This window comes from Akebia trifoliata, chromosome 13 (genome assembly GCF_017979445.1).
Source record: "Akebia trifoliata isolate Shusen 1 chromosome 13, ASM1797944v1, whole genome shotgun sequence".
Taxonomy (NCBI): domain Eukaryota; kingdom Viridiplantae; phylum Streptophyta; class Magnoliopsida; order Ranunculales; family Lardizabalaceae; genus Akebia; species Akebia trifoliata.
Genome location: NC_141387.1, coordinates 1 through 58,856, shown reverse-complemented (window position 1 = coordinate 58,856; position 58,856 = coordinate 1). Strand labels below are relative to the sequence as shown.

The 58,856-nt window shown below is 36.7% G+C and overlaps 7 protein-coding genes and 1 pseudogene across 12 annotated transcripts; 3 read left to right on the top strand and 5 right to left on the bottom strand.

Annotated features, from left to right (window-relative positions):
• Positions 1 to 1,882: 1,882 nt before the first annotated feature.
• Positions 1,883 to 6,011, bottom strand: LOC147387011 (WPP domain-interacting protein 2-like). Its single transcript, XM_086420863.1, has 2 exons — positions 5,275 to 6,011; positions 1,883 to 2,650 (listed from the first exon to the last, which is right to left on the bottom strand). Exons 1-2 carry the CDS (start codon positions 5,996 to 5,998, stop codon positions 1,962 to 1,964), a joined length of 1,413 nt encoding a protein of 470 aa, XP_086276989.1. The 5' UTR covers positions 5,999 to 6,011; the 3' UTR covers positions 1,883 to 1,961.
• Positions 6,012 to 7,228: 1,217 nt separating this feature from the next.
• Positions 7,229 to 11,031, bottom strand: LOC147387010 (uncharacterized). 3 transcript variants are annotated; one of them, XM_086420865.1, is made up of 3 exons: positions 10,689 to 11,031; positions 10,361 to 10,487; positions 7,229 to 9,004 (listed from the first exon to the last, which is right to left on the bottom strand). In XM_086420865.1, exon 3 carries the CDS (start codon positions 8,967 to 8,969, stop codon positions 7,812 to 7,814), a length of 1,158 nt encoding a protein of 385 aa, XP_086276991.1. In that variant the 5' UTR covers positions 8,970 to 9,004; positions 10,361 to 10,487; positions 10,689 to 11,031; the 3' UTR covers positions 7,229 to 7,811. The 3 variants fall into 3 exon arrangements, with proteins under 3 accessions (XP_086276991.1, XP_086276992.1, XP_086276990.1); XM_086420866.1 differs by having other exon boundaries at positions 10,361 to 10,478; XM_086420864.1 differs by lacking the exon at positions 10,361 to 10,487 and having other exon boundaries at positions 7,230 to 9,004.
• A 7,212-nt stretch (positions 11,032 to 18,243) lies between these two features.
• Positions 18,244 to 21,661, top strand: LOC147387009 (P-loop containing nucleoside triphosphate hydrolases superfamily protein). Its single transcript, XM_086420108.1, has 2 exons — positions 18,244 to 18,383; positions 18,469 to 21,661. Exon 2 carries the CDS (start codon positions 18,692 to 18,694, stop codon positions 21,659 to 21,661), a length of 2,970 nt encoding a protein of 989 aa, XP_086276234.1. The 5' UTR covers positions 18,244 to 18,383; positions 18,469 to 18,691.
• A 670-nt stretch (positions 21,662 to 22,331) lies between these two features.
• Positions 22,332 to 27,849, bottom strand: LOC147387008 (PRA1 family protein G2-like; annotated as a pseudogene). The gene is made up of 4 exons (XR_015171124.1): positions 27,041 to 27,849; positions 26,791 to 26,922; positions 25,039 to 25,096; positions 22,332 to 23,398 (listed from the first exon to the last, which is right to left on the bottom strand). The product of XR_015171124.1 is annotated as a PRA1 family protein G2-like (transcript).
• A 1,847-nt stretch (positions 27,850 to 29,696) lies between these two features.
• LOC147387007 (uncharacterized) lies at positions 29,697 to 33,529 on the bottom strand. The gene is made up of 2 exons (XM_086420109.1): positions 32,310 to 33,529; positions 29,697 to 30,119 (listed from the first exon to the last, which is right to left on the bottom strand). Exons 1-2 carry the CDS (start codon positions 33,204 to 33,206, stop codon positions 30,087 to 30,089), a joined length of 930 nt encoding a protein of 309 aa, XP_086276235.1. The 5' UTR covers positions 33,207 to 33,529; the 3' UTR covers positions 29,697 to 30,086.
• Positions 33,530 to 39,689: 6,160 nt separating this feature from the next.
• LOC147387006 (uncharacterized) lies at positions 39,690 to 46,024 on the top strand. Of its 2 annotated transcripts, XM_086421108.1 has the most exons (8): positions 39,690 to 40,492; positions 42,070 to 42,240; positions 42,447 to 42,545; positions 42,703 to 42,804; positions 42,938 to 43,057; positions 43,848 to 43,988; positions 44,393 to 44,731; positions 45,590 to 46,024. In XM_086421108.1, exons 1-8 carry the CDS (start codon positions 39,980 to 39,982, stop codon positions 45,881 to 45,883), a joined length of 1,779 nt encoding a protein of 592 aa, XP_086277234.1. In that variant the 5' UTR covers positions 39,690 to 39,979; the 3' UTR covers positions 45,884 to 46,024. The 2 variants fall into 2 exon arrangements, with proteins under 2 accessions (XP_086277234.1, XP_086277235.1); XM_086421109.1 differs by lacking the exon at positions 42,070 to 42,240.
• A 1,183-nt stretch (positions 46,025 to 47,207) lies between these two features.
• Positions 47,208 to 49,311, top strand: LOC147387005 (uncharacterized). Its single transcript, XM_086421485.1, has 4 exons — positions 47,208 to 47,618; positions 48,337 to 48,554; positions 48,883 to 48,969; positions 49,158 to 49,311. The coding sequence occupies exons 1-4, from the start codon at positions 47,475 to 47,477 to the stop codon at positions 49,309 to 49,311; spliced, it is 603 nt and encodes a 200-aa protein (XP_086277611.1). The 5' UTR covers positions 47,208 to 47,474.
• A 2,641-nt stretch (positions 49,312 to 51,952) lies between these two features.
• On the bottom strand, positions 51,953 to 56,055 carry LOC147387004 (aspartyl protease family protein At5g10770-like). 2 transcript variants are annotated; one of them, XM_086420849.1, is made up of 2 exons: positions 55,755 to 56,055; positions 51,953 to 53,572 (listed from the first exon to the last, which is right to left on the bottom strand). In XM_086420849.1, the coding sequence occupies exons 1-2, from the start codon at positions 55,849 to 55,851 to the stop codon at positions 52,260 to 52,262; spliced, it is 1,410 nt and encodes a 469-aa protein (XP_086276975.1). In that variant the 5' UTR covers positions 55,852 to 56,055; the 3' UTR covers positions 51,953 to 52,259. The 2 variants fall into 2 exon arrangements, with proteins under 2 accessions (XP_086276975.1, XP_086276974.1); XM_086420848.1 differs by having other exon boundaries at positions 51,953 to 53,578; positions 55,755 to 56,039.
• Between the last annotated feature and the right edge of the window lie 2,801 nt (positions 56,056 to 58,856).

Below are 58,856 nucleotides of genomic sequence, written 5' to 3'. Positions count from 1 at the left end.
GTAGCTTACGTGGCATGTATTAGGGTGAGGGATGAGGGTTTCAATTCTCCACCCCACCCTAGGTGCATAAGATGGGAGCAGATCCTCTGTAGCGCCTTGTAGTTCACTTAGACGGTTAAGAGAGTGCCATGTCATCCACAAACTCAAACAACACCATTTAAAAGTGTTTGAAAATTAGAGGTTCAATGACCGTACATTTTCATTGTCATGGATCATGTTAAAAAAGACATTTTTTTCTTCTTCAGATCTGATCCCAAACCATAAGTACAAGAGATCTGAATTGTTATTAAAAAAAAAAAAAAACTGATGTTTTGTGACCTGTAGAAGAAGAGTTACATGGCGCTACAAGAAAAGAGCGCCACAGAGGATCCCTTCCCACACTCTTTCCACAAAACGCCAAAGAAAAGGCATTGGTGTGCTAATTGCTAGAGGTAAACTCTCCACAAAATTAAAAAGAAATCTAAAATGCACAGTGGGTACTCCATTTCCTAATTATCTACTCTAATGTGTATCCAAAATGAATTGGATGGTTCAATTCGAGCACTCTTATCTAAGTCCCCCCACCCCACCCAAGTCAAATTTTCCATTCCCCCATTTAGCTTTCTCATTCTAGTATACAGCTTAACTTTTAAGCAGGTTTGTGGTCAAATTATAAATAAGAAAATAAATGATAATAATGGTGCCTATACGTCACTCAGATGTGAACACCTCTACCCTCATTTGCATTTAAGGTCAACAAATGCCAAGAGTGAGAAAAGGGACGGCAGTTGTCTGTTGTAACTACCACCATCGTTAGTTGGGAATCGTTGGTTGGATACGGTGCTCTTATATATGATGATCTCAGCTAGGGAGCAGCAGCGTCAACAACAGGGCCCACTTTGCTTTTTCTTAAAAGGACTCATGTTACCTTTTAAATTAAAGGTCTTCGATTCCACAGTTTAGGAAACTGTTGTACCTATATATATATCCAATCCTAAACATAATCGGGTTTTTCTTCAATTGTCTTTTTATCTTCAAAATCAGAGACTTCACTGCATATATGACCACTCAAAAACAATGCTTAGATTGGATTGAATGGTTAGTTGGTGGGGGGCCGGCTGGACTTGCATTAGAATTGAGATTTATTTTCTTCCTCAAAAGAGGATTATACGTTAAGGTCTTAGTATCATAGACCAATGTGCTTTCGGGTGACACGTTGAAGTGGTGCCATTTTTGTTCCTAGCTGGAAATGGCAAGGGGCCAACCTTGTTGATACTTAAAACATGTCAACACACGCTTGTACATTAAGATATCCAACACTACCTATGAACTAGCATTGGAATCGTGTCATGCGTTAGTGATTTCTATTTCTTTTTCCCTCTTTGATCTTCTTTGTGTGTTAATAAGAACAGTAATGGTTAGTTGGTTTTTTCTAAGAAATGGTAAATTAGTGTAAGTAGCTATGTTTGTCTCACCACCACCACTACCGGCAACAACAGGAAAAATAAAATCCCTTCGCAATCATGGACAGGAGTTGTTGCATTGTTACATGCAACCACACCACGCAAGTGTGCATCTCATCAAGGGATATTATGCATGATAAATAAGTACACGTATGCTGCAAACTGCACCTTTGCCCGTTAGTTGAGGAGAAATAAATGCATAGTTGCTATGAATTTCTCGGGGGACCACTCTATAAGGTCCAGTATGGTTGACCCTTGACTCAACCTTTTGCACATAGGACTTTTCCAAGGGTGCGGTGCTTGTGACCGCGGAATTAATCAAAATTATTATTATTTTGAATAGAAGAAAGAAAAGAAATAGTAGAAACAGATGAGCATGATAAGAATGCAGGATCGCTTCCACTGATTATGCATGACCCAAGGAGCTCTAAGAAAACATGGGAAGAGTAAGAAAGTCGACTTCTAACTATTGAATTTCCCTCAAACGACGAAAAATACAAGGAATGATGGTTTTCAGAGTTAAGTGGGTACAACCTCAGAAAGGGGAAAAAGTTGCAAGAGAAACAACCATAAAGCTAAAAAAAGTAATATCAACTGAATAAAAAAGTAGAAACTACGCTCACATACCATACTGTGCATCTTCAGAACCTCTTCAGTACCTAACAACTCTGCACAAGAAGACTCTAACTCCTCTCCCCGTTTCTTCAGAATAATGACACTGTTCTCTGCATTTCTCAGCTTATGCAGAATCTGATTCTGTTCCCCAGCAAGAAGTTTTTGCTCCTCAAATAGCCCAATTTGATCCTCTGTGGAAACTTTCAACTTTTGGGTTGTTCTCGTTATCACCACATACTCAACTTCAGCTTCTATCTTCTGTTTCAAGAGATTCTCAAGCTCAATTTCAACCTCTCTGCACTTCTCTGGAAGAGACTGTAGAGAGCTCCATGATTCTGCTTTAAGCAACTCACTTTTATTTAAAATGCCTTCAAGTTCAACAACCCTAGATTCCTTAACCTCAAGCATAGTCAAAGCCTCTTCCAGTTTCCTTTCCAGATAATTTACCTTCTGGTTTAATTTAATTAAAACAGCTTCCGGGGGAAAAGAACTACTTTTTGCAATTGTTTCAAAGCAAAACTGATCAACCGAGTCAGGATCATGTTCATGGTTTTCTGAATCAACAGATCCAATGTCACCAAATTTTTGAATTTCTGCAAAAGAAGCCAAGTTCAATCAATAGAACACTTAGCATTATTCATACCAAGCAAAAAAATTGGTATAGGCAAAAGATTCAATAAATTACATATAAAGACATGAACATGGACACATGTCAGGTCCAACATAAATATAAGACGTATGGTATGATAACTTTGAGAAGGCCAAAACACCTACACACTTGTACAGATGCAATATAATATAATACACTATTCATATTTGACTCGGGCTCCTTTTAACAAAAGGAATGAATGGAATATATTAGAAGTAAAAGAAAACATTTCGATACAAGACTACTCATTAAAATTAAATTTCTAATATCAAACCATGGCTATGCTTAACAACGTAATATTAAACAACCCTTTTTGGGGAAAATTGGGTAAAAATACATGTCACAAAGGGTGTGTTTTGTTATCTCTCCCTCCCTCTGTGTGTATGTGTGTGTGCACGTGTGTGGTTGGCTGGCTGACTAGCTGTGGGTGTGTCCATGACCTTATGAGCATTAGCCCAGTTGAGAGGAATAACAAATAGTTAAACATTAAGAAAATGAGAAAAATTCCAACTAAACCTTAATGTGAAGGTGGAAATCACTAAAAACCCTACTTTTTTTTTTTTTTTGATAAGTATAATGTATTGATAAACAGGAGAAAAAATTTACAAAGAGGCCGAGAAAGCCTCACAAAAGGCAGCAAGGAAAAGAAACGCTACAACATTAATGATTACATAAAGAGTTCCATCTAAAAACAAAATCGTCAAAAGTAGTCCCCGCAAACTCAATGTTCTGTTTTGACCAAAGGTATAAACAATGCAAAATCTCCAAGAAACCTGCATGAGAGCTTCTAATCTTACTATTAAACACCCGGTTATTTCTCTTGTTCCATACCCCCCAAGCAATAACTGAAGGAAGCATAGTCCATAGGAACCATTTTCTGGTGTGGAAAGCATTACTGGTCCACGCTTCTAACAACGAGGAGAACTTACGAGGAAAGACCCAACTAATACGGAATAGACTAAGAAAGTATGACCAAATATTATAAGAAAAGGAGCAATGAATGAATATATGATCAACAAATTCCCCTTTCCCCAAACAAAGGGGACAACAATTGGGCGTTATCCAATCCTGTGCAATTAAATTATCCATCATCATAATTCTACCAAGGGAAGCCAACCAAATGAAAAAGAAAATTTTAGAGAGAACTGACTTAGACCAAATGATCGGTCTTGAAAGGGATCGCTCTGCAAAATGAGTCAATCACTTATGGAAGGACCTAACTGAGAATCTCAAATCCTTAGTCCTTGTCCATTCCCACTTATTATGTTCGCTTTCGTTGAGATGAAATGTATGCAAGAGATCAAGGAAAGATGTCACCTCAGTTAGCTCCCAATCATTAAAGTTTCTCCTGAACCTAAATCCCAAATAGGGCTGAACTCGTTGCGATTCAAACACTGCTGGATAGAACGGTTTTTCTTAATAGAACAGGCATACAAAGACGGAAATTGAGAAGCCAGAGAGATTTAGCCATAATGACCTTAGATTTGAACCCCTTTCCACACAATACACCCATACGAATCTTTAGCTTCACCGCTATACCAACCTAGTCTCCTTTCCCCGTACTAAGCCATAATGACCTTCCTCCACAGTCTACCCCTCTCTTTGCCGAATCTCCAAAGTCATTTTCCTAGGAGCGCTCTATTAGTTAATCTAAGGTCCCTTATGCCCAGTCCCCTGTTCTCCTTGGGCATGCAAATCACCTTCCATCTGACCAAGTGATGCTTCTTCCTGTCGCTCTTGTCATTCCACAAAAAATTTCTCATGAGCCTTTCCAGTTTAATTTCAACCGACCTCGGAAGCGTGAACAGCGAGAGAAAGTAAACTGGAATACTCAATAAGGTACTTTTAATTAAGTTACTTTCTGTCCTTTCGACAGATAATTGGCCTTCCACATCTCAACCTGTTCTCCAATCTCTCAATAACATCATCCCAAATTTTGATATTATTGTAGGGCGCTCCCAAAGGTAAGCCCAAATAGGATGTGGGCAGGGTATCATACCTACAGCCCAAAGTTGTCGCTATCAAATGAATATCGTTCACTTCTCCTACCCCAAAAAGTTTACTCTTCTGCAGATTAATATATAATCCTGACATAGCCTCAAAGCAGCACAATAAAACACAAAGTATCCTCACCTGGTCTCTTGAATGCTCCAAAAAAACTAGTGTATCATCCGCAAATTGTAGGTGAGAGATCAAAGGGCCATCATTCACCCTACTTGAATTAATATAATGAAGGCTAACTTAGAAAGCACTTGGTAATCTGGTGCTTGTACAGCCTGCCTACTTTAAGCGCCTGGCAATATGTTTTTCCAAAGTTTTCTATATTTAAATTAGTGGAACTACCATACTGTCTGATCCTTGAGACAAGTTTCTACAGAAGCATCCAATAGGAATGGTGTAATTTAAAGACAATCACCAAAACTAAATGAAAAATGTGAATTCAGATGAATGCACGGCAGCAGCAAAACCAACATAACATAATGATTATAGTTGAAAGAGGATTCCACATTCATAACAAAGAAAACAATGCAGAGATTATTAATAGAAGTAAAAGAGAGCATAGGCCACCTTTTTCAAGGGCTTCTTGGACAGCCTGGAGCAAAATAATCGACTCAACCAAAGGATCCCGACCTGTTGACGGATGCTGATTGCCACTTTCTTCTTCCTTTGCTTCCCATGACACATCAGCAGCATCATCATCATCTAGTAAAACATCTTCAACTCCTCCCCCAATGTCTTTGCACGAAACTATCTGAATTTCCTCACTAGACTGCTGGTCACTCACCTGTGCTTCATAGCTATTCTCACCTTCATAATTTGAAGACTTTTCCCTCTGTTTTCCATTACTAGTCCCAGAAAAACTACCAACCTCTGTAAAGACAGCGTTGAAGCTTCTCAAGTCAGATTCCACGCTCGAATACGAGTTATCCTTGTCAATTTTGACCCTTTCTCCTCTAAGCTTCTTACTCGTTTCAATCCTACCTTTTCCCAGCTGAGCCTTTTGAAGTGCATTGGCTGAACTCTTTCCACTATGATTCTTCGCCTTGCTTTTGCCACGTGTGGATCCCGATCCCATCACAATGGGATTACCATACCTCATTTTTGGAGCACTAGCTGCTGTAGAAGACTTACTACTTCTATCCTCACTATTCTCAGACTCCGCACCAACAGGAAAAGCAGATCCCACAGCCAATCTAGAATCCGAACTTGAAGAACCTTTGACAACAAAACCACTTGGCACACCTGGACTTCTTACCGATGAATCAGCGGATGCAACAGAACCCTCACTCATCTGCTTGGTCTCGGAAGAAAACAGAAACTGAAGGGTACCTCATTTTTCGTTTTATATGGACTAATAATAATAATAACGAACATCAAAAGTACGTAAAGATCAGAAATTTGTACCCTTGAAAATAATAATTGGATTAGAACTAATAGAAATGAATGAATTTAGAAGGAACTCTTACTTAGTACCTTTTTCATCTGTGAAGCTTAGGAGGAGGATGAGTAAAGAAGGGAGGAGGACACTGACACACTAGTGACTGTGCTCATTCATGATCATGATCATGATCATGGAGTAGAAAATCCTAAATTTCTTCGTGGTTGGTTTTGCAATTAAAAAACTGAAAATTATTTATCAAGAGTTGCTGGAAGATTCTACTGGTGTGCTGACCCGGGCAGATGACAAGGATTGATAGGACCCACACACGTGACCCCATCATCAAGTCTGCTAGATTTATTTATTTTTTGTCTTTTGGGCCCACCGCTACGGAGTTTCCGATCTAATTTTATGATCATTAAGTAGGCTTTGACCTTTCTATTATTTTCTACACTGACTTCCTTGGACACTTGTTTCAACACTTTCCTAACGTGGCAGTGCTCAGAGAACTATAGATTCTTTCCTTGTATCTCGAGGAAAGAAATCTATGGTTCTTCGAACAAAGTCGGTGTAGTCAGGGGCTATAGCTTATTTGGACTGGAGTAATAAGGCCCAAGTAAAGATGAAAAGGGGGGCTCGGGGTTGGGCGAGATGGGCTTATCGTTAGTGGGCCTTTCCGTTTTTTTTTTTTTTTTATTCTTTCAGATTTCAGATATGCTTTATTCTTTCCTTTGTTAGTAATCAATATGCCATGTACAAGTCTCAACAAAAAGCTATATAGGTTTTTAATCACAATTTTGGCAATTGTCGAACATGTGGTGCGGATGGTGGAGCATTGGCTCAAATGACCAAAAATATAAATTATCCTTTAGCCATGGTTGTATTATCCAAGTATCCAAACAGATTCAAAGAAAATCCTCTAGTATAGATGATATAGCTATTTATAAAAGTATACAAAATAAAATGTTCTATCATGTGCAAGTGTATCGACTATAGTTTGACAATGCCGTAGCTATTGAGCTCATCCAGTGACAAGAACCATGGCTAAGCTCTTGTGCAAGGCAAAAAAATAAAATAATATATCCATGTCATCCTGGATGATCAAAGCCATTTCCATTAGCAACTCACAAATCTTTACTCTCATTTCTCGAATCCAATTCCCGTCTCCATTTTTTATCATAAAATAATTTAATTTCTAATTTCTTAAAGCCACTGCTGTGGAAAAACAAAATAGCAAAGACAACACAATCACATGATTCGGAAATGTGACTACGTCGACAGAACAGAACAGAACAAGAACAATTACGAGGTTTGGCGCTGCTCCCTGCACCACCGCAGCTCTGCGTGGCACAACAGAATACAAGACATTTACACAACTACTGCTCCAAACATAGAGTTTCTCCCCGGTGATTCTAGTAACTAAGTCTGGCACAAGATATCATCATTAAAGGGTCGAATGAACAATCCAGTTCCTCCCATCCAATTATATCCAAAATTCATACCTTTTATTGATTCAAATATGTTTACATGTGCTCTCGTTACCTCAATCCACATTCTCTTTGGTCTTTCCCCGTTCTTTTAGAAACTTCAACTTCCCTCCATCAAACCAAACCAAACAAGAAAATACGACTGACAACTGTTTCAATTTCAAAAATAAAAAATAAAAATAAATAAAAATGAAGAAAACTTTTTGTTCAGTTCAACAGCCAAATATCCCCATTCTACTCTACTCTCCAATGTGCGGTGAAATTTCCTCTTCCTCAATCTTCTCTTCTAAATTATCTGCAATTTGTTTAAGAATGTGTTTCTCCTCTACTTCAAGCTGCTGCATAGCTTCTTCAAATGCTAACAACATTTCCGGATCAAAGACAGAGCCATCACTGCATTTTCCTTTGTGCATGGAAACTGGTAAACCAATTGTACCAAATTTAGGAGTTACATAAGCTTGTCCCTCCACTTCGACCTGATCTCTAAGACCTCCAATGGTTGGAAACTCAATGGTGGATGGTATTGTAAGTGATGTTAGCTCCTTTGCCACAGCCTTTCTTCTTAAGCCCTTTTCATTTGTAACATTTCCTTCAATAGAGACATCTTCCACGACATCCATTACCTCTGTGGCACTCGAACTACAACAACTTACAAACAAATTTGTAGCCTCTATTTCTAAGTTATCCAATTTATTAGCTTTCAGCGACCCACCATGTTCAATCACACTCTCATCTTTAACAGAATCCTCCTCCCCACAATAAGTCTTATCCTTCCCCTCAATCTCACTTTTAACCTCCTCAATATTTGGACAAGTCATGGGCAAAGCTTCATAGGTGTATATAGTTCTTAACTTTGTATTTGTAACCGAACCTTCAAGCCTAACCTCCCGTGCTTTGAACCACCAATTTCTTTCCACAATCGCATCATATTCCTCTACTGTGTGAAAGCTTCTAGACCGAGTGATACCCTTGTTGTCCCCATTGGAGTCATGTTCTTTGTCTCCATCAATGCTTTGTTCCATGGAGAACTTGTGGTCTGGGGACCAATGGAAGCTTTTAGATTGTCTAGATGCATCAATGGATCTCTCTACTCTCAGTGGTGACTGTTGTTGTTGTTCTTCTAGATCTGCCATCAATTCCCAGGTGTTAATGGTCTCGAGATGGATAGGTCTGTCAGATGGTTTGACATGTGTACTAGATTCTGAAGTGAAACTCCCAACTTGGAGCTTCTTGTTGGCAGAGCAAACAAGAGCAAGGAATTGATCACCACCATTCCTAGAGATGAGTAGCTCTTCCAATACAGAAGGAAAACCTTTGTTTCTTCTCTGCAAACTCTGATTCATTTCTTCTTGAAAGCTGCTTGATCTAGTCATGACTTTTGAAGAAAAGCATCCCATTTTTGGATTATATAATGCCCTACTTAGCACCTAAGCTGCACAAGTAAAGAAAATGTACAAGATAAATAACTTCACTCATTATGGGATCAATTGTTGCTTCTTTTCTTAAACCAAAGTAACAGCCACTTGATCGGGTCACAGGCACCACATGCCACAGTAGGTGGTATATGGTGATGGGTGCTTGCAACACAGGCAGGAACCCACCTTACATCCAGTCCAGGCAAGGGCCTAACAATGACCAACCCCACCCATCCCGGCCCTGTCCGTTAGTATATTTTATATGCATATATTATATGTATAAACACATGTATAATTTTCTAAATTATAAATAATAAGTTTATTATCATCTCTTAGGATAGAGATTGAACCCCTAATTTAAATAAAAACGATATCAAATAATTTAAAAAAATGGATGAATTTAATTGTTTATAAAATCCAAAAATCAACACGAACTTGACCCAAACCTATTAGAGCCGGGTTCAAGCATAGCAAATTTAGGCCTGATGGGAAGTGTGGGGGACATTTTTCGAACTGCACCAAGGGATGACACGTGGCACATTGGGATCATAAACGAAAAGAAACCACCGAGTTCTGTCTCCCGGATAGGTATGGTCGGGTAATAGTGAAACTTGGATTAGTGGAAGGACAAACTCCGGAAGGCCGGATGAGAGTCAAAGGGAGATTTGACCGAACAAATCCCCGAAAAATCAGGGATTTGGATATAGAGAAAGTAGGAATTTACGGAGAGCAGGAAAGATCCCTAAATAGAAGGGATGGACAAATACAAATCAAGGGAAAATACATTCCTAATAGGAGGAAACTACTATGGATGAATTTAGAAAGAGGATCATGAAGGATCTTAAGGTTCAACTTTACAAATACTGGTGTAATGGACACTAAAAGGTATGAGATTCTCCCTCTCTAAACTCTATACTACTTTCTTTTGCACTAAGGTTCTGACTTGGACGTTGGAGAGGTGTTTTTGCAGGCACACCCAGAAGTGTAGGAGGAAGAAATCAAGTAGTGAGTGAGTATCGCAAGGTAGTGCAAGTTTTTGCATCTGCAGGAAGTCTATTTGTCATTTTTTATAAATTGAAAAAAGAAAATAATCCCATCTCTCGGAGGGGGGAAGTGATAGGAATTGAATTTATGTTTGAGTCGTGATAATCTGACGCTCCCCCCCCCCCCCCCCCCCCCCGCCTCAAGATACACAAGAAAAAGATTTATGGTTCTGTGTATCCCGAGGCAAATGATCTACGGTTCTGTGATGGGTGGGCGTCAGAAAATCATTATTCTTTATGTTTCAATACATCAATTGAGTAATAATGGATTGATGTAAATAAAGAATGTGACACAAAGTTTGAATATCAAGATACTAAAGTGGAGATCACCTTTCACAAAATAGTTTCTATTATTGATCAAAACCAGATAATCAAATAAATGGTTCGAGTGAGAGAGCGAGCTCAGTTGTGGAGGTGATTCAGATACGAAAACATTTCGTCAAGTCAACTGGAGAAACTAATCACATAAACCAGAGACCAGAAAGGAACATATAAGATCATCAACACATATATGTATCTCAAGAGCTAGAATAATTCTTCCAAAGGTAGCAAATTAAACAACAAAAGCTAACCCATTGAAAGGGGTGATTCATATGTACTAAAAATTTAAATTAAAATGGAAAATAAATTGAATAAATAAGAGAACAGATATGCGTACCTTTTGGAATCGAATCAGAAAAATTGAGTCTCTCTCGCACACATTCACCGACTCACAATTAATGGAAAATTTGAGGAAGGGAGGGGTGGGTTGAATGGTTTTCTATTGAGAAGTAGTGGAAAAATTAATGTTGTACTGTTGGGACTTGGGAGTCAAAGGATTGGAGGCGGGAGGGTCGTTAAGAGTTTCGTTTTCAGAGACTCTTCTTCGGAGTTGGTACACCAATCACGGCTTCAAAGCCTCTCGCACTTTCTACATTATTATTTACTTGCCTTGCCTGCACTCATCCCCACTATCGGAAACGGAAATGGACCACTTTTTTCTCTTCAATTTCCAACTTTGACACCACATTTACCTCTAAAATGAATATATGTATTTAGTGGGCTTCTATTAACACACCAATCCACATATATATATATATAAAAGGGATAATTATCAAAAAAATATCAAAAAAAAAATTATTTATCAAAATAAATCTAATTTTTAAAATTTTTCAAAAAAGATACAAAACCGGTCTTTTAAAGACCGGTTTTTCTCTCTCCTCAATTTTCCTCAAGACTTTCTCTCTCCTTTAATATTAAATTTTTTTTTTTAAAAACCGGTCTTTCAAAGATCGATTTTTCTCTCTCTTCATTTATTTCTCTCATCCTTTCTCTCTCCTCTATCATTTAAAAAAAAAAACGAATTTAAAAAAAAAAGGTTTTTCTCTCTCTTCATTCATTTCTCTCACCCTTTCTCTCTCCTATTATTTTTTTTTTAAAAAAACGAATTTTTTTTTAAAAAATTTTTTTCCTCTTCATTCATTTCTCTCACCCCTTTCTCTCTCCTATTATTTTAAAAAAAACGAAATTTTTTTTAAATATATTTTTCTCTCTCTTCACTTATCTCTTTTACCCTTCTCTTCTCTTCTCTCCAAAAGAATTACTTTTTTTTTTTTTTTACTTTTTCATCTTCTTCTTCTTCTTCATCTTCTTCTTCAACTAAGGTAAATCAAAAATTTGTTTTTTTTATTTTATCTCAAGATCTTGAGATCTCAATATAAATGAATGAGAGAAAGAGAAAAATATATTTTAAAAAAATTTCATTTTTTTTTTTAAATAATAGGAGAGAGAAAGGGGTGAGAGAAATGAATGAAGAGAGAAAAAATCTTTTTTTTTTAAATAATAAGAGAGAGAAAGGGGTGAGAGAAATGAATGAAGAGAGAAAAATCTTTTTAAAAAAAATTCTTTTTTTTTATAAAAATAATAGGAGAGAGAAAGGAGTGAAGAATGATGAAGAGAGAGAAAAATATTTTTTTTTAAAATTCGTTTTTTTTTAAATGATAGAGGAGAGAGAAAGGATGAGAGAAATAAATGAGAGAGAGAGAAAATCGTCTTTCAAAGACGGTTTTTTAAATTTTTTTTTTATTTTAATATTAAAGGAGAGAGAAAGTCTTGAGGAAAATCGAGGAAGAGAGAAAAAAACGGTCTTTAAAAGACCGGTTTTGTATCTTTTTTATAAAATTTTAAAAATTGGATTTATTTTGATAATTTTTTTTTTTTGTATTTTTTTGATAATTGTCCCTATATATAAACATGGGGTTAGAAGTTTCATAATGGACTGATTTTTGACAAAGATGATCTCCTTACCATAGAAATCATCCTCACAAAAAATCAGTCCATTCCAAACACTTTTGTCCATATAAGACAAAACACGTTGTAGCTTTATGAGTAGCTTTATGTGTATACGGATCCTAATATGTATATATATATGGGGACGGTTCAGTAGCCCTAAAATTTGCTAAGTTTGGTGTCAAACATTTTTCAAAATATGGGTTAGAAGTTTTGAAATGAGTTGATTTTTTGTAAGGATGATCTCTATGATGAGGAGATCTTCCTCACCAAAAATCAGTCTATTCCAAAACTTTTAACCCCATCAAAAGTGATTTACAAAAAGTGTTTGACAAGATGTTTGGCAAACTTTAGGGCTGGCGAATCGCTCCCAATGGAAAATGTTGGAGTAACATTGAAATTGAGATCGTGTTTTAGACATTGTTGATGTGGATGTTTCTATAGAATCATAAATAATTTTTATCGAGATACGAATGAGAAGTATTTATGGGTCTGAACACACCAATGTCACAAACAATGTTAATTTCATTGTTAACATGCATAACTTATGTCAAAATTCTTATTTTGATACATTGTTTATTTTAATTCTTAAAACATGTTTTTTCAGTGAATGTGTCACTTTTATAATCAATGAATTCGTTGGTAAATTACTAAAGAAATAATGTAAAAAAACAAATGTTTTTTAAAATAAAAATGAACAATATAATAGACCCGGAGTTTCCTCATATTCAGTGGGCAAAATGGAAATTGGTCCTAGCTTCAAAAGTATCAGCGTCTTGTAAGTAAAAGTTGACTTGTCAATAGACTCTCTATATGTCTTAAGTAAAAGTTTGTGGGGGGCAAAAATAAAGAATTCTTATAATAACCCAAGGTCGGCGGGAAAAGCAAAAGTGTTGACGTGGGAAATGCATTGACGTAGGAAGCCACTTACCACTTTCCCGTTAATTGAATCTCTACCACCACATCTCTATCCAACGGCTGAAATAACTCCAAATTTTAAGGATACAATGTTGCACTGTAACTATAATTTCCTTTATATTTTATTAAATAAGGAAGACTTAGAATCATTAACGATGCCACTACAATCGTAGCTGGAGTTTAATTAGGCCGCTGGCCCACGTCACCCCGCTCCTAAAAATTTGAGTGAGGACCGAGGACTTGATGTTGAGCTTGCAAAGGTAACTTATCTAGTCATTTTCAACCCATTAAATCCCAAACGGACTTAGGCCGACATTGCCAAATCTCCCTATTTTGATGTAAAGTAATATAATATTACTCCAAACAATTTCCAAATGATACGAGGAGTGTTTATCGGCCGAATAGGAACTTGGTTATAGGTTCTCAAATTCGGCAAAATCATAACAGATCCAATCTTAGATTGAATCAAGGAGAAATATGCACCAACAACAGCAAAGATAGAGGAGTCACAATGATGATAAAAAAGAAGAAATCAAGGAGCAATATCCTCCAAGATTACATGCTACAAAACTCTATGAATATCCCAAGCTACATCAATTAAGAGGTATGAGAAATGAGATTAAATGCTAAATTTCTATTATTGAAATTCTTGGATATTTACATGTCTGATGAGTGAAATACTATTAATAATACAGATTACATGCGGAAGTTAGATAACCGTACAACTACACCCTAACTACACATTCTAATCATAAGATAATGATCCAATACATCTTTATGTACCATAATATACTTCATCACAATTGATATTCTAATACCCTCCCACAAGCGCATGTTCCTTTGAAGAAAGAACGCGCGTTTGATGATGCAATAGCTTGATTGATGATGGATAATCGAAATATCAATCATGCTTGTTGAAGATCATTACTAACTTATTGATGATATGATTACCAATTGTGTGCCTTTGAATGAGATGAAAATTATCTCTTGATGATTGTCTGATAAAGATGATGGGTTATACGCCACATGTGAAGAAGATGAGGAGCTCTTGGCTAAATTCGGATGGGCCTTGATTTGGCCATTTTCGATTTAGGCAAGACCCGAATCTGAAGGGTTTTAATCCAAAAATGATTTGGTGATCAACTGATCTGCAATGGACCTTTAAATGTACTCAATGTTGGCTCTTTAATGGGCTCGCTCATTGGTGAAGGCCTCGATGGACGTTTAAAAAGAGAATGGGCTTATATGAGCCTTTAACATTGGAATTAGACTCAGCTTGAGCCAATGGTCTTTGGGCCTATGCTATTGTAACCATAACCAATAAGTGAGTGAAAAACTCACTCCTGAATATTTTGAATTTGAAATCTTCTTACACAAATGGATGATTGGGCATGTACAATCACATGGGTATTGGATGTGATCTAATGGGTCCATGATCAACTTGGATAATTGGGAGAATTTTAACATATAAAAATATTTTTTATTATGTAATATTATAAATAGATTTAAAAGGTATTTTTATAAATAAAACTTTTCATTCAATAATACCCACCCACTTCTCAAAATAATATATAATAGACAAAACTCACTAAAAATTTGAAAAAAGTTCACTATTTACCAATATTTTTAATGGTGAACAATGTGGAGGAAATAGATGACATGGTGATCAATCCTCCACTCCTGGTGCATATGATCTGGACTCTTGTGCACCCATTCTCGATCAGTTTCTCCTCTACTATTGTTACAAATAAGTAAATAATTTATCTTCCACTATTTTACGTAAAATAATATTAGATATTATAATAGGTTATATATTGTTGTAATCGATGCAGTCCATCTGTCTCGCGTGTGGAGACTCCACTTGCCAACCACTCACCTAGATACAATGTTATATATGTATATAATGGATGGACCACTTTTTTATTAATGGTCATTTGCCCAAAAATGATTCCACTACTTGGGCTTCTCTTGATTGTTAGCTATGTTCATGTTTTAGCTCAAAACCAAATGACTAAATAATTGTTACTGTTAATTGAATTTTGAACAGTGAAGATTCATGTTCTTGTAGGTTTGGACACTGGAGTTGTGTATTTATTAGTCACAACCCAACTAATTAAACCACCTGTTGCCATCATATTTGATTGGCGGCTATAGTAATTAAGAGATGCCACTTGTCAGCATGGCAGATGATGAAGGGCACATGCATGGAGTACATCTCCAACAGCAAGTTGTTGGATTTTTAAGAGAGTTACACCAATTGTGTACAATTTTTTTTTTTTTTTGGGTGCTTTATATAAGAATTGGTGTGGCATTAGTAAAAAAGTTGGTGTGGCAATAGTAGCTCTCTTTTCTAATTACGTGGGAATAATTAAATAAGCATAAGTTCCCCTCCCCCCCCCCCCCAAGCCAACTTCCTTACTTTATTAATTTAATTTAAGATTAATAATTAAAAAACAATTAAAAAAATGGAGGGACGGTTATCAGTATTCTATTTATCAAGTGTTTTGGATATGTAGCAATTTAGCTGCCAATACGGCCATTTTAAAATGGAGGAACCACAATTTTATATTATTTTTTCCCTTTTTTATATTTTTTTCATGATGGGGTGTCTTATTATTCATTAGCCATCTAATCTAATCTAATCAAAGGCTCAAAACTTGAAACTAAAGATAAAAGCAAGCAAACTGGAAAGATGCATTTGGATCATCGCTTATCATTCTAAAGAGAATCCCAAAAGGCCTCCCATCTCAAGTCTCAACAAAATAATTTTATTTTCATTTTTGTTTTAAAAAAATGGCAAGTTGATGGGGATAACTGACTCAGGTTAAGGCAGGCGCATGAATCAGCTTTCAATTATCGCCACATGGACAAATGAAAGGTAAGAATATAACGGAAAGGTAACGGAGAGCAGATTTTCGACATAATAATAAGACTAATGATAAAAAGGCACACGAAAACGTGTACGGTCTGTACACGGTTGACATGGCAAGTGCACTGAACCATGGCTATTGCTTAGAGGATTTAGAACGAAGAAATAACAGGGTGTTCAATAGTAAAACTAGAAGCTCTCATATAGGTTTTTTGGAAATCTTGGGATACTTATACTTGTGGTCTAAGCAGAACATAGACTTCGCGGAGATTTCTTTTGATGACTTTGTATTTAGATGGAACTTCCTTTGTAACCACTAATGTTGTTTATTCCTTTTCTTTGTTGTTCTTTGTGAGACCTCCTCGACCTCTTTGTATTTGGTTTTTGCTCTTTTCAATATATTATACTTATCAAAAAAAAAAAGTGCACTGAGCCATAGATCTTTTTCCTTGTGTCTCCCAAAGAAAAAGATTTATGGTTCCATTTGCCATATCAACCACATGCACACTGGAACGTTTTGACATGTCATTTTATCACATCTTTTGAATATATTATACTTTTTTTTTTTTTTAAAGAAAAAAATCAAACTCGTATTTGGAATTTAGGCCCACCTAAGGGTCGGGATATAAAAAGAAATGATCTATCAGTAAGCATTGAAGGATGGACTATCTCCCTATTTGGAGAACAGGGCCTGAAAATCTTGAAACCCAAAAGTGAAAAGGGACGTTGTGGAAAGCTTTTAGTAAGGGAGGGATAGGGGCAAGTGGTTGCTGACCTTAGCAGCTTATTCAGCAAACGTGCCAGCTTGGCACAATCATCCTCCTCATCATCTTTGGAGAAATGCTTTACAAGTATTAGAAAATAATGAGGATAAACATCAAGGTGATTGGTGGAAGGCAAAGTAAGAGGTCCTTTGATTAACCGACTCCTTACTTCTCCATGCAAGTTGGGTGCAAAAGTAAGTGATTTTGTGGTGTCTAAGAGACATGTTGAGTTTAGTTTGGTCTCAGATCGGCAGTCATTGCCTTGTCTCTATCCTTATTTATTTTGAGTTGAACTTCCAAATTTATCATGGAATCAGAGCGGGCTTTTTTCTCCATTACGTCACTCAATTCATATTTCCATGTGTTTTGACCCACACATGCTAATTGTGTGAGTTCAGTCCAACATCAAACACTCAGAATCTTGTCTCTCCTTATAAGTTCCTTGGCATCTCCACTCCTTGCCAATTGATTTTGAGTTCATCTATGATTTTAATCTGTTGGCTTTGATCATTTTTTGAAAGTAGATTGTGCTGCTGACAGCTGACTCAGCTCCAAGGGGGGGGCATCCAAGCCGAGAAGTAAAGTCTTGAGAGTCTTCAGTTGGACTGGTCTTTTGTCCAGTAAGTCTGAAGAGTGTCAGATTTGAGTACAAATACAGAGAAAAACCTGACCTACAATATTTAACCTGTTTTAACTCTCATGGGATTTGAAGCCACTAAGCAACAAGATCTGAGCTTTGGTTCCCCTCCCAATGCTCATTTCTCACAGTATTTTTTTCTGACCAATCTTCGGCTTCTGTGTGAACCCACGTTATAAAGAAAGAAATTCAAATGCCACAACACATAAAACAAAAAGAAATAGCCCAACCCAATAAAGAGAAACCCCCTCCCCTCCTCCACAATTAAAAAAAACAAACTATTGCGCCATCGACACTCTCTGCATCTCTCCTTTTCGAGCGTTGCTTCTATTATATTTTACATTCAAATCCTTACAGATCAAACCCATGCATTTGATTCCTTGTCTAGAAATTTACAGCTTGTCTTATGGTGGAGAGAGAGTCTCTTGCAAGTCCTAGGTTGCAAAAAAGGAGGACCTTTCTCTTCTGTTTTTTTATTTTTTTCCTTTTGGTGCCTAAATATGGACCAAGATTTAGGCACATTTGATGATTTTTCAGTATTGCAGTTGCGCCATTTGAGTTGTCTTAAATGATGGGTTTCTGTTGATCTCTTCAACCATTGCTTCTTCTTCTCCAAAAAGTTCATCATATAAAATATACTGCCATTATTTCCTATATCTCAAAATCTACTTCTTTTGATCTTTATCTTCCATAACTGTCAAGCAAACTTTTGCTCCTCACATTTTTTGCTAATAAATAAGTTGTGTGTAGGCAGAGAAAATTATTAGATTGGCCTCTCCTCTTCAGACATATGTTTGATCTGATCTCCTCCTGTGGCAGAAAAAAAAAACAGAAAGAAAGAAAAAGGTCTGGTTTTGAATTGCAACTTGAGAGGCCCACCAAAGGAACCAATCACAGGTAATATATACTGTTTGGTTCTCTTGAATTTATTTTTCAGTTTGGTCTTCTTCTATCAATTTAACAACTATAAAACTCTCAACAGGTTAGGCAGAGAAAAGTATATTTTTTTCTGATTTATTTTGAAGAGCTCTGCATTGAGGAATGGATACTCTATGAACTTCCATTCTTTGATAGCAAAGGATTAAAACCAGAGGGAGAAAATGTGATTTGGAGTCTCCAGGAATTCAAACAGTTTGCTCAATCATTTTATGTGGAAAAAAAACATATATATTTATTGAAATTCTACAATTTTCCCAAGCTTCTTCATGGATGAAACATCAGCACCTCAGGAAGATTTCTTGGCTAGTGGTCCAACTAAACCTCTGACCATTAAGATATCAAGTTCCAGCTCCCTCGAACCGAGTAATAAATCAGTCCCTATTTCTACTTCAGATTTACTTTCTCCAAATATAAAGAGCTCAATTGAATCATCTCCTTACAATTCTCCATCTCTCATATCTCCACCTTCATCCGCGTTTGTTTCAGCATTACAATCGCCTTATATATCTCCAAGGGCCTCCAACCCACCACTCCTTCCTCCCGTGAACCCGACTCCGTTGGCACATCCATCCCCACCAGTCTCCTACTGTGGCTCCCTATCAGATGACATCCCAAGTACTTCCTACACTCCTCCACCAGAAAGATTTGATTTTTCAGATGACCCAACCGATCAGAAGCTCAAATATGTCACCTGCATTCCTGTTTCAGACCCTCCGACTGCTCCTCCTCGAATCTCATTTTCCTTCCCTGTCCCTCGAATTTCCTTCGCCAAAGGGTCCGTTTCTCCATCATCTAATACAAAGCTCAGGAGCTGTGATGTCTATATAGGCTTCCATGGACAGAGCCCCAATCTGGTACGCTTCTGTAAGTGGCTCAAATCAGAGCTGGAACTCCAAGGAATAGCTTGCTTTATTGCCGACAGAGCCAAGTACTCGGACACTCAGAGTCATGAGATTGCTGATCGAATAATTTGCTCAGCAACCTTCGGTGTTGTGGTTGTCACCAGTTCAAGCTTTCTCAACCATCTCAGCATTGAGGAGATTGTGTTCTTCACTCAGAAGAAGAACTTGATTCCTCTGCTATTTGATATAGACCCTACAGAGATTGCAGGCCTTCTCAATTGCAATTCAGATGATAAGGAATGGAAAGAAGCAGTCGATAGCTTGATGAACTCTAACGAATTCAAGCTGGAAGCCAATGATGGCAACTGGAGAAGTTGTGTAGGAAGAGCTGCGGGGATCTTAAGAGCAAAGCTTGGGAGGAAAAGTGTTGCCAAGATGGAGGGACAAGGCTACGAGGAGTTACCATTCCCAAGAAACAGATGCTTTGTGGGTAGAGAGAAGGAGCTCTCGGAGATTGAGAATGCCTTCTTTGGATGTGGAGATTGCCTTGAGCACGACTGTTCTAAGCCGATTGTGAAAGGGGGATCAGATGGAATATCAGAAGGCTTTGCAGATGAAGAAAGTGACAAGGTTAGAAACAGAGGAGGGAGATATATTAGTTTAGAGGTGAGAAAGTGCAAGGAGCCTACCATAGAGGCTTGGATTGAACCGGTGATTGGAAGAAGTCCATCGAAGAGGCTGAAACACAAGAAAGCAAAGAGTGGTAACAGCAAGAGCTTCAATAGTGTGGTAAGCATAAATGGGGTTTCAGGTGTTGGAAAGACAGAGCTGGCATTAGAGTTTGCTTACAAGTATTCTCAACGATACAAGATGGTTTTGTGGGTAGGCGGAGAAGCTGGGTATTTCAGACAGAATATATTGAACCTTTCAATTACTCTCGGGTTGGATGTGAGTGCAGAGGCGGAGAAGGAAAGAGGGAGGATTAGAAGTTTTGATGAGCAAGAATTTGAAGCATTCCAGAGAGTCAAGCGAGAGCTTTTTCGGGACATGCCCTACCTGCTAATTATTGACAATCTTGAGACTGAGAAGGAATGGTGGGAAGGGAAGGATTTACACGACTTGATCCCAAGGAACACTGGAGCATCCCATGTGATTGTCACCACCCGGCTCTCAAAAGTGATGAACTTTGACCCAATGCAGATCTCACCACTGCCTTTGTATGATGCAATGGTTTTGATCAAAGGGAAGCGTAAGGATTATCCAACTGAAGAGCTAGAGTTTCTGAGGAGATTTGATGAGAGATTGGGGAGGTCGAGCTTTGGATTGTGGATTATTGGGTCACTGCTATCTGAGCTTGGCATTTCTCCATCTGCTCTCTTTGAAGCGGTGAACCAAGTCTCCCTCAATGACAATTCTCCACGTTCTTATTTGAGTGCTGTGGATGAACAATTCTATAAGAATAATCCTTTCCTGATGAAAATCCTTAGTTTTTGCTCCAATGTCTTGGAACAAACTAGTGGGAGAAGGGACCTCCTCACCTCAAGAATGTTTCTTGCTGGGGCTTGGTTTGCTCCAGCACCCATTTCAGCAACTCTGCTAGCCAATGCTGCGAAGAAGATACCTGCAACAAGAAACAGGTTCAGGCGGTGGACAAAGTGCATGAGTCTATCATTTTGTTGCTGCGGTTCATCCCAAACAAGGAAGAGTGAAGTGGACTCCGCTCTTCTTTTGGTAAAACTAGGCCTTGCGAAACGAACCACTAGACAGCCAGGATGTTGGATTCACTTCCACCCTATCACACAATTATTTGCAAAAAGGAAGGGTGGCTTAATGGCTGCCAAGGCCACTGTTCAAGGCGTGAGGAGGATGGGGAATCCTATAATGAATTCCGATCACCTTTGGGCTTCTGCATTCCTCGTCTTTGGGTTCAAATCTGAGCCCCCACTTATTCAATTGAAGGCAATTGATATGGTTCTCTTCATCAAGAAGACGGCCCTTCCTCTAGCAATTCGGGTTTTCACAATGTTCTCACGGTGCATATCAGCATTGGAGCTTCTGAAGGTGTGCACAAATGTGCTCGAGGAGGTTGAGAAGTCCTTTGTGTCTCAGATACAGGACTGGCATCATGGTTCACTTTGCTGGAAGAAAAAATTACAATCCAACTCTAACCAAAGGGTGGATGAGTATGTGTGGCAAGAGGTGACATTGCTGAAGGCAACATTGCTTGAAACCAGAGCTAAGCTGCTGTTGAGGGGTGGGCATTTTGATAGTGGTGAAGAGCTCTGCAGGACTTGTATTAGTATCAGAACAGTGATGCTCGGCCATAACCATGCGCAGACATTGGCAGCTCAGGAAACATTGGCCAAGCTGGTGAGGTTGAGGAGTAAGATGTGAATTTTCCTTAACGGATTAAAAATATATATATCATCCTAGTTTTGTTTAGGATTACACTGCATTCACCTTTGTTAGACATGAAATCTTTCGTGCTCTCTTTGTAAAATTTGGGTTGCATGATTCATGAAGATATCCTTATTTTATGTTTATTCTGAATTTATATGAAATATTTCCCAAAGTGACTCTTGCCAACCAATGTCCCATGAAAAATATGTGCATGGCCTAATAAATTTGTATTTATGTGCTAGTAAATGCCAAGTACAGTGACAGCTACAATAGCATGGGTTAGCCCTTGTTGAATGCTTGAATGGTTGAATGTTACAAATACGAGATCTGGTCCCCATGTGATATATTATAGTTGTTCCCCTTCATCCCAGCAATCCGAATTGAGTTTTGGGCTAAAGGTAATATGACAAGCAGTTGGGAAAGAGACCAACATTTAGGAAGGTTAGGTTGTACAGTGCGGCATGGAATTTCACACATATTATGTGGACATCAAACATTCAAACTGATTTTGTTCTGAGGTCCACAATTGGGTGGTTTTGGGTGACAAGAATTGTGTCATTTGCATGACGCGGCCTTCATAAGTGTTGCACTAAGAAAACTATTCAAAGATTTTTTACATTCAATAATCTCATAAAAATTGCAAAACCATTTCAAATTCAGAAAATTCCAACACCAACACAATTGTTCCATTAATTATTCTACTCAAACTCATAATTCATAACAAACCCAATTAAAAACAGGAGGCAATGATTTTAATCCAAAAATAATCAGGAAAGGAATGAAAACCACTTGACATTCCTTCCTTTAATGTTTACTCTGTTCAATAAATGCACAACAATCAATCATCAATTCTCACAGAATAAATAAATAAAAACAGCTCACACTATGCCCCAATTTTCTTTCTTAAGGCACTAACAGGTAACAATCTTCAGTTAAAATTTGAAAGCTTAATTCACATTTAAGGGAGGAAAAAAAAAACAAACGAAAAAGATAGTTAAAAGTCAATAACCCAAATTCCACTCTCCAACTGGATTCAAAAATCAGATTTTTTTTTTTCTACCCCAATTAAGTCCTTATCTCATCACATTCCTTCGATCCGAATTGGGAACCGATCCCATCAAACCAATTGAAATTGCTTCACTCTCATCCAAAAACAGTCCATCTGGATTCCTGAGAACCCCATGAACAGCTGAGATCAAGAGCCCGATCCCCAAGCCAAGAAATAGAGTTTCAACAGTTCCCGTGAAAAAAAAACCCACAACAGATAGAGAAATCAAACCCACCAAAATTATCCGATCGCTAACGAAATGATTCCACAAGAAAGTGGATCTTCGCGGAAGAAATAAAGGATCAACCAAAGAGCGAAGATCACGCCAATCACAAGGAAAGAGAGAGGGGTTCCAACGAGGGACAAGAGACCGCATCCAATCACAAGGACACCGTAGTTTATGCGGAAATAGTGGGCGTTCTTGCGGAGTCGGACTTCGGCACCTGATAATGATTCTGGCCTGTCGAATACGCCGACGGCCATGAATTCCGTCCAGGGACGACAGAGAGAGAGGAATGCGGAGAGGTTGTGGACTTATCGAGAAATGACTTCATTGCCGGAGATCGGAATTGTTGTGTAGGTCGTTGCCGTCGACGCTGCGGCGGATCTAATGGTTGGAGGTGGTGGAGACTGCATTTTCGCTTCTGCGACCAAACCACCTTCCTAGGATTAGGCAAGCAGCCCTGAATCCGCGTAAAATAAGGGCCTTTTAAAAAGAAAAAGAAAAAGCGAAAATCTTCTTGAGCTACTCTTAAGCGAAAAAATTAAAAAAGTAGAAGGTTTATAATTGATAAATTGTAATTTATATCGCCACACCTAACATCTCCAACGTCTGTCTTCTAATTAGAACATTAGAAGCTTTTTTTTTTTTTTTTCACTCGTTGAAACCATCATATTTCCAAATTTCGAGTTGCATAACTGTGAGTGTTTTTTTTTTTTTAAATCAAGATACCTTGTGATCATCTGCTGTGATAGATTCGAGTTTGGTACTACTCCAATTATTGTTCATCAAAAGATTTTGAATTTAACTTATCTAATTGTCTACAACAAATTAATTCCTATATTTTATCTTAATCTCAAAAACTACAAAAATTCTTAGGGATTCCAACTAAGAGTAAATTCAAACTAAAAAAAATACAAAGCCCTATCCAATATTTTGGATTGTAGGAATGGCTTGGAAAATGTACGGGGGCGTGGGAGTCCTAACATTCCACACTATTTGGAATCGTACTTAGCCTCAAGAGCTAGAAGAAATCCACATTTTGTCAAATCTTCTAAACCCTATTATCCCACCATCTGGTTCAAAACCATCCAAAATAATTTGTATGGGCTTTGGGATGATGACCTAATTGATATTTTTATCACAATTGAGGCAAAGGCCATTATTTCTTTGCTTATTCATCTCGACCTCAATATATAAAATAGTGATTTGTCCAACGAGCCACAAAATATATCTATTCTTGTAATAATGCAATGTGTTCCATGTGACAGTATTTAGCATGACTAACAGGGATTAGTATTTGTGTGTTTTTTTAACTCACCATCCTCAACTTATTGATATTCTTTTTTAACCTTTTTCTTAATTTAGAGAAACCAATAACGTGCACATCCGCTGCTAGTGGGTGTGTATATTTTACATTAAGATATAATTCATTGTTTTATAATTCTAGCAATATAAAAAACTATAACTTATGAGTCGTGATAATCTGACGCCCCCCCCTAACATACACCCCCATCACATAACCGTAGATCATTTGCCTCGGGATACACAAGACAGATTTATGATTATGCATATCCCATGGCAAATGATCTACGGTTCTGTGATGAGGTGTAGGGGGCATATGTCAAAGGGGGCACTAGAAAATCATTATTCTAAATTTATATATATATATATATATATATATATATATATATATATATATATATATATATATATATATATATATATATATATATGTCCCTCTTACTTGCAAGGAAGACATCAAACGTGGGAACATGATTGAGTCTAAAAGAAAATATCCTGAGAAAATTACTGCCAAGATATTCCACTTAGTAGCATAACTTGGTTGTGCAAACCTTAATTTAGATATTCCATTTAGTAGCATAACTTGGTTGTGCAAACCTTAATTTAGATATGCATGCCGATTCTTTTAACTCCTAATCCCGTTTAAGGCAGTAGTTTCAGGTGTCCACAAAAAAGTAGTGTGGACCTTTGAGGTTGAGCATAAGAAATATGATCCTTAAGATTCCAGATGAGAGTAATCAAAAATTCAAATTTAGAAGAAAGAAAAATGTTGGTTCATGTAAGTGACTGCTAACTTACAAATTGTTTTCTCTAGACTTGAGTTAGCTGGTAGCTTCTTCATCTCCGATAAGCATCTCTGCATGACATCCTTCCATTAGTTGGTGTCAAAAGAAGAAAACTGCAGATGAAGGAATCAAAGCATTTACACAGTTTTTGTAGTGGATTTACTATGATAATGGTGGTAATAGTTCAACAGTAACATGTAATAACAGGATTTGACACAAAAGTTGTAGTGTTGAGGACATACTTTAATCCAATCAGTGTTCGTCAACATTCTGTATAAGTATCGTAAGTTATTCCAGTGAAAGCTGATCCAAATACCTAATATGGTCCACTTAGAAACAAGATCGGTCCTTGAAAGGAAATGTCTAAAAAATCATATAGTTTTAGTATATGAGAACTTGTTCAACATTGGTCACAAGAGTACAACTACTCTGTTATAAGCTCCTCTAGCTTCACCAACCCATCTAGTAAGAGATGAAGTTGCAACACATTCGTGAATATTCTTGAGGCTTCTATACCTCTCTTCTCCACCATCGAGATAGGGGAGGGAGGCATGTCTATCTTGAATGTTACCGACCCGTTAACCTCCAATCACTCTATCTAGCTATGGGCTTCTTTTAGCAGTCATTAAGAGTCCTATTCTGAACAGGCGCACACAAGAAGCCCCTATCATCTCCTTAATTTGACCCAAGTCAGAGAGAACGAACTCGACAGAAGGGAATGGTTCAAGGCTAAGGACAAGAAGTTTTCTGTTAAGTCATTTTATCATTGTTTGCTTCCGTTGTGTGAGGTTGAGTTTTTTCCTTATGTTATTTGGTCCACTCTGGTTCCCTCTAAGGTTTCGTTCTTTTTATGGCTTGCCTCGATGGGTAGAATTTTTACCTTGGATAACTTGATTTCTCGGGGGTGGATTACACCAAAATTTTGTTATCTTTGTTCTAAGGATGGGGAGTCTGTCAATCACATCCTTATTCATTGTTCTTTTGCTCGGGCTATTTGGGTGTTCTTTTTATCTCGATTTCAAATGGATTGGGTTCTTCCTTTTTCTTGGTTGGCTCTTTTAAAAGGGTGGAGTTTCAATATCTTCTCTTCGAGGAAGGGGTATCTTTGGACTATCCTTCCAGCCGCTATTGCTTGGGGTATCTGGAGAGAGCGCAACAACAGGGTGTTCCACAGCAAGGAGAGTTCATCTAACAAAGTGATTTTTGAAATTTTGGGGATACTTTTTCTTTGGTCCAAGATGAGTAAGGACTTTGAGGGGGTGTGCTTTCGAGATTTGGCTTTTAATTGGGACAACATCGGAGATCCTTAGATTCTTGTAGATCGAGCTTGTTCTTCTACAATTCATTATCTGTGCTTTTTATTTGTATTTGTCGGTTTTATTTTTCGTTTTTGTTGCTTTTCTTGTTAGCTTGTATGGGGGCTTCCTCAGCCACCAATCTTCTTCTTCTTCTCCTTTAATGAAAGTTATATTTATCAAAAAAAAAAAGAAGCCCCTATCATTCATTGACACTTGATTCCACTTTTCCAGCTGAAATATGTGTGCACTGCTACGAACCATATAAATCTTGATCTAAACAATTTGTCTCCCTGAGGATCCTATAGAACTCCTCAGCAAACATCATCTTTTTCTTCCTCAAAATACATCAGAAATATGTGTACCCTTTGTCCCTTTCAGGGAACACCTGCCTTTCATTCTCCTTCATGTCCAAATTACCCATCTCCAGGCACCCAATTACATAATTTACGTCATCAAAATAAAATTACCTATCTCCATTTACTTCAGAGCCAAACCTATGAATAGAGTTGTAAAATTGGAATTAGATCCACTGCAGACTCTAAAAAATCCCAGGTATCGAATGATTTGCTATTTCCTCCTCATGTTGGGACGTCAGACTACTATGGAAAACAAATAATTGATTTTCAGTTTCAAACTTTATTTTCAACCACGATGCCAAAATTATAAAATCTCTTAAATGTAGCTTGAGAAAAAAAAAAACCGATTACAGAAGGGTACCTGAAAATCTGGTATCAAGTGCTTGGTGATTGATTCCAAAATCTACATTATAGAATGCCTCAAGAGTACCAATATCTTCCCAATAACCTTCACACAAGTATCCCATGCCTCAAGACTCAAGCGTACCAATATCTTCCCAATAACCTTCACACACTTATCCCATTAACATTGCAGTCTTTTCAGTAAACACTATTGGTAATGTATAAGGTGCAGCACCTCAGGTAAACTGCAAGATTATCAAACTTGGCACAAAGTTTAAGTGTTTGTTCATAGAATAAAAAATTATCACATTAAAGGAAAAAAGAAAATCAATACGAGAAACAAGGTGAATAATATACCTCCAATATCCATAGAAAGTTGTTCCAGTTAGTTGTTACTCTACTTCATTCATTTTCCAAGTAGAAAGGAAAAAAAACTTCAACTGTTTATGCAAATATTGCAAAATCTCTCATAAATATGAGCTAAAAGAGAATTGTATGCAGTTATATAATTGAAGCAATATTCATAGGAAAAGCATGAAAGGAAACACAAAAATTATCGAGACACCATTTGGGGATCGAATTACTGATTCTTAATACATGAGTGCTTTCAAATACAAAGTAGAGCTAAGACTCTTTTTGAAGAAGAAATGAAAATATGAGTGAGAGAGAGAGAGACTACCAGAATGAATATGTCAATTTCAACGTTAAAATTTACTGACATGTAATGATGCACAGAAGGAAGAAAAACATAATTCTTCCCCTGAGCTACATGAAAGATTAGATCCAAGCATTTTAGAAACTTTATGAGTTGAAATGATGGTTCTAAATCTAGAAGTATCTCTCCAACGCAACACACAATTAAAACATGCATTACATATATTACTACATAATTAAAAAGAGAAATAGAAAAGGATAAAAGCAAGTTGGTAAAGAAGTCCACTAAAAGATTGAGTAGAATTGCACTCCAATGACACTTGGGTGGACTTTTAATTTATTTTTCAACAGGAAAAGACTTGTGTGGGCTATCCTTCCCTTTGCAGTGTGTTGGGGGCTTTGGAAAGAGAACCGGATAGTGTTTCAGGGAGAGGAAAAGACTCCTTGTGCTGTGACTTTGGAGATTTTAGGCTTGTTATTTTATTGGAGCAAGCTAAACAAAGATTTTCACGAAGTCTTTTTGAGGATTTCGTTTTCAAGTGGGATGCGTTGTGTAATATGAAATCTGGGTCACGTGGTGATTTCATTTTCACAGTGTTTTAGTGGTTGTTGTTCTTTGTTCTTTGTTCTTTTCTTCCTTTTCTTTTATTTGCAAGAAGACCATCTCATCCTCCTTTTTCCTCATTTCTTAATAAAATTATACATTCAAAAAAAAAAAAATTAAAGGTAATTTAAATGATCCACCAAACAAAATGGAAGCGAGAGAGAAAAAGGAATCTATAGAAAATGGATCAGAACATAATCCCAGAAGAAAATATGCACAATCCGAGCCTGAGAACATAAAACTTGATTTAGGAACTCACCTAAAAGATCAATGGATATGGTCTAATCCAAAATCCACTTTCTTTTATTAAAGTTTAATAATCATTAAAGAATCTCTTTGTCTGATCCAAATCCATAGCTAACAACATTACTCTCAATGAGAAAAAGAATTTTTGTGCCTGATACAAATCCATAGCTAGCAGCATCACTTTCAATTAGAATCAAACTAAATCCTAATTTAGGGATCTAAAACCCTCCGAAAATATATAAATACTGCAACATGAGTGGATTCATATTTATGGCATCTAAGCTTCATCTACAGTTCAATAATTCACAATTTCATGAAAATAGGAGACAAAAACTAAAAAGTGAAGCAAGAAAATAAAATTACAAGTATTTGATAATAATCAATATATAAAGCATGGCACAACACAAATGGTGCAAAATCATATTAATCATAAACAAGAAATGATAATAAACACATAATTTAATAGCAGTTGAACGGAAACCTAGGGTTTGTTAAAATATTTTTCCAAAAAAAAACCCATATATCTAATAATCATCAACACGAGATTCATTTGAGAAAACAAATAACCCCCACAAAAGAATCCATACATTTAACAATCATCAACATCCAAAATAAGAAAAATAAGAGATATGGATAGAGGAAAAGAGAGAACACCTGCTTGGTAAAGAATAGGTATCTTTTCTTCTTTTTTTGAAGGGAAGAGGAACTGACTTCAGTGCTCAAATGTAAAAAATATTTAGTAAAAGAATAAGAAAAGAGCTGAAAATAGAAACCGTCCAAAGATGAATTGTTTTGTTTGTAAATTGTAACCGATGCGTCACGAGCTGGCAAAATTATGTATGGCCGATGTGGCAAACACTAAATGATTCCGAAAATGACAAAAAATGGGCAAACGAAAAATGGATGATTCAATTTGATTTTTATATAGGTAGAGGATTAGTAAATCCTTTTTTTACTTACTTGTCCATCAAAGGAAGGTAGAATTTTTCCATGGTTAACACTTTGGATGTAATTATAACAAAGAGAAATACTCTTTTATGAAACAACAACAAAAAGAGCAATGGGATGGAAGCAAACAATGTTCCAAGAAATCTGTCATTGAGTGCAATGATGCCTCAAATCTTATTACCGTGATTGCAGTGTAAACAAAAATCGAAACAAGGCACAAAGATATCAAAATGGAAATTCAACAAATGGGAGAACATACTTCATCACTAACAACAGGAATAAGGGATTGTATCTTCATATTTTCTTCCATTCAATACATCAGATAGCAATCCATACTTCAATTTACATCAAAAAAACAAAAAAGTCAACATTATCAGACCAAAATGACTGTTAGTTGCTTCAGATCAAACTTGTGTACAATCAGATTGTCAAACCAAAATAGAAACAAAGCTACAACCCTCACCAGGAGATGTACAAAATCTTATATTCTCTTCTTTCGGTTAGGATAGTGTCTTCTCTTCACTTCAACTTCCTGAAATGAAAGAAAGAACCAACCAAAAGGCAAAAGATGATCCACCTGCTTCATCTTTCTGATATTCCTTCGCCATTTCTTTTAGCTCTTTTTGTCCCTCTTCGGCTTCGGATCCTTGCAGCAAAAAAACACTTCATCATTAATGATCTAACTCTATTGGAATGTAAAAATACATTACTCCATAGCCATTAGAATCTACCATAGTTTTAGAGCTGTGATATTGTCAAACCTAATACCATGATTACACATCATCTTGTCATAAAATCACACCATAAGTGAAATTATTACATTTAAGGTTGGGTAATTTTGAAGAACCCCTCCAGGTTTTGGTGAAAATTAGATATATCACTATATTTCCAAATTGATTACATACCCTTGACTTTGGCCGTGCGTGAGATGCTAATGAAAAATGACTGAAATAACTTCATCTTCAACCTTTGCCAAAAACCAAGTCTTCAACTTCTAAGATAAAAATGTTACCCTCATCTTTAGCCTAAAGATCTCTCTGCAACCATCGAACCTCAAGAACAAGATAGATAGGTTGAAGTCAATAAGTTTCTGGGAAGAAAAATCAGGTGTTTTTGCCAAGAGATTGAAAAGGACTTCTCCATCAACATGGCCGTTGGGATTTGAGGAAAATGCAGATTTCTTAGAATCAGTTTCAATCTTCTAGGGATTCACACACATTTCCTAGGGATATGTATTTCTCGAGAATACTTAACATCCCACTACGGCTATATTGATGGAAAGCCTCGACCCGTGGGTTGAAGCTAGCATTTCCCAGTTGAAAATGATGGATTGAAGACAAACTTGGAGAGGTTCAATAGGTTTTACAGGGGAAAAAAAACATAATTACTTTAGAAGTTGAAGACAACGGGTTTGGGGGGAAAAATCCAAGGGAAGGCGTGAAGTTGAAGATGAGGGCCTTTTGAAAGTTTTATGTTAGTCTCGTGCAAGAACAGGTCTAGGGGTATGTCATCAGTTTGAAAACACAGGAGGTATCTCTATTTTTCACCGAAACCTGGATCAGCTTCTTAAATTTACCCTTTAAGTTCCTAGAGGTCCAGGGTACTACTACCGTGGTTTTAGGTTTTTTTTTTTTTTTTTACCGACCTAAAAAACTTGAAATAAAAGGAAAAACTTTTTCTAAATGGTGTATAGTCATAGTATATTGGACTTGTAATATAACAACCTCTACTAAAATCTGAAAGTGTGGGACATCTTGAAATCAGCACACTTTAATGAGACTAATCCTTATCCTAATTTGTTAAATTGCAAATCAATACTACAAATTAAGTTACATAATTTCCACTAGTTAAGAAACCAACTATCAATAAACGAGTTACCCCTTTCCCTCCCCAATTCTTCTTTATGCCTCTTCCTCTTATTCTTACATTTCTTTGTGGTTCATGGATCTGCAAAAATGGTGTCGTCGCGGCCAAGAGTCATATCGGTAATGTTTATGAACAAGGCGAGATGATTTTCCGAGATTGAAAACCATCATATCCCTTGACCGTGGTCTTCTATGAGAGACAAACAAAAAAGAACTGAAGTACACACATCTTCAATCTCTAACCAAATTAACCCCCCCCCCCCCAACACACACACACCCACCCCATTTGTGTGTGATTACTCAATCACTAACACTGACAATAGGTGTTAAGGAGATCCATAAATTCTTCCATTTGTACGTAGGAGAGTTGTAAAACCTTTATGTTAGGACATGAGCTGATATTATATTGCATCAATTCGCTCCTTGTTAAGACATGAAAAATTATTTCTTTTTATGCCCTTACGTTGAGCTTATCAATTTTTTTTTCTATAGATGATTAGCTACAAGAGGAGGATTTTTTCTAATGAATGTTTCACAACTAATTACTAGTCTTTTTTTTTTCTTTTGTGAAAAGTGAAACAAAGAAACATATTCTATTTTCAATATTCTCCTATTCCTATTAACTACAACGATGAAGAATCAAACTATTACTATATAATCAAAGTTTTTAACCTAAAGATCGAAATAAAAGATGGTGGATTTGGGGGAAAATAAAACTAAGGTTTTTCAGCAAGATTGACAATGGGAGTATTTCAATCATTTGATGTCCGTGTATGTCCCTGTAAAGACAACAGTGAAAGGGTATGTCTTCAGTTTGAAAACTTGTGTATCAACTCAAATATTCACCAAAACATGGAGGAGTGTGTCTAAAATATAAATTACCTTCTTTTTTATTATTGAAGTTTTTGGGGACTAAACTAAATTGATTATTAACAAGAAAGAAAAAAAGGTTTAGAGCAAATGAAATATACCTTATCTTCCTTACCATTACCATAAGGTTCATAACCCTCAGGTCGCCACCACCGAGGCCGAGGGAAGATAATGCCTTTTCGTTCAAATATTTCCAAAATATCAACATCCCCTAGGTTTTGATCTTCTGGTTCTTTGAGGTTTGATGACGAAGCTAAAGATGGTCCTCGCGGTGGAAACACTAAGACCTCTTTTGGGGCCTGAGGAGGAGGAGGAGGAGATTGTAGGACATTGATTTTGGCTGGAGATTTCCGGATGGAGGGATGCTGTGGTGCCTCATCCGAACGCGAAGCAACTTTTCCTCGTTCATCTTGGACAGAGCTTACAGTGATTCTAGCAGAATTAACTGGTGGTGATTCGCGGGCAAAGAGGATGTTGTGTTGGAGATCATCTTCTTGAGAAGACGAAATATTACATTGCTTACAGAGGAATTCAAAGGGGTCCATCTGTGGGTCATTGATTTTGGCTGGAGATTTCTGGCTAGGTGGAACATGGAGGGGATGGTGCGAGCTCGAAGCAACTTTTCCTCGTTCATCTTGGATGGAGCTTACAGTGATTCTAGCAGAATTAACTGATGATGATTCGCGGGCAAAGAGGATGTTGTGTTGGAGATCATCCTCTTGAGAAGAGGAAATATTACATTGCTTAGAGATGAACTCAAAGGGATCAATCTGTTGGACATTGGTTTTGGCTGGAGATTTCTGGGTGGGGGGATGGTGTGAGCTCGAAGAAACTTTTCCTCGTTCATCTTGGATGGAGCTTACAGTGATTCTGGCAGAATTATGTGATGATGATCTGCGGGCAAAGCCGATGTTGTGTAAGAGATCATCTTCTTGAGAGGACGAAATCTTACATTTCTGGCAGATGAACTCAAAGGGGTCCTTCACCTCTTCTTCCATGATGACTCGTGCCTCTAAAATCCTAACCCATCTTTTACCTGTTAAATAGTTTCACTAGGGATTGTTTTCAAGGAATAAAAACTGAATAGTCTCTCGATTTTCGAGTCTCACCAATCACCACCATCACCTCTCTTAATGAAACTTAAAAAGAGTTCAATTATTTTTCAAGAGTCGTGCTGGGGTGACACAGGATTTACTGTGAATCTCACAATTCTGACATGGAGATGTATGCATAATCGTACATGATTTATATTCATGTCACAAGGAAACACATCTATGATTATATGCACATCCTATGTCTGACTTGTGAGAATCATAGTAAGTACTTTATGTCATTCCAGTACTTTTTTTTTTCAAAAAACCCTTCATGATTTGATTTATATTCCAAAAGCTCCATGTCTACAAACTGATGACGTTGTCTTGGCCTCGGTCTCACAATTCTGACGTGGACATGCATACATAACCGTAGATGATTTTTACTCATATCACGAGGAAACACATCTATAGTTATGTGCACATACCACATCAGACTTGTGAGAATCGCAATACGTACTTTGTGTCATTCTAGCATTTTTCTTTTTTCAAACAACCTTTCGTGATTTGGTTTATATTTGAGACACTCCATGTCTACAAACCAATGGCATTGCCTTAACCTCGGTCTCCTCTTGAAAATCATATAGTTTCTTTTTTTTTTTTTATAAGCAAAAGGATTTATTAAAGAAAGTACAAGGTGTTTGGGATGAACTTCCAAGAAAAAAAATATATAAGAAAACAACAAAGGACTAATCCATTGTTAGGCTTCAAACACGACCACATCTTGCTAGAAAATCTTCAAAAAATACTCTTCTATAAATCTTGAACACATTTTCCCCAGAAGAATATGAATGATAAGATGTAGAAGATTAAATCTTGACCATTGAGTTCATTTCCTTCAAAATGTATTTGTTACGTTCCTTCCACAAATCCCAACAAATGGCAAAGGATGTTAAGCTCTACAATAAGGGCGTCATTCTTGAAAATGAGATCCCCTAATACAGTCAAAGATTCGAGAAGTGAATGAATAGTGTTCAAAAAATAACCCACCATACCAAATTTGTTTTGCAAGATAGCAATTCAACAGCTCATGATTGGGTAGACTCTCCATCCTTTTTACACATACAACAAAATTTTGAGAATATAAAACCTCTTCTACGTAGCTGGTACATTGTAGGAAGTCTTTCCAACACTGCTAACCACACAAAAGAAGAGATCATAAAATGCACTTCAAGTCCTCAAATAGCAGAGGCAGAGAAGGAAGTTGGATTATGAGTATGTAAGGAAGAATAAAACGAGCTCACAAAAAAGACCTCGTTCTTGCCCCCGCCCCAAATCCTACTATCCTGATCATTGAAGTCAAAAGTTACCTCATCAAGCACCTCAATAACGCACCAAGTTCCTCCCCCTCCCAATCATTGAAATCCCTTCAAAAACTAAAATCTCAAGCTAACTCGCTCCTTTCTCCAATTATAAAAGATGAGATTGCAATCCCCTTTTTTTAAGATAACGCGAAAAGGGAAGGAAATTCGCACCAACAATCCTCCCAACCTTGATGGTATGTCCTTGATCCAAGATTTTGAAAATGGACAGTCATTGAACTCTTAAATTTGAATTTAAAAGTCAACTGTGAAAAATAAATTATCTAAATTTTAAAAATTCTTAAATTGTGTGTCACCTCTGTTGAAGATGTAGTCATGAAATTTTTCTGCTAGTAAGGAAACATGAAAATGTGTTTCATAAATTTTTTGGAGATAGCCCTTAGTTTTTAAGTGTTAGTAATAGGATATATTATTTTAAAATTAATTAAATTGCTTATAAAATATAATCATGTAAAACAATATTGTTTTTTGAGGTATTTATTTTAGAATGCTTAGGAAGCCTATCAATGTGATAAATAATATTTTTAAACTTTTGTTATATGTTTTAATATTTTAAATATAGATTTATATCTGCATTTAAAAAAAAATACTTGATAGATAAAAGATCAACTAACTATTCATCTAGCTAAGTTTTCAAGAATAATTTTATCATTTTCAGCAAAACACATTTTCTAGTCAATATTTTTCATCCCCTGATTAAGAATACCAGTATACAGGCAGAAAGAGGGATTCTTTAACCTCTATCCTCTAGAAATTGGATGAACAAACAAACAAACAAGCAAAAAAAACGTTAGGATTCTTAGAGGGAATTCGTACATTTTTCATTTGTAAAGCTTATGGATTGAACTTCAAAGAGGAAAAAAGAAAGAAATAATGGATCTACAAACCCCCAAACTTTGGTCGGAGTTGAAAATCACTTGAGGAATATGAGAATATTCAATTGGTCAAATAGGTGAGCAATCCACAAACATGGCGTAATTGGCAAAAATAATTCAATACAACAGGTTGGTTTCAATTCGATTACTAATGCCTTAACACATAAGTCACTATATTTCCACAAAACACAACAATGACATTAGAATCTCATATTCATCTGGCAATAAAAAAATATTGAACTAGATACTTAAATTATTAATCTTGAGGAAAAACCTCGTTGACTTGCTTTCCCTTTTCCTTTTCAACATTGTAGAAAAGTCTCGGGTATAATGTTCTCAAGAGCCACTTTGGTGGTGGCATTGTCAATATTGAAAGTCTCTAAAGAAGGGCCAAAATTATCTCATCTTCAGTTCGCAGACAATACTTTAGTTTCTTGGATGCACCCATGAGTCTGGTATGTTTTTTCAGGGACCTTTTGTTTTGGTTTGAAACAATCTCAGGCTTTCTTATTAATTTGAGAAAGAATAAGATATGTGTTGTACGAGAGGTTTCTAACATAGAGGCTTGGGCAAAGTTTTTGGGGTGTCAAATTAGTTCTCTACCCAGCTCTTACTTGGGCCTCCCATTGTGAGCAACTTACAGATCTTCATCAATGTGGGAGCCTAAGGTTGAGAGGGTTTGAAAGAGGTTCAACTCATGGAAAGTCAAATGTATTTTTAAAAGTGGAAAATTAACACTAATTAGGAACACTTTGTCTAGCATTCCAACACACTTTTTTACTGTTGTTTTCGATTCCAAGAAAATTGAATCTCAATTTAAAAGGTTGGTAAGAGATCTTTTATAGAATGATAAAGTTGGGAATCGCAAATTCCATCTAATAAATTAGAAGTTGGTGTGTTGGCCTAGAAAGTTGGGTGGTTTTGGGATTATGAGGTTTAGGTCCGCGAATAGAGCATTGTTGAGTAAGTGGTGTTGGCATTTTGGAATTAAAAAAGAGGAATTATGGAAAAAAATAATTGCTGCAGAGTTTGTGGAGGATTCGTTGGGTTGGGAGTGAAAGTTGAGTAGACTCAGAGATGTATTTCTAATCTAGGAGGCACCATGGTGGAACACATTCAATATGAGGTGGGGAGATGTGACCGTATTCACTTTTGGGAGGATTGTTGGTACGATAAAACCCCCTTACAATTTTTTTTTCTAGCCTATGCACGTTGTCCATGAGGAAGCAAATGCTTGTTTCTTCTTTATTGGTTCCTAATGAGAAGGGCGAGTCTTGAGACTTTTTCTAAGAAAAAGATTGAATGATTGGGAGATTGAGAATGGAACCTCTATCTTGAACTTGATGAGTTGGATCGTTGGATTTGGTACAGAAGCTGTGATGATTGATTTTTTGTTAAATTGTTCTATTCATTGCTTGAAGGTAATCTTTAACGTTCTTGATATATATATATATATCGCGTTCCGTGTACAAACAAATAGACTCACATCTCTACAAATCCACTGTGCCATCAGATTAAAAGCAGATCTACAGTCGAGATCTATTTTACACTTACAATAGTTTGTTTAGAAATGAAAATTTAAAAATTAGTGATCCCTCCCCATAAAAGAAATCAGCTTCGTCTTCTTCATTTTTCTGTAGATTTGGGCGACTCCAGATTCTCCTCGCTCGTTTTTCATTTTACAGATCCTCTTCTCTCAACTTTGTCTTCTTCGTTCCGCTGCTGGTAAGAAGAAAATTTTAAAGCATTCAATCCCTCATCTCTCAACTTCGTCTTCTTCGTTTCTCTGTTGGAAACGAAGGTCACAGCTACACTTCATCTTCTTCGTTTCTCTACTAGAAGAACGATAGATTTTGAAGTCGTCGTTCACGGATTCTTTCTCAAGTTCATCTCTCAGGCGATAAACCTTCCATCTTTCTCTAATCTACAGTGACTAACTCAACTCCCTCTCTCTCAGTGACCTATCTTGCATTCAGATGGTGACTCGCCCTACTCTCTCCAACAGCCTCGACAACTTGCAATTCCGCACATTTAGTCCCTTGGGCATAAAGAAATCCTTCTCCAATCACATTTGTGCCCGTTGCAATCACGTACCCGAAGTTCGGATGAAGTGATGTGAACCTTGCAGATTTGTCCGCAATTGTTGCTGCTCGATGGATATGTTGAGCCTCAAGAGTGTGATTATTGTCTTTGCAGATAATTGAACAAGTGAAATGTCTTGATATGGAGAACGACATTTTACTTGAACTTGACTTCTTCTTCTTCTTTCTTCTTTCTAAATTTATTAGTGTTCTGTACTCAACCAAAAAAAAAAAAAAACAAAGTATTATTATTGGTTATATTCTGTTTGTCAAATGTTAACCACACATTCTCATTCAATTACCAGTTGCTATGGGAAGAGATGTTTGTGAGGAAAAAGTTTTTGAGTTCTTTTTGCCTGTTGTTGGGTGAGAGAGAGAGAAATCTATTTAAGAGATGAAGCTGAAGACGATGAACTAATCTGACTCCTCTTCACAGCGTTTTCCTTAGAGACATATTCTTTGTTTTGTTTTGGGTTATAAGGATTGAGGGATGTGACACTAAATAGATTATTTTTAAAGGAGGGTGTAATAAAAAATATATGAAAAATAGATTTCAATCTCATCTGTTGATTTTCGTTTAATCCAACGCTCCAAATCAGTTGTGGAGATATGAGTATAGAAAAGTGTATACGGAACCGACCCATATATGGGTCCCGTTCGCCACCCTTAGTTTTACCACACACTTTAACAAACGCGTTTTGTCTTACATGGGTTAGAAGTTTTGGAATGAGCTGATTTTTGGTGAGGATGGTGAGGAGATCATCCTCACCAAAAATCAGCTCATTCCAAAACTTCTAACCTCATCAAAATTGATTTATAAAAAATGGACGGTCCACGATTTTTCAACGTGTAAACATGGGGCTAAACATTTCGGAATGGGCTGATTTTTGGGGAGGATGATCTTCTAATTATAGAGATCATCCTCACCAAAAATCAGCTCATTCCAATACTTTTAACCCATGTAGGACAAAAAATGTTTGTTAAAGTGTGTGGTAAAACTTAGGGTGCTGAACATTTCCCCCCATATATATATATATATATATATATGGGAAATGTTCAACACCCTACCATTTACCTAACAATTTGCCCAACATGTTTTGTCCTACATGGCTTAGAAGTTTTGGAATGGGCTATTTTTGGTGAGGATGATCTCTACGGTTAGAAGATCTTCCTCACCAAAATCAACTTATTCCGAAATTTCTAACTCCATGTTTACAAGTTGAAAAATCGTGGACCGTCCATTTTTTGTAAATCATTTTTGATGGGATTAGAAGTTTTGGAATGGGCTGATTTTTGGTGAGGATGATCTCCTCACCATAGAGATCATCCTCACCAAAAATCAGCTTATTCCAAAACTTCTAACTCATGTAGGACAAAACACGTAGGGTAAAGCATAGGGTGTTGAACGGGACCCTATTTATATATATTATTTAATGTATATTTTTCTCCAATTAATAAATTTTCACTTAACAAATTTTTTTTTTTTTTTTAACTCGACATTGCAAATATGATTAAGATTTATTTCCTTCTTTTGACATCGACACTAAATAGATCTTATCAAAATACTCAAAATGCATACATCAACGCTCAAATCAAATGTCACCACAAAAAAATTAAAAATCTCAATTTCGTGCGTCATTTTTTATCACAAATCTTCAAAGTAGATTGAAAATATACATTTAAATATTCAAAATTAGGAGTATATCATTTTTCATTTGTCATTCACCATAAAAAAAAATTTGTAATCCCAATTAAAAAACCAAGCATGTGAAGAAGATGAGAAAATGGGTACTCCAAAAAAATATTATAAGGGGTGATGAGATTGAGGGATGATTTAAATATAAAAAGTATATTAAAAATAGTAACCAAAACTTAGGTAGTATTTAAAAAAGAATTCCCTCTCACAGGGTCTATAAATTAATTTTCTATATTAAGTTTGCTCCAACAAGGATAAAAAATTCAAATTGGACCGTGGATGAGGCTGATTTTAGGGTCAAGAGTATGAGTAGAAATAGTAAGCTAGCTATCCGACTCCCAAAAGCACAGGATACTAACTCCAATAAGTTGTTGGCACACACGAAGTACATAATACATATAGAAGAAAAAAAGAAAAGCAAAATTTGGATTCTCCGCCAATCTTCTCGCTGCCTTTATTTAATTTTCATCCGCCAAAGTTTTGTAATTTAGAAATGAGAGTGTAAGACCAGTTCTCATCTCTCGCCTCCTCGTGTCGTCCCGCTTCTTCTTGAAAATCCCATAGAAACAAAACCTCTCAAACTTAGATTCAAACTGACATGGCGATTTCAAATCCACATTTTTTTGAAAAAATTTGAATTTGAAATACTGAATCTTGTTGTAATTGTACCCTAATTTCTTCACTTGGTCTTCTTTCTTTCTCCAATATGGCAACTTCGGCATTCAAATCAACGACGAAGAGATCGTCCGTCGGGTCCCCTTCGAACCCCGATGATACTTCCAATCGAACTGGGCTTCATCGCCGGTCTAGGAGTCTGAGTCGGTTTTCCCACCGCTTACTGCCCACAGACACCGACCAGATTCCGGCATCGAGGGGCAGGTTCGTGAATACAGTAAGAGGATCGGGGTTCCCCGAAATCAGCCTCGATGATCTCGCTAATGAGTTCTTTCCTTCGAAAGATTCGGAGACGAGAGAGAGCGAGAGAGTCCTGTCGACGGCACGACGTAGTTCTGGCATTAGCCCTTTGACTGCTGGTTCGTTGGAGGGTGGCTCGTCTCTAAGGCGGGGGAGGTCGGTGTCGAGGCAACATAGCCGAGTAGGTGATGCCAAGGACATTATTAGTAATAATAGTTCAGAAGGAGGTAAGGGTGGTTCCGACAATAATTCGAGGAGAAGGCGCTCCGTCTCGGTTGCACGATATCAGTTTAGAGATGCAGAGGTAGCTTTGCCTTTTCTTGCTGTTTGAAATTTTTGGGATTTTGATTCCTTTGTTATTATTGTTTTAGCAAATTGAGTTCCCTTTACTGATATATTAGATTAGATATAATATAGAGAGTTATGGTTAAATTTTGACAATCAAAATCATTGATTGAGAAATGAATATATTTATCAAAAAAAAAAAACCTGTATGAAGATGAAATAATACTTTTCCTCTTTCACTAACCTTTTTGTTTGTAAGATCACTAAGAACATAAATTTGTTTTTATGCTTTTTGAGTGATAAATTCTACCGGAGAATGAAAAATGAGTAATGGAAGGATGCAGTTTTCCAGTAATATACATGGTTTTAAATCTCAGTTTGCTTCTTTTCTTGTTCATGAATGGGACTGAGATGACTTGCTATCTCGGATCAGATGAGACCCTTTTTCCAGATATGTAAATCAGAAAGGAGGAGGATAAGAAGAAAATGGGGGATCTTGGTTATGGGCTTAGTCATATTCTTGCCAGGATTCCCATTTTTAAGAAAAGCTTTCCAACCAAGGACTTAGTCTGTTGACATGAGACAATTTGCAATTTTTCAATTGTAAAAATTGTAACCAATGCAATTCCCCTTATTTTGTAACAATTTTCTTTCCTTCCAAAGAATACACATTTTTATCTTTGAAATACATGGAGAGATAAGTGCCTATTAAAAAGTTCTGATATTTGAAATGCTCACAAGTTAATACCGATTCCATGATTCCATGAATATGATCTAATACCAACCCATCGGAAAGAGATATCAACAACTGGTGTTCTTCAAGGGTGTGTTCAGTAGAAGTCGTATGGACCTTTTCTTTTTATAGGGAAGGAAATCTTATCATGCAAAGATTGTAAGATTTGGACTTCAAGAAGATTAAACCTAAGCATAAGAATAGGCAATGTCATGAAATAGGAGGGATACTACCCCTCACCCATAAGAGTGGAAAGAATCGAACTTGTGACCTACATGAACCTTGCAATCTGATACCATGTTAACCAGCCAACTACTCTAAAAGAGGAAAATATACAATCGATAATCATAGCTTAGACAGTCTTAAGATTGGGAAAAGAGAGAGATTAGAATAGATGCTTCAGAAGGATGGCATGTGAAATGAATTATTTTAAAAACACCATGGCATGAAAAAATAGGAATGTTGGGATGTGAGTATATCCAATCATTTGTTCTACATGCTTGTGCTCTACCATGTTCCACCTACTAAGGGGTGGCAATAATGTGTCTCATGTGGTAGATGTCCTTGGCTAAAATCAACCTGACTGGAACCATAAACTTTACTCATGCTTTTGAGTGCAAATATCAAAACATCTGATAAAATGGCAGAGGTTCCAAAACAAATGTTTTCAAATCTGATTGTTAGGATCATATAATTTGGTAATTCCATACATTCCAAAGTAAATGTTGTTGTCGGATATATGTTCACAAGTCTAAAATATAGCTTTAGAATGATGGTTGCTTTCTATTTCCTACTTGTTCATTTTCTTGATTTGTTTCATATGTATAAGAGAAAAGACCAACTCCTTATGTTTGTAATGGCAGAGTGATATATATCATTCTCACAAGTCTAGATCTCATGCCGATGAGAAGACTCTTAATTGTTGGAACTACCAGAGGCCTTCACTGCATACGCCAAATGGTTCAAACCATCAACGTGTATTAAGAAGGTCTATGAGTCAAAAAGATTTATTGAAGTCAAATGATGGCTACTCGGTAAGAATTTTCCACTTGTCATAGTTAACGAGGTGTGATCATTTTGGCCTTTTTAAAGGAAACTGGACTATCATTATTTATTTGGGATGAGGCATAGAATCTGATGTGTTAATCCTTTTTATATCCTTATATCTGCGTTTATCCTCTGTTAATTCTGAGTTTGGAAGCTTTAAGAAAAGTTAAAGAGGCATATTAAAACCTTTCAGAGCCACTCTTCTGCATTAACTGATGATGAAGCACGAGATGCTCATTCTAATAGAAGTGGAAGTGAGAGGACAATACGTGCAGTTTATGCACAGAAAAAGGTTTGGCGCTTCACTATTGTTATATTTTTAAAATTTTTTTTTGCACTGGAAATAGTGATGACCTTGTCAATAAATCCTGAAAGTTCAACATTTGATCTCAATGAAAAGGAGTTGATATGTTTCTCAAAATTTTCACTGTTTCTTTTTACCCCTTCAGACAGACCATCCTACTGGGGATGGAGTGAAGACTGGACTGTATGAAGTCATGCGGAAAGAACTTAGACATGCTGTTCAAGAGATCAAGACGGAACTTGAACAAGTATATAGTTGATTTTTGCATACCATTAATATGCTTCATAGATTTTTTCCTTGAGTTGACTTACCTGTGTAAGATCAGGTGCATCTCCATGTTTGTTTCCTGAAATTTGTTGGGCTTTGGTATTATTCTGCAGGGGATGGGAAAAGAAAAGCATTCTGTTTTAGCCAATGGTAATTGCTTGCAGTCGAACGATTCAGATATCCTCCAGGATGTTGCCATGATCAGAAAGAACTATGCTGCTAAATTGGAAGAGGTGTTAATTGCTACCTCCTTCATCCTTCATCCTTCATCTTTCAGAGTGCCAAAAGAGTAGAGCACTATAGTAGGAGCTCATATTAATGCTAATCAAAATAAAAGAGGAGAAAACTTCCACAAGTATCTTCCTAAAGTGGCACACTTCTAAATATTTCAATATTTTATTCTGCTGTTGTCACGCTGAAATTGCTGATACTTTTCACTCATCGATAATGTATAGATGACCCCGGACATTGGGCCGGGAGATGGGATCACCTATGGATTCCACTTAGGGGATCTTCTACTTCAACAATCTACTTGAACGGATAATGATGACTACGTCTGACTGTGACATTCTTTTGGATGCCAAATAGATTTGCCAACTCCCTAGAAGAAAGTTCATATATTTGAAGATTGCAACAATCTGATTGTGTTGTAAGAGTCAGAATATTGATTGTCTATTCGATTCATTGTTATCGTCTATGCCTTGCCCAAGAATTTGGAGTTGTCAGCATAAATCCTATTTTTCCATTCAATTCTCTCTAGATCTCGCATTTGTCTTGGGATTGTGTCTTTACATCCTTTTCTAACTACCTTTATCTGATCTTCAGTTCCCGGAATGTGTTCTGGTTTTCTGTTCCTAGTTTTTCCTCTCAAACATTTCAAACTCTAGTGACGCTTTCAAAAATACGAAACTGTCTTGTAAATAAGATGGACCTTTTTACTGGCCTCTCTTTGAGTCAGATAATGCCTTTTTTATATTTGGTGAATCTTATAGGTGAATATCTCTAAAATTTTAAATGTTTCAGTCGGAGAAGCGTAAAAAGGATCTTCTAGCTGAAATGGTGGCTGAGGAGCAACGTGGTCTGGAGCTATCTAAGATTGTCAGAGAATTGCTTCCAGATCTAAAGAATACTGCTGTTCCAGAGAAGTCATCACGTGCTAGAAAGGTGGACATCTCTCTCTCTCTCTCTCTCTCTCTCTCTCTCTATCTATATATATATATATATATAGAATGCATACAATGTTCCTCTCTCTGAAGTGGAAGGCGTTTATCTGAAATTCAATAAAAAAATCAACTCATTCCAATGTTCTAGCCATATAAAAAGTAGTTTACAAGTCGAACAATTATGCACCATCCACTTTCACCTAGCTTGAATTCTGCATTTGATAAGATTAGAAGTTTCGAAGTGGCTGATTTTTTGTGAAGATGATTTCCCCACCATGGGGAGATCATCCCCACCAAAAGTAGGCCTTCGACTCATTTGCACTAGTTTGCAGATTCTGATAAATACATTTATGTAAATTCTCTTTTCTAAGATTGGAAATTTCTTTTGTTGTATACTTTTAACAGAATAATGATCGAAGTAGGATGTCCAAGTGCTTGACTGAAGAGGCAGAGAAATACTTTGATGACTTCATTTCCAATGTTGAAGATACAGATATTTCATCATTTGATGGAGAAAGGAGTGATGGAAGTTCCACATTAGGAGGAACCAAAAAGTCCATACTGAATTGTGGGGAAACAGAAAATTTTAGAATTCCATCAAGATCTACTTCTGTTCCTGAAATGGATGGGGTTGTGCTGCCTTGGTTGCAGTGGGAGACTAGTAGTGATGGTTCTCCTCTATTGTGCAAGTGTAAGGCCGATGTTCCACTGACACCACATGATAACTTGCGTGATGCAGTACAGGTAATTTTCTGATAAACAATCTCTCAGAGAAAATAGCCTTCAGAAACCATACTGATTCTATTTAGCCGTTTGTCAAAGAAGAAAGATAAGCTATTGTTTAAGTAAGCATTTTTTTTTTCTTCTTCGAGTAAGCAATTTGTTGAAAGTGTAGAAGGGGAAGAGATGGGGAAAAAAATATGACATTTAAGATTTTAGAGATGAAAATCTTCCTATGTCTAGTATCACTACTAAGCTTGAATTATCCATTCACTAATATCTTGCTGGAAAATCATAATGTCAATTTGTGTCTCTTGAAATTTGGTAAACACACATTCTTAAATGATCAGAAACAGGTATTATCATTTTGAAACGCCTGTCAAAAGCTCTCCCGTGTCCTGTCCCACCAATTATTTTTATGGACTCTTAAATTGGCTTTCAAAAATGAGAGACAACATTTAAAGAGGCAAAAGGTTTTGTAGGACTTCTTCAAAATTAAAATGCTCGACTTCCTCTACCATTGATGCAGAAGCTGACAGTGGCAATTCCATGCAATTATCTGTTTACTCTAGTTTCTCTGGACATTTTTAGTCACCTCACTTCCAATGAGAGTGCATTTTGAACTTAAAATAACATCAATGGCCTTTGTTTATTTCCTTGTATACGGTATTTTTATAATATCTGTCGAGTATATGCCCTTTTCCATTTTACTTACTTCCACCTTGGTATGGTGGACTTCTTTTGTGCAGCGAGACTTGTCTCTGTGGCATGATATAATTTATAATAGTCGGATCAATTCATGTATTCTTATGTAGGCTGGTTATCTAATCTGCTTACCAGGAACTTACTTTGTTTCTTTTATACATAATACTCATATTTCAGGGAGCAAGCAGTGCCTACAATAGGAGCAACTGTTTCATCAGCAGCTGTGGGAGTTGGAGCCCTGGAGTTGACAGCCCTTCGATGGTTTCTGGAAGTGACGTGGACAGCAGATTTGGGGAACCTGGAAGCTACGTCACTAATTCTGTTGCTAGCAGAAAAAAAGAATCGTGTATTGACATGGACGAGTATCTCCATATTCATCAGAGTGAAAGCTTATTTGAGGTGTGGAGGCAGCGACAAAGAATAAGTTCAGGTGCACTACTACTTTGTAGTAGTGCTTTTCTTTCGCTCTAGGTCTTCTCATTCAATATTCCCCCACCACACCTCCCCTCTCTCATTATTTTGAACTAGTGAATTTTGTATATAGGCACTTCATTTTTCAATCTCACGTTATATACCATGCTTTTTATTGCTCATATAAATTTGTTTGCCACCTTTACTGTTTCTAATCTTACTTCTACTAATAATAATAATAATAATAATAATAATAATAATGTGCAGCCCACCCCACCGATAAGGGCATCTTGCAGGCTGAGGCACCATCACCAATACAGAGCGGGGGATGGGCTTGTAAATCACGGGCACCACTTTTTGATGCATTGTGCGACTTTCACCTTTTGCTTTATTTTCCAGTCGCCTTATGAAGTGGTGATTTTGTACCTGTACGTACCTGTTCAACAGCAAAATACAATCAGAAAAATTTAAAAAGAAAAAGGAAATAGATGTAACCACTATTCCCCTAGAAAGAGCCATGCATCCAGGGTTGATTACGTCATCAGTCAAATGTTTGATCAAGGTGTGTCCACATTGTTGGTTCAGAGTTTGAATCCCTTGGAATACCAATAGCTTTCTCTGGGCATGAACGGACGGAGGGGGCTAACGAGTGGTAGAACCCCCCCCCAATACCTCTTATTTTATTGATGGGATCATCATGGAGTAAAAAATCCCATCTCTACGTTTTTGTTTTCTCTGGTGATTGGAGATTAATTTTTTTGATGAGTGTAAATATTACTATTTGGAATTGTAAATTACGATACATCTCAAATAAAGTCTGGAAACATTTGAAGTCTAAAAATTAGAAATCAGACTTTAGAAGTTTCATCCAATGTCTCTCATCATCGGTTCAAAATTTTTAAATTTTGATTTTGAAATCTGAAATCTGAAACAAAATAAATGAAAATAAAATTTTTGAAATCTAAAATTTAAAGGTGAACTATCTCCATTCAAACTTCAAGAGTGTTACCAAACACACACTGACCAAAAGATTCAACCTCAAGAAGATATACACTACTTTTAAGTGCCACATATGTATCCTAAATTATAACAAGTATTAATCACCGCAATTTCTTTACTCTAATTTATTTTATTTAAGTACTGAGAACACCTGAATTGTTAAAGAAGCACAAGACATTGGATGAGATGGCCAATAATCATCAAAACTCGATCGTTTCTTCTAAGAGATCCCCTCAAGTAAAGGGAGCCACCCTGGCATTCCTCCACATATATTATCATCTTCCTGCAACCATAAGCCACAAATTTTGGAAGAGAGTATCAGAATCATTAATTAAATAATCAAATGTAGAAAACGGAGGTGTCAGTGACAAAATTATTGGTTCAAATACACTCCACGTGGCGAAGGAATTTAAACTTGATGATACAGGACAGGATCTCCTATCCATGAAGGGTGCCTACGTGTCAGTCTTCTGTTGGCGGATTAGATCTACCCAATCTGCTATAATGTCACTATAGGATCCTATAAGTACCCTGAGCACACCCACCATTTTTCCCTCTCTGCTTGTGTTGGGTTTTAAACCGTTGGTCTCTCTTCTCTGTCTAAGAAACCCAACAACTGGTACATATATAGAGAGAGAGAGAGAGAGCAAAAATGGCAACGCAAACCTTTGTCTCCTCCTCTTCTCTCACCGCTTCAATGGAGGCTGGAAGACAGCTATTTGGAGGAAGATCAGTAGTGATGCCCTCAAGAAAGTCTTCATTTATTGTTAGATCAGCTTCTACACCACCTGTTAAGGTCTGTTTTGGTATCCCACTCCACCATATACTATCACTAATGTTTCTAGTTTCTAAGCAACGTTGTAGTTGTTGGAAATATGTAGATGCTACTAACAAGACAAAAAACCAAATTGAAAAAGCGTGATGAATAGTGGCATTATCAAAATTTCCCAATTGAAGGAAAGCTTGAATGGAAACTTATATAAACATGAATTAAGACAACTATTAAGCTCACTCAATAGCTTTACTAGGCCTTGGTTGCTTTATCTTTGCTTGTTCCCTCAAGAAATATGCTAAATCTGGGACAGGAATCAGGATTAGATGAAGGAGTCATGATTACATATTACAAAATTTAGTGCTTTTAACTGTTTATCTGATGAAGAGCCATGGGGATATTTTTCTTTTATTGAAAAAAAAAAAAGTCTGGGAAGCTTATGGTTGGGTCAATCAAAGAGACTTCTTGAGTCAATGACCCATGCAATTAGATATGTTAAATATTATAGAATGTCAAAATGTTGTGGATGGTTCAAATTAAATCCCAGATTGGATAGTTGGGTCCATTGAATTATTTTAGTTCATAGTTTGGAGGATCCTGATGAAAATGTTTGATCTTGGGATTTATAGATTGAACAATTCAAAGCATAAGATTGGATGATTTAAGACAGTTTTAGAAGATGAACATAAATGATTACAACATTCCATCTTCTTACCTGATGTATACTTGTATGTGTTTTCAGCAAGGAGCAGACAGACAACTTTGGTTTGCATCTGTGGGGGGAAATTCTCGATGTAGACACGTGGCTCGAACGGTCCTCGGAAGCGTGGACTTGAAGCTCGGGATAGAAGGCTTGATGGGTACAGTTATCGGAATTTCTCGAGCGCAAGGATGCTCAGCTCGAGCGTACGCCACCAACCCATCAAGTAGCTCGGATAAAATGCTCCGTAGATATCAGAGGTAGTGTAGATCGGTAAGATGGATCTAACAGATGTGCCATTGATTGACAGCTCTGACAACCTATACCATGTCAGATCAGTCTGATTACTCCAGGATTGACAGAGCAGTTGCAACTACCCCTGCAACTGACATGTCAGAGAGTAAGCAAACTGCCCCGAGTCACCTCAAAGAATGGCACAGAAAACGATCATAGTAGACGCCTATAAAAGGAAGAGGACCATGGATAAAAAGGGGTTTTTCTTTTTCTTCTTCTCTCTGAAAATAGATTAAGAATTATAGATTTAATTATCAGTCTCTAACTTGATTGTCGGAGTGGGCTAATTCGCAGGTCCACCCGAGCAAAGAAAGGAAGGAAAATCGTAGAGCGAAAATCAGCATCTACATCCAAACAAAGCCTTTCTTACTTAGATGGCAGGTAATTGCGAGCAATTCCTTGCGCCTATTAGCACCACATTTTGTATTTTGAAAGTTGTTTTCAATGTCTAAATGCACACATTCCCTGGTAGTACTATAATTAGATGAACCTTAATTGTTAAATAATCTCTGTTCTACTTACTGCAACGAGAACTGAGACGCAACCTTATGTCCAATTTACTTTTACAGTCTCCCGGGTGACTTTGGATTCGATCCACTAGGTCTCTCAGACCCTGAAGGTACAGGAGGGTTCATTGAGCCTAATTGGCTAGCTTATGACCTTTTGGACCATTTGGCTGATCCAGTCAACAACAACATCTTGACTAGCCTCAAGTTCCACTAAGCTTACAGTGGCGGTTAGTCGTGCTAATGCTCTTTGTGCGTGTGTGCTTCAATTCTTATTTGTACATTTTGTGAACAGGTTTTAAAATGATCTTACTTACAGTTGAGATATCTTGAGAACTTATGATTACTAGTATTTGTTGTTTTTTTTTTTTTAGCGTGCTGGAGTGACCTCGATATTGACCTCATTTCCCACTTTCCTGATGTGGTGGTGCACACAGAACCATAGATGCTTTTCAATCGTATCTCGATGAAAAAAATCTATGGTTCATACACGCCACAATATCAGGAAAATGCAAAATGAGGTAAATTCAGCATTATACTTGTTTTTTTTTCCCTCTCTCTCTATCTAATTTTCAAATTTAGGCAATGTCATTAAGCTGTTAAACAACACTGGCGAAAGGAGGAGACCAATGTCGGATTTGAGCACTTTTCATTAGGGGATTGAGGCCGTTTCATGTTGGAAGATATGTGGAACACTTTGGGGTGTTTGGGTGCATTGCATATGCACACATGCTCGATGAAATTAGAAACAAGCTTGATGATGTTGTTTTTTAGTGGATAGTTTGATGATATGATAAAAGGTAAAAAAACAATAATGTTTCAAAATTTTGTAAATTAAATGACCTAGCATCTAGAAATGTAATTGTTAGTTGTGATGTCACCTTTGATGAGCATGCAATTTGGAATTAGCCCTAAAGTCAGAAAGGACTGTTGATATTATATAGAGTCATGCTGGGGTGACACAGGATTTACTGTGATTCTCACAATTTTGACATGGAGATGCATACATAACTGCAGATGATTTTTACTTGTATTGCGAGGAAGCACATTTATCGTTATGTGCACATCCCTCGTCAGAATTATGAGAATCGCAGTAAATGCCTTGTGTCATTCCGGCATTTTCCTATAGGATCAAAATCATATGGGAAAATTATTAGAAGAGGGTTAAATATTTTAATATTTGCACAAAAAAAAAAATCTATTTTTTTTTTCAAAAATTACCAAAAAAGAATTAAATTGCTCGAGTGTTTTAGTAACTCGTTGGACTGTCTAGCATTTTAATGTGTTAAAATACATTGCTTTACCAAAAATGCCCTCCGAATGATTAAAACATTGGACTGTCTAACGACTTAATTCGTTTTTGATAATTTTTGAAAAAATAGATTCTTTTTTGTAAGTATGAAAATATTTAATTCTCTTCAACGTCATCATCATGCCTACTTGTTTACTCTACTATGCTTTCACTAATGATGATATTAGTTCTGATGAAGACATTATAAATTTTGCTTTTGAGATATGAGGATGCAATTTTTGATAATAAAGGGGTCTAAGCTATGGACATAGAAATTCAACCAATTAGCAACAATGGTACTTGTGAGTTTATTGATCTACAAAGATGTAAGAAAGTCATTGGGGGCCAAATGGGTGTTTAGAACCAAATATAAGCGAAATGGAGATGTAGATCGCTTTAAAGCAAAATTGGTAGTCAAGGGTTTCAAACACAAACTAGGTATTTTAGTTAGAAGTTTTTGTACCATTTGCTAGACATAATACTGTGATCATTGCACTTATTGCATAAAATCACAGGCGCCTAGGATGTAAATACACGGATTGATGCATATTTCTGTGATCACGAGTTTCAAAAATACTCATATGAAATGCTTATTATGTGTTTGTATGTGGATGCCTTGAGTTTTACTCATAATAATTTCTATGATTTGTCAATTTGAGATGACAAATTTAGGTTTGATGTCTAACTTTCAAGATATATAGTAAGGTGGTCCTGACATATAATGATATTTTAATCTCACAGTAGAAATATGCTAGAAATACTTTGGAAAGATTCAAGATAGAATCAGGTAAGCCAATTTTGACTCTGATTATTGAAAGACTATAGTTGGTTAAAGATATTTTGAAATGTTGGTTGGTAGTCTCAGATATTTTTTTTTTATGGATTTGGGATTACCAGCAGATTCATGGAATCTCCACACTAGTCTCACTTACAAGCTGTGTACCTAATTTTGCGGTACATTAATAGTACATTGGATAATGGTATCTTCTATTCATGTTCTTGCAAGCTTTGTTGTACATAAAAATAGTGATTGGATAGGTAACGTAGAAAAGCAAAAGAACACTATTGGATCAAGAATTTTTCTTGGTCATCTAAGAAGCAACAAGTTGTTGCACTCTCTACAACAGAAGGGGAGTACATTGCAGCTACTAATTACTTTGTTACTCAAATAGTATGGCTACATCGCATGCTTCCTGATTTAAATCACAAGCAAGATGTTCGAAAGAAAATCATGTGCCACAATAAAGCTTGGGGATGGCTGGTTTTGGGAAGAAAATCACGTCGCATGCTTGTAGATGAAGCTCGAAGATGACTGATTTTGGGAAGAAGAATCAAGGGAATTCGACTTCTAACATAAAAGACCCAAATACATTAATTCCATTACACATTTTTTATATATGTAACTACTACTTACAAAATTGATTATTCTAGGAACTTATATACAAAATTATAAAAAATCAAATACTAAACTACCATGCAAATATATGTAATTCCCAATGTAAATTAGATTTCAATGTCTATGTACAATGAAAATTTCTTCTCATGATTTTTTGTTACGAAAGTACACTTAATAGATAAAAAGAGAGTTTACTTTCAACTTCTTTTTGATATCCATAAACATACATATCATGACAATGCCACCACAGCACTATTTATAATTGCAGTTGGACAGTCACTTTCATCTTCATTATTGGACGGACCATTCAATAATCTAGACCTATAATAATAACAATACAGATTACAGAGAGCCACTTGAGAAGCACATCCAACCAACTGTTTGTCTTGCAAATCAAAGTTTATAATGCAAACTTTGATTATTTTGCAAATCAAAGTTTAGGAGATACAAATCTGATCCATTCCAATCTAAATAATTTCTAACGACACCCACCGGGAGCAAACCCTATTCTGGAATTAGAAACATCGTAGGCAATGCCAAATGTTTGTTGCTGACGGTTTCCAATAATAGAAACGACTCTGTTCTCGGAGTTACCAGCGAATGCCAAGCATGTGATCCCTTTATCCACTTCCAAAGCAATGTTCCCAGGTCCAAGCTTCATCTCTGCACCTCCTTGGAACACCAGCCTAAACTCTGGCATGACTTTAGATATGGGGATCAAACTCCCCATGTAACACGTGTCCAGTATAGAATACGCTGGAGCCTGTTTGTACCTCGACGATGACATTGCCTTCACAAAGGCTTCCTTTAGAGCCGTATAGATGGTCATAGGTAGACGTGTGATTACAGTTCCAGAATCTATGATGGTAGAGGTGCCGTATTGTGTGGGCGGCACACTCAAGGGTCTACCACCCACTGTTATAGCACTCAACCTTAGAAAATACAAAGTAGGTTCCCGGGGATTGGTGATCATTGGAGTGAACTTATAGAGTGATGGATTGATGGACAATTGTCCTACAGACAATGTTCCGGGAGAGGCAGATGCGGATGTGGGTAGACAGTAGGAGAAAGCGTACCCATATTTGGTGGACAATTGGGAGAGCAAGGAGAGCTTGTGACGGCCGAGACCAATAAGACCTGCAGACTGCCCAAAGAGACCTTCATTGTCCTGTCCGCACCCGAATACGAAGGCAGGCAGTGTCTGAGATGGGGCCAGTGTCAATGCATCTTTACTGAGGTAACCTACCGAATATGAGGAGTCGCCGTAGGATGCCTGGTATAAGCACTGTGATCGCCTGGTACATCCGGGTGCATTTAGGGTGGCAGCCTCTAGGGAAGAGCACTGTGGTGTGTTGCAGGACATGGATTGGTATGTATGTGATGTGGTGGGATCGAATAAGGTGCCAACCTGTTGGTGACAGTATATTACACAAGGTTTGCACTGGAGCCACGTGAATGAGCTACCAGTGTCAACTATCATAGGGAAGTATTTAGGAGGCGTGCCAAGGCCCATGTTCACATAGTAATTCCCAACTCCAATGGATATCCCAGAATGCAGTGGAACACCAACTGATTTGGGCTGGAGAAGATCATCAAGATCGGTGGCTGTTGTTGTTTTCTTTGATGAGGCAGTTTTACTTCTCACCCTAGAGTTGAGTGATTGAACTCGTGCTTCGTCTTGAGCAAGAATGTCAGACATTAGTAATGGAACTGGTGAGTTTAGATGGGAGCAGGGGCCATGAATATGGTGTAGGGTAAGGTGCAGACCGGACTCGTTGAGTTGGTGCTGATCTACTCCTTCAAAGATTAAATCATAAACATAATTAGAGATGTAATGTATGTACGACCCAACCGTGAATGATTTTACTGATATACTTAGAATTTCATTTAAAAATTATGTCAATACCTACAATCATGCCATGCATGTATAATAATTGGTTTTTTCTCACTTCAAACAAGGTTAGATGAAAAGAATCTGAAGTAAGGGCTGAGAATGTGAGCTTGGAGGATTAAAAAACACAAGTTTCATAGTTCATAAGTTCATATATGCTAATCACAGTTTTGATTTCCTAAAGATCTGTTTCTTTGACAATTCCTATTGATATCATTTTTCCATCTCATCTCACCCAAGTATATGGTTGTCTGTAATGAAACTAAATAATTACTTGTCTGGAAAATTTTTTTTGAAGCGGCCATCTATTTTCAAAATTTCGGCGGAATCTTCCCCAAGGGGTATCTTAAATATTATAAAAAAAAGTAAGGGTGTGAAATAAACACAAAGATCTACGTGTCACGAGGAGGGTTCTCACAGCTTCAAAGTTGGACTCAACTTTTCTAACCTAAACCCATGTCTCCATTTAATAGATGGTTGAGAGAAGAGAAAAAAACATAGATTTCCTATAGATCTGTAGGGATTAGAATTTTTTTTTAGGGATACTTGTTTTATAATTTAAGTGTTGATGGAAAACAATGGGCTCAACTCGAGGCTCTCCATCAAATATAAAAGAGTCGTGCTGGGGGGTGACACAGGATTTATTGTGATTCTTACAATTCTAATGTGGACATGCATACATAACTGTAGATGATTTTTACTCGTATCACGAGTGAATACATCTATGGTTATGTGCACATCCCAACTCAGACTTGTGAGAATCGCAGTAAATACTTTTTGTCATTTCAGCATTTTTCAATATAAAATTAGATGTTAAGGATTCCCAAGCAAAATGTGTCTCTAAATATTTATTTTTATCTTTAGAAATAGAGAACTAACTTTTCAAGAGAATTTTGTTTTTCCTCTTATCTATAGTCTATTTGATGGAGAGCCTCAATTGTGAGTTGAGGTTAGATGAGAGATTTTTTTCTCGATCCTAAAAAAAAGGACAATCAGGAATTTTATAGAACCAATCCCACGAAGCTTAACTAGGTAGTTATATAAATTGAAGATGCCTCAATACACTTGGGTTCATGTAATGGGTCGATTTGGAAATTTTTTTTTTTTTCTGAATCCTGGATTGACTTTCAAGATATTCTTTGCTCACATACTTTTTCATCACAGTGCTCACAGACTCTCCACTGTGTACCACTTAAATCCTAAGGAGGGTAGTTTTGTAAATTGGAGCTGCCATTCAATACGAGCAGCTCACGTGATTGGTGCGACAAAAAACAGATTTCTTTCTTGTGAGCAAATTTTTTTGTGAGGTTAGGAAAGTTCATCCTTGATTGGTGTGGTGTGTGGACGTGATATTTCACTTGATATAGTATGGATACGTAGTGAAATTATTTGGTTGAAATAACGTAAGGGTCTAAATTTTAGACTAAAATGGATTTTTTGGTCATTGATTCATCATCGGCTCCACCTGACTTTGTGAGTTTTAAAATTGTTTTGAAGGAGAAGAAGAGGAAGAGGAGAATATTGACGTTTGACTGTAATAAGGTGATTGGTGAGGTACGGCAACACGACGACTTATACGATCGTCAATAAGAAATCCCAATTAAGTACTCTCTCTCTCTCTCTCAATATGAACATACCCAGTCCCTCTCTCTAAAGAGAGAAACCCCTTCTCTATCTACTCTCCTTTGAAAACCCCTTCAAATCAAATGGAAATCATTCGAAATTTTCCATTTCGAAACTTTAAAAACGTGATATACCAACCCTTGATATAAAAAAAAAAACAGAAAAACATAGAATAGAGAGAAAAGAAAGAAACATTCTTTTTAAAATTTAATTTCAATTAAGCTACACTTCTTTTTATTAAGGGGGGACTGTTAATATTAAAAAATTTGCTACTAAACTCTTGAGTTACCAGAAATAATACCAAAAAATACGAAAGAAAAGGGCAAAAAAGAAAAAAAAAGAGACTTAAAATAAAGAAAAAAAGAAAAAGCAAGAAGAAATAAGCACCCCAGTTGAATTTAAATCCTATCTGAACAACAGAAGAAGAATAAAAAAAAAAAAAAAAAGAAACTGCTATACCTTGAAATTTGGTTGAACAGGTGTCATGGCTAATTTCTGCAAGAGAAGGTGTTAGTGGAAGAAGAAGAGTCAAAATGATGAACAAAACCATCTCCATCTGAATTGTCAAGTACAACTTTGGAACTAAATTCTCTGTTGTAAGGCAAAGTGATGCTTCTTCTCCTCCTCTAACATATATAAATATATATAGATAACAGAAAGAGACCGTACATGTAATATACTGTCAAGGAAATAAAGAACTTTTGGAGACAGTTAAAAAAAGCATTGGCTTTTACATCTGTGGAAACCTAACTGTCGGTGCATTTTCCTGACTTAATTATATATGTACCAAAGATGATAGAGAAAGGGAGATAGGCCTGTTGTCACGATTTCGTAGGTTATTTATTTTCTCAATTAACTGCGGTGGCTCCGCTCCCTCTCTCTTTAACAAACGATATTGACCTTTTTGCAAGCTTTCTCGAAAGTAAAATACCCTCTGAAGATCAAAAACATAAAATTAAAAGCCTTGTTGATGTTTCTTGTGTTTTTGTTGTGTGCGTATCATCAAGGCTTTAGTTGAGTATGCAACACGACTCTTGTTCCTGGGTCCCATTCATGCCCCCCCGAGATTCCATTTAATTCAAGGTTAGTATGCGTGAGTTGTGATCGCTTTGTGTCTTCTCTTGCCTATCAATGAAAATAGGAAAATAGGAAAATAGGAAAATAGGAAAATGATTGACTGACTCACTTCGTTGGACATTTTATTCAACACTACGCTAACATGGAATAGAATAGAAGACTGTTGATTTTTATCTTGTATCTCGAGGAAAACAATCTATGGTTATCTATACATTGCCATGTTGGCACATTCTTGAACATAATGTTCAATAAATGTATCACTATTCACGATAATATGGAGTTTTCAAAGGAGTCATGATAAATTAACGCGCTTTTGACAGGCTTTGGCTTAGATACAAAGGGTAAGGATAACCTAACAAAGGTCAAGTGACACCCCATTTCATGCTACATGGTATCCGTGAGACCCACTGACCGTATGGATATGTGGTCCATCCCTTAGTGAATCTACACACCAAAAATCATAGTGTTTGATAACTTGTATCCATTAGATCTAAGCTATTGAAAAAGAGTTTGAATCCAACGATTCAAAATCATTTTTAAGACAATGCTAATATCAATGGATGCACATCACTAATCAAATTGATATTTTGTGGGTAGGTTCAGTAAGGGATGGTCCACATATCCATATGGTACGTCAATCCCACAAATATCACGTAGCATGAAATGGGGTGCCACCTGACCTTTGTTAAGTACGACTCACCGTTATGGATCCCTATATGTATCCACACCAAAAGTGCGTCAAGTGCATGCGCCAAGAGCACGTTAATTTATCAGGGCTCCTTTTAAAATGGAAAAATACTAAATTGAGTTTCCTAGAACATTGCTTTCCATGATTCAAAATATTGTCTTGTTTCGTAAAAAATGGAGAAAATGAAATATTTAGTGTTTCGGAGATTTCTACGTGAAATAAAAAAAAAATAAGATGAAAGAAAGATGGGTAGGGGGAGAGAGAAAGAGACCTTGAGATGTGTCAGTGACATCCTCCTCCTTCCTCTTCTTCTCCGTGAGTTGTTATGCCCTTGGCCATTGTCTCCTATGAAAGACTGCTTTTTTTAAATGAAATACCTCCATTTCAATAAATATTTGAGACAGCCAGTGTTTTCAAACTGATTGCATGCCTTTTGACCATAGTCTTCTATAAAAGATTTTTATTAAAGTCTAAAAATTAATGTGCCGAATGTGCCAAATGTATCGAATGTTTTGATTTCGTTTCAATTTTTGAAAAATTCAAAACATAGGATCAAAACAAGATTTTAAACCATGCTGCCTTCAACGCTGCGCTAACGTAGTGGTGTGCAACGAACCATAGATGATTTTCCTTGAAAAATTATCTGGCTCAAAAGGTTAAAGAGGTTGCTTATATACCTTTGAAGTAACCTTGTGTCTTTAAAACTTATATGGAAAAAATAAACCATGTACTATTAATATCAGAGTGGGTGATCCGAAATGGTTGAAGGGACTGGAAACTAACTCTAAACTTGATGAGATAATGAGATAATTAAAGAAAATTACTAAAACATATGAAAAAATGCTACAAGAATTAATGCAATGAGTCTCGATCATGGATTCTAAGATCGAACATCTTTCTATCAATCATAACAAGGAAAAGTTCAACCGGATGGTCCTTCAATTAACCAATAGGAGCACAAACTCTAGAATCTGATCATACAATTCAAACTAGAACTACATGATTAGATTTTCCACGATTCAATGGCGTCAATCCTTCAAGTTTGTTATATCAAGCCGAACAATACTTTATGTGCATCAACAAATTCATGTTCTTCAATGGATACTCGTGGTCTTTTCCACATGGAAAGGAAAGCTCTCTAATAGTTTAGATGGACAAAGCGATCACGAGCAATTACTCGCTGGGAGGAGACTGTGCAAGGCACTTCTGGTAAGGTTTGGTCCATCTCCATATGAGGACCCTTCGGTTTTAGTATCAAAATTATGCCAATCTTGTTGGATAGAATATTTTCAAAACCAATTTGAAGAGCTTGCTAATAGAATTGAGGGCCCTAAAGATTGTTTATGGTGAGTTGCTTCATTGGGGTTTTAAAAGAAAAGATCATTCGTTTAAGTGTTCAGATGTTAAGATCATCAACAATTTCCGATGATATTGGGATTGCAATAATGCAAGAAGAAAAGGTGTTAGCTCGAAGATATATGATTGAACAAATCTGTGCACAAACGATATCAACACAACCATTCCCTTGGATTATGTTAACAAATCATCAATGATTTCCCTCAAATGCCTTCCCTTTCCAAGATTATTCCTTCAACTTTATATGTTGTCTTTCCTTTTCCTCTCTTTTCCAATAATACCCTTCCAACTTTATTATTTTCCTCTTTTCCTCCTTTTCCATTAATATTTCATGACATTATACAACAATAGATTAAAGCAACCATGTAAGTAAACTCTTTGGAAAATTTCATGACTTTTGCAAATTATTCGTGATTAATTTGTTTCTTGGATTAAACAAA

Bases quoted from the DNA above. Each gene is read 5' to 3' on its own strand.
- LOC147387011 (XM_086420863.1), bottom strand. From the start codon at position 5,998: ATGAGTGAGGGTTCTGTTGCATCCGCTGATTCATCGGTAAGAAGTCCA. The intron at 2,651-5,274 runs GTGGCCTATGCT...CTTCTTTTGCAG, and splicing joins CCAAGAAGCCCTTGAAAAAG to AAATTCAAAAATTTGGTGAC.
- LOC147387010 (XM_086420865.1), bottom strand. From the start codon at position 8,969: ATGGGATGCTTTTCTTCAAAAGTCATGACTAGATCAAGCAGCTTTCAA.
- LOC147387009 (XM_086420108.1), top strand. From the start codon at position 18,692: ATGGATGAAACATCAGCACCTCAGGAAGATTTCTTGGCTAGTGGTCCA.
- LOC147387007 (XM_086420109.1), bottom strand. From the start codon at position 33,206: ATGGAAGAAGAGGTGAAGGACCCCTTTGAGTTCATCTGCCAGAAATGT. The intron at 30,120-32,309 runs GTATATTTCATT...TTTTGCTGCAAG, and splicing joins GTAATGGTAAGGAAGATAAG to GATCCGAAGCCGAAGAGGGA.
- LOC147387006 (XM_086421108.1), top strand. From the start codon at position 39,980: ATGGCAACTTCGGCATTCAAATCAACGACGAAGAGATCGTCCGTCGGG. The intron at 40,493-42,069 runs GTAGCTTTGCCT...TTGTAATGGCAG, and splicing joins ATCAGTTTAGAGATGCAGAG to AGTGATATATATCATTCTCA. The intron at 43,989-44,392 runs GTGGACATCTCT...TACTTTTAACAG, and splicing joins AGTCATCACGTGCTAGAAAG to AATAATGATCGAAGTAGGAT.
- LOC147387005 (XM_086421485.1), top strand. From the start codon at position 47,475: ATGGCAACGCAAACCTTTGTCTCCTCCTCTTCTCTCACCGCTTCAATG. The intron at 47,619-48,336 runs GTCTGTTTTGGT...ATGTGTTTTCAG, and splicing joins CTTCTACACCACCTGTTAAG to CAAGGAGCAGACAGACAACT. The intron at 48,555-48,882 runs GTAGTGTAGATC...GCTAATTCGCAG, and splicing joins ATGCTCCGTAGATATCAGAG to GTCCACCCGAGCAAAGAAAG.
- LOC147387004 (XM_086420848.1), bottom strand. From the start codon at position 55,851: ATGGAGATGGTTTTGTTCATCATTTTGACTCTTCTTCTTCCACTAACA. The intron at 53,579-55,754 runs GTATAGCAGTTT...TAATCTTTGAAG, and splicing joins CTGTTCAACCAAATTTCAAG to GAGTAGATCAGCACCAACTC.